We start from the raw sequence: 60,553 nt of genomic DNA, 5'->3' as shown, positions 1-60,553 counted from the left end.
CACTCCAAATTGATTCGCGACCAACTGGTAGCAGTCTGGAGTTGCCAGCCTCCGCACAACAATTGCCACATGCTTCTCTACCAAGAGGGCAGCTCTCATTCTAGTGTCCTTGTGCCGCAGGTCTGGGGTGAGCACCTCACACAGTTCCAGGAAGATGGCTGTCCGCATCCAAAAGTTCTGGAGCCACTGCTTGTCATCCCACAGCTGCATAACGATACAATCCCACCATTCAGTGCTTGTTTCCCGAGTCCAAAAGTGATGGTCTATTCTACGCAGCTGCTCCATGAATACCAATCTAAAGTTGCTTCTATTTATATCACGCAGAATGTTGGGCACCTGCAAGTCTTCCTCGGTTAGGAACTTCACAGCCATGATGTCTTCATGACAGTTAATAGAGCATAGGAGAGCAGTGCGGGATCCATCCTTTCTCACAAAGATGCTGGGGTTCACAGCAAAGAAGGGCCATTGAAAAATAGTTGCAAAAGAAAGTCAGAAGCCTACTGAGTGCTGGGATAGAAAGCAATGCATTATGGGACACTGACCCCAGTCCCGAGATGTACTGCTATCCGCTCCACCTTCCCACAACACCTAGTGAGAGAAGGACTGTGGGATAAGTACCCACACTGCATTGATCACACTGTCAATAATGGTGCCCACACTGAGCATGTAATCTGCCAACAGAGGGAGCAAGTGTGAACACAAAATTGCTATTATTATTGTTATGTCAACTTTTGGGTGTTGACACCACTTTTGTTGACACAAATTGGTAGTGTAGACATAGCCTAAAAACCAGGGACTGAATAAAGACACTGAATTTATGGTTTATTAAACAAGCTTTAATTCTCTAACAATGCTCCCCGCAGCTGCCTCCTGCTCTTTCTTTCCCAGACCTGAAGAAGAGCTCTGTGTAAGCTTGAAAACTTGTCTCTCTCCCCAATAGAAGTTGGTCCAACAAAAGATATTACCTTACCCACTTTGTCTCTGCATACTATGGAGTGATAGTATCACCTTGCTCTAGTGTGGAAAGTCATCATAGTCCATATTTTCTCATGATCACAGGATCCGTCAAACAAATAAAGAATAATTAATAATCGGTGCCATACAGTATCTATATTAATGACCTCTGAAACAGGGCTAAAAGCTACACAAGCTGTATATCACATTGGAAACATGGGAAACTCCCCTTTCTAGGGTTTGGAGCTACTATTTCTAACTTACAAAGTTGACAAACTATTAAACTTTATCCCTGTCCTGAACCAGAACTGAATATAATTTTGGGGGCAGGAGGTCAATTCCATGTTAGGTTTTGGGGGAGGGAGGACAGAGGAAATATTTGTTAAGTTCTCTTTTTTAATGTTAAATGTTTGAAGCTGCTAGAAGTTTGAAAGTAATCTTGGCAGAAGCGAATTAATGGGCAGCGTGCAGGTAAACGAGTCAAAAGTGCATAATAGATTCAATTTATGTTCTCTGTTTGTTTACACGGGTTTCTCATTTATCTCATAGATCCACAGTTTAGAATTTATCACCTCTAGAGCCAATGAAAAATGGGGAGGTGGAATAGTGAAAATGCAATCAAAGGGTTTTTGGGGTGGAGTATAGGGTATATGAGTTTTTTTAAACCTAGATTTAGAATTTTGAAGTTTCACCTCGCCGAAATCCCCAAGCTATATACGGGATATTGTGCAGGTGCTGGCTGCAGCTCCATAGTTAAATTTGAGTTCCTGCATATACTCTAAGGCAAAATCTTAGCACTCACCTCATACTTTCCCCATCCTGCACATACCTTATGACAAATAACTGCAGCAAATACATGGGAATGTTGTATAGACATTGCTAAAAGTTTGCATAAGGGTGGCAGCCAGAGGAATCTGTTGTGTGAATTGTATTATTTTTATATGTTAGCAGTGTAAGGGAGACTTTCAGTGTCAGGAATCACTATCACATATGGGACCCTGAGATATGTTAAAGAAGGTTTTCTTAACTACGCATTTTCTTGGTTTTCAGGGATTGCATGAGCTAGATTTGCAAGTAATCAAACTTAATTCAAAACCAGCAACCTTTTTTGGTGGTGGGAATATAGATGCATATGCATGTGTGCACACGCGCAAAATTCTATGCAGCCAATGTACCAATCTATCTACATGAAGATATCATGTAAATAAACAAACACTCGCCCCAGTTTAAATATTGGTAAATAGGGCTCATAAGGATTACAATTACATGCAGTAGGCAGAATACTTTAATTGTGTTGCTGTGCTTCCTTGTTTACTTATTTAGATTCAGATAAAGGAAGTGGTGAGGCTGAATAGCTGACAAGTTTTCTGAGAAGAGACCATTTTGTACTCAGAGGAAGCAGTTGCTCTCTTGGATATTCTTGCACCATAACTCAGAAGTAAAAGCAAAACTATTTAACAAAAGCTCTGGGTATTTCTTAGACAAGTGGATTATTGAATTTGCTGCAGGTAGCCACAGGCAGAAAATCTATGGCTGCCTGTTTCATTAAAACTACTGGCATGAAAATCCTGTAACTGCTTAGGAAAAAAGAGCTGAAATGGATTTACAAAACATTCCCTATCGCTCAGTGGTGGTCGCTTGGAGCCCAGATGACCTGGCAGACTACTTCAAGAAAGTAAGTTTCACTGTGTTTTGTCCTTGTATGATGGAGTAGTAAGACACTAACACTTCTGTGCTGAAAAAAAAAAGAATATTCTTTTATACTAAGAGCAGAATTTGTTGCATAAATAATATCAAATTATCTTTTAAAATAATCACAGCAGATGCCAGTTCAGAAAGGGATTATACCTACCCTGAAGCCCTTAACGAATCCTGAAAAACCTATTCTAAATCAAGAGAAAGTGATGGCTTCTCAGAAAAATCATATAATTTTTGGTACCAATGTCTTGCTGATGTAACATTCAGTTTGGATCTGTAAAAGTTGAGGATGCAAAATCTATTTTTTAAGGTAGAAAACCATTATATGCAGGTCTCGTAAGGCCTCTCCAGTGAGATCATTCCTGTGACTTTCAAAATTAAAGATCCTTACTAATCAAGATGCACACTGATCTCTGATGTAGACTGAATTGCTTTCCTAATTAGTGTTACGAAGACTTGTTATATATCAGGACTTGGTTTAGAATCCACAGTACTTTGTCTTTAGTAGAAGGGAAAAACAGATTCTCAATCTATAGATCACCTCATAAGTGCCAATCTTTTGAACAAGGATGTCCAAGCAAAAGGGTTATGGAAACTTGCTTAGGTTGATACACAAGAGTTCTTCAGCATCGGGACTGGGGTTTTCAAAAGGGAGGTACGTGCTCAGATTCAGTGAGCTTTGAGTGCTTAAATCCGAGCCTTGGACCCCCACACCAGGTCTTTTGAAGTGAAGTGATGAACTGAGCTCCTATGCTAGCCTGAAAATGAGGCCTGAATGATTTTTTGTCTGAGCTCACACAAAGAGTGTCAAAGACTTCCTTGGGACATTCCACAAGGGTGAGTGCAGCATCTGTGCCTAAGGAAAATTACTCCAGGGTATAGCAGAGGGCTAAATGGAGGGAGAGAAATGATAGACATTCTTCCCCCAAAATAAATGCAATATATATAGAATATTATCCCTCCCCCAGCTCATAGTAGCTGCTCCTATTCGTAGAATGCCCATGTTGATACCTTGACTTTGAAATTACAAGCATTTGCCAATAATAATATAAATAGTGATAATAATAATTCTTTGGAGGGGCAGATTTAAATAAAAAAAGAGATCCTGCTACCCACTGCCTCCTCCTGCCTCAGGATCCCAACTGACCTTCTTCCCCACCCTCCCCATCTCATTTCCTCATCTCTTCTCCCCTGCTTCGGAGGTCGATGTTTCATCAGGCTTCCTACACATCCCCCTTTCACCTGCTGGAGCTTTTCCCCTAATGCCCTAGCCTGGATATTGCTGGGGATTTCACACCTTTTGATACCTCTTCACTCCTGATGAGCTCTTAACTTTCATTTTGCAGAACGGAGTATTTTACACACTGGCGGGGGGGAGGGGAAAAATGAAAAGAATAGGCAAAATTCAGTGATGATTTACCCCCTGCAATCTCACGGATGCTAGGAAAACTGCAAAGGGTGTATGTCAACGTTGAGTTTGGTCCATTTTTACTGAATCTTAAATCTATTTACTTCATATATATATTTTCCATAATTTCCCCATTTTTAAATAATCAGTGATAGCTCCCTATGTTTCCACTCTGGCTATAGTGCCTGTTCACAACAAATTCCCAAACCTTCATTACAGTCTGGAAATTTAAACCCAAAAGGTTTGCTAAGGCTTTCAAACCATTCCAGCAAAACAGTTTCAAGTGGATATGGGACTAATGTCAAAGACACCTAAGTCAGTTTATTGTTTGGTATTGAAATCATGCAAAATTAATGGTTTCAACAGCTTTCACTGGGTTTCGTTTCGGGGAGTTGGGACAAGTTCAAAACCAAAATGCAAAGTGAAGTTCATGGGTAGCAAATGTGCACAGATCAAAACCAATGCAAATGTCTGCCGGATTGCCTAAGAAGTAAAACCGCCAACTTTGCAGTACTCTAGTTCCAACTGTTTTGCTCCTGTTTAGCTGTGTAGTAGAATGAGACCAAGATCTTGAGATATCTTAAATGAGACAGATCTTATCATTATTGAGAACTACATTATTTAAATCCAAGTTCAGCAGATTAATAAGGAAAACACACTTAACTGGTTCACAGGGTTTTATGTCACCATTAACTGGAAACTAGGAAGTGGGGTGAAATGGGTTCCTTGTACGAGTTACTGATCAGTTTATGCTCTGCCGGGCAAGGAATGACATGATATATATCTTTCATACTTATATGGCCACCCATGACTGTGGTTTTAAAGAACCTCACTCTTTTTAGCCTATTAATCCTCAACACCCCTGGAAGGTTGGGAGTTAAGACATTCCCTGCTTCAGATGGAGAACTGAGGCAGAGGATCTTGCGCAAAGTCACACAGAAAGTCTGAACATGGATCTGAATCCAAGTATCTCAAATCCTATGCCCTCACCACTGGATGTTCCTCTCTTTCATTAGCCCTCACAATTTGTATCATTTTGAGTGTAATTCAGGATGTCATTTGTTATACTTAGGAATGTATGAATCTTCTTTTGAATCTTACTCAGATATTTACCTCAAAATATCCTGCAGCAGTGAGTTCCAAAGATTGAGATCCACATTTTCAAAAGGAGCCACTAATTTTCTCTGCCAAAACTGAGATACCATGGGGAGGATTTTCAAAGACTCTGAGCAACCCCAAATCCAGATAAAATCACTTCCTCCAGTGTAAATGACCTCACAGAGCGTAGGTCAACAGAGATTCAGATTCCCTGACTCCATAACTCTCTACCACATTTAAAGCTTTTGATCGATAGGTCTATTGAACTAAAAGGCTTTCCCCAAAACATCCTGTGTTCAGAAGGAAGTGATAAAGGGCCACCATTCACAACTCATTTCTCAGACTTTGAGAAAAAGGAAGAAAGTTCACAATTGTAAATTTCTGAATTCACTTAAAACCAGAAAATAGGATTTTCAGCCATTGTCAAAATCAGAAAAAAAACCAACTTACGTCCCGGTCATACAAAATGCTTCCTCCCAGGTGTAGCACTTACTGCCATGAGCAGTCCCATTGTAGTCAGTGTCATGATAGTAAGTACTATGCCAGGGAAGAATAATTTGTAGAATTGAGTCCTTCATTTGAAACAAAGTCTTTAATACAACCTGAATCCCAAAATCCTTTCCAGAATTAGGGTCCATTCCTGCAAATACTGGAGTAACTGGAGCCTGCTCATTGAAGTAAAGTTTCTCATATGCATAAGTGATTTCAAGATTAGCCCTTAAAACAATACACAATTACAAGCTTAGATCATGTTCCCTGTTCTGGAGCAGTATAAAGGAGATAGAATGCTCCCTGGGGAATTACCCCAGTGCAGGAGTGTTCTCCCACCGGCATGGGGCAGAACAAGTGACTATGGAAAGCAGATAACTTCAGCAGTGTTTCTACGTTCCAGATAAGTCCCTCACCAGACCATGATTTGGAGTGCGCAAAGGCAGCAAAAAGCCACCTTTGTGCTCCCCCAACCTGAGTTTTACCAGCTCTAGACCTGATCCAGAGTCCATTGAAGTCAATGGAAAGCCTCCTATCTTCTGTAACTAAAAGTGAGCATTAACTCTTTGGACATGTAAAATCTAATGCTGTTCTCTCATGTTATCCCAGGTATGTTAAAACACAAAATTTAAGGAGCTCTCTGTAAACATCCACAAAACCACTACATTCTCCTCTTTCAAATCTTGCCTCAAACTCTCCTCTGCCATGATGCCTATAAAACACTCAACAATGGCTAGGCAACTGCAACCGCTGTTGATTATGATCTTAATCCTCTGTGACCTTGTTCCCCCTTCTGTTTGTTGGGTTAATCTGGAGTCTCCTGTCTTGTATTTAATTTACATGCTCTTTGAGACAAGGGCAGCGTTTTCATTGTATGCACGGATGCAACTGCCACAGTGGCGTCCCATTTCAGGTGGGCCCTGAGACAACCATTTATTGCCAATAATCTTAATAATGAAGAGAAGAAAGTTTACAGATCATGTACAAAGTTACAGATGTGCCATTTCAGCCTAGAGGAGACATGTTAGCTATAACAATGCTGAATGTCTAGTAGCTGGAAGCAGGACACTCCTTGGCTTTGAACATATTGCGCCATACTAGTCCAAGATACCTGCAGTTTGAAAGCACAGTCTCAAGCTCATCTGTTTTCCAAAGCTTTTGTTAGACAAGGTGATTGCGGGGAACTTGTTCAGCTTCTTTTTCAAGGAAGGGCAGGAGTGGTGTATTTTTTTTAAATGTGTGCAGAGATTGTATGATGGGGCCTTTTCATAAACTTCTCAACAAGAATAAATCAGCATATAAATAAGGGGCCAGATGTGCTGGTCATAGAAAGGGGCAGCCTAGATCTGTACCATGCAAGCTGGAGCAGCTGAGGACAGGAGCTGCAATTCTGCCTGGCCCTGATAGCTTTGTCTTGATTAGGACACAAATACAGCTAATACATTCTAGCTAAAATCTCTAGACAAGGCCGTGCAGACTTCAACATGTGCTAAGTTGCTTTGGGACTGAAGCATGGGCTTAAAGCTAAGCTTGTGCATAAGTGCTTTGCCGAATTCAAGCCTTAAACCACTCTTAGATTTAACCAAGTGTGTAACAATCTTTTTCTCTCCATTCACAGTTAAAGTATAAGGACTGTGAAAAAGTCGTCAGAAAACACAGCATAAGTGGACAAAGGTTTTTGGTAAGCACGACTATAAAGTTCTATATTCACAATATAAATGTCACTTGGCTTCCCCTTGTGTTTGCAATTAAGGACGTTCCTTTTGTTCTCTGTTCCTCTACACAGTTGCTTACATATTAAGGCCCAGATATTCAAAAAGGCATTTAGGCACTTAACTCTTATGGAAATCAATGGGAGTAAGATGCCTACATACGCTTAAGGATCTGCGCTTCAGATCCACATCCTGGTTTTACACCAAAGATCCCTGTTTTAAAACATGGACACTGAACACCAGGACTCCCATGGCTGCATTTAGCTTGAATACATTTTAAATTGTTTTTTAAATGGAAACTAAAGGTTCACAACAGCAATATTTGCTTACATTTCTTTTTGGTCATTTATAGGAAATGCTTGTTTTTCATGCATTAGCAATAACCTACAGCTTGTCAGATTTCCCCACTTACCTTTGCAGAGCAGTGCAACCCACTTGCCTGTAAAAGCTAACCCTCTGCTGGAGACTATTTATGCCAAGGGCTGCCATTTTAAGCCCCTATGGATAAAAAATGATTGTTTTCCGAAACTGTATGTAGAATCAATGGTATTTAAAATCACCACAACTAACAGGCCAGATTCACCAGGGGTATAATTCAGTGTGGCTGCACTGAAATTAATGGATATTCTTTGATTTACCCCTGCAGTTCATCTGGCCCAACAAACCCATATTTCTCATTTGTACAGCTGCCATTACCTGGTCTTAATTCCACATCAAATGACAGCATGTAAGTTGACATTTTTATTTTGATAAAAACATCATAATTATTTTTAAAATTCAGCTTGGAAATTATCCTAAGACATGATCTGCCTTTGTCTTTGACGGAAAAGAGCACAGGACTCACAAAGTTCAGTGGGACTTTGCAAGTGAACTTTGAAGCAGAGCCTAATTTTGTCCTTTGAATGTTTGCATATTCACATGCACAGATCCTGCTAGTAGTCAGGATTCAGGTCCCAGTTTTTAGCCAGGAGAAACAGCATTTTATCCATGTACTATGACTGCCCTCATGTAAAAGAGAGCGGCATTAGAGAGTTATGCCTTTTCCTCAAGCAACATAATCTATGTAGGTCTCTCCACTTTTGAAAATCTGATCCCATCATAAACATAAGAATTATCTGGATGAGATCTGAACTCTCTAGAAATGGCAGAATCCTAATGGGTCAGTCATTAAACAAGGGGGCTGTTCTCAGTCTCTTAAGTGAATACATTATTTCAAATTTCAGAGATAGACAGTCCAGATCTGGTGGTAGGATCTGTCTCTTATTAAAAACCTTGTTGCAGAAAAAAAATACACTCTATGTGGGGTATTGAACATTAGTACAAGATTGGTGTTCTAGGGAAAAGTACCTTAAATTATGTATATTAGAGGCCCCAACGTGATAATTGTCACATGAAGACTTAATGACAGCCCTGCCACAAGGAGTTTATAATCTAAGCAGACAAGACAGACAAAGGATGGGAAAGGAAACTAAAGCACAGAGAAGGGAAGTGACTTACCCAAAGTAGGTCAGTGATAGAGCCAGGAATAGAACTGCTGTCTCCTGAAACTCACTCAGTGCCTTATACATTGTACCACACAGAGATGTATTAGTCTAATAATTATGCACTGTCACTAACTGGAATTACAGAGTCCTGTAAATCAGTGTGAGGATGTATAAACATGTACACAAAGTAATAAACTGACTACAATTAGAGCTAGTTGAAAAACAAGGGAAGTAATTTCACAATTTTTCACTCTGAAAATTTTTCATTTTCCCCCCCTCAAAATTCTAATGATGGAAGCTCTGTAATTAGTCAAGAAGGGGGAAATTTCACACAAATTTCATTACAATTCTTCCCAGCTTCTTGGTTTTGTTGTTGTTGCTGTTTGTTTGTTTGTTTGAAATGTCAAGTTTTGAAAATCCAAATTTTTGAAATTCAAAACATTTCTGCTAATAATAAAAGATTACTCAACAGGGTACCATCTTCCGCTGGATAGAATGAAAACTGCTGTACTATACATTATAGGTCTTATACTGCTAACAACTAACAGATTCTTTTTCAGCTCAAGTACTAGGATTAGATTTAGGCAGGAAACATTTTTCCCATCCTGTGAAAATTTTCAAGATTTCAAAAATGTTTCGTGTGCTTCATCAAAACAAAACGGAGACCTTTCAAACTCTTTTTTTTATAATGAAAAACACTCACCCAGAATAGGCAATAGCCTGATGGTTAGGGCACTTACCTGCAATGTGGAAGTACCAGGGATTGTCTATACGATGCATTAGTGCACACCAGCTTCAGTGTAAATTCTAATTGACTGAGCCCTGGCTAGGATGATTTATTTGGGGATTGGTCCTGCTTTGAGCAGGGGGTTGGACTAGATGATCTCCTGAGGTCCCTTCCAACCCTGATATTCTATGATTCTATGATTCTAATGCATACCAGCATGTTGTGCACTAACTGTCAATGTGAAGCCTGCACATTGATGTAGTCTGGGACTATGTCAATGCATATTAGGGAACTTTTAGTGCAGAACACACTGGTGCACTCTAGAATTTACACCCCAGCTGGTGTGCACTAACACACCATCTAGACGAGCCCCTAGGCTTAAATTCCTGCTCTGACTCATTTTCCAGATGTGTGCCCTAACCACCAGACTATTGTCTGTTCTGGGGTAGATCTCTCTCAGTCTCTCCTGCTGAAGCTATTGCATTTTGTATATATAACTCTATAGTCCAGTGGTTAGAGTAATTTATATAGAATCCAAATGTCTTATAATGTCAGATAAGGATAAGCCTGTAAATTAAGAAACATGACTCTGGATCTGTCGAGTAACATGGTATGACATTTGCATCGCCGGTTTCTTTGTATGGCTACGTGAGTGAACATGAAACCTACAGACATTCACTGTTAGTAATGTCTGTTCCTCCAAACATAATTTGGCAGCTTCTAGTGACTGGTTTGATATGGAAAGACAACTGCTATAAAGAGAATCTGAAATGCCAGGCACTCACTTGGGCTTTGGGAGACACATGTTCAAGCCCCTGCTCTGAATCAGAACTTGTCATCCCATACTGACCCGGAGAAGATTTGTGATGAATGAAAAATCTTTTCCTTGTAAAACTCCCAACCAGCTCTAGTAGACACCTGTGTTTAAGAAAAGGAGGATCTGAGTTCTAGCTCTGCTGTCACTGTGAAGTCCTCAGTGATCATGGTATGCAGCATAGTGCCATTTGTGATGTACCTATGTGGCCAAGGAACTTTGACTCTTGCATTGTGTACCAAGTGCTTATGATACATAACCAGTTTAGAGTGTTTTTCTGTAGAAATGGCCTAGCAGATTCAGTGCTTCATCTCTACTAGGCAGGCCAGTAGCCGCTGCTTCCCTCATTTCTCCCAATATAATTTTTGTTTGTTTTTAACTTTTTGCCTACTTGGCCATTGTATACTAGAAAACATTCCACTTACCACAGATTCAAAGCATAAGGGTAACAATGGGGAAGATGTGACAAGGAAAACTCCAGCCTGCAGAGCAATGTGTAAGAAATCAATTGCTTCTCTTTAGAGTAATTGTCTTTCTACATCTTACAAAAGTCATTAGAAACTGCTAAATTACGTTTGGATAGCCAGATACTATTCAGAATGAATGTTTGTGGGTTTCATGTTCACCCACAAAGGCATACAAGCAACCTGACAATGAAAAAATGGCACCATCCCACTCAACAAATCCACTTCCTCGTTTGAGTAATGATTTCTACTCTGACTACCTGCATGGAAAAGTCCTACAGAATATATTAGGGATTAAATATAGAGGATTCTTTAGAAATTAAAACTCTGTAGACTTTAATGGAGAGACATGATCTTCCTACAGAATTTTTAAACCAAGCTACTGAATTTAAGAGACAACCACATTCTTATAATAGAGTTCTAAGGGTTGGTTTAAATGTATTATTAAATTGTATGATTCTATAGGACTAAAGTCAGAAGGGACCATTCTGATCATCTAGTCTGACCTCTTGTTTCCCTAAGAGAAATATATATTTTACCACATTTCACTAATGTTAGTTCTCCAGAGCCAAGGACACCTCTGGGGACAGCAGCTTGATTCTGCTCTAGGCTGAACATTCTTCAATAGAGTTGTTCACCAAGTTTAATTAGAGACGACCACTTATTGTGATATGTGAGCCAGGAAGATCCCAGACGAACTTTCAGGTTCCAAGAGGAGTTTGGAAAGCTGGCCGTAAGAAAAACCAAACACATTTTTACTTTCAAAACTGATCAGATATGGTCTGAAGCTGACACCCATATATGGAATCCCCCAATGCCATTTTAAAGTTGTTTACCATGTCCTTTTAAAAGCACATATAACATGCAGATCTTTCACTTCCCTCATATTGAGCCAGATTATGCCATTGAGACACTGGGCCCTGTTGGAGGTAATGTGGAACTGCACCTAATGGGTGGGATGGGCACTTCAGGAAGATGCAACTGCTTCTCCTGGTGCAGGAGGCCAGCTTCTTGGGGGATGGAAAGACATTGCCCCCCACTTCCTCTCTACCCCCTTTGGCACAATTTAGGGGAGGGAGCTGTTTCTATGACAGTTGCTGGTCCTTGTACAAGATGTGCAAAGGAGCACACACATTTGAGCTAGACCAGGGACAAGCTAACTCTTTAATTGTAAGTATATGAACAAAATCCACCGGCCCATTTCCCTTAAAAAAAAATTAAAAATCAGTTAGTTTTGTGCAAAACATTATGAGTTTTTACCTTAAGCCCCTGCATACATTAAAATTTCCTTGTGTAACCCACACTACGCTGTCCCTTATCATTATTACTTCATGTTCAATGGCGCCCTTAGGACTGTGCTAAGCATGTTGTCATGTCAGGTAACAAATATATCTGTGTAAAACCGTCATTGAAAAACCATAGTGCAAAACTTGCCTGGTTTCAGAGTGTGCTGCCAGCATAAGACTCCTGACCCAGTCAACAAAACCTAGCCGCCATTTCATGGTTTCATATTGACATTGTGTGAAGTTCACAGTTTCACATGATTTTGCTGTGCAGCTTGGAGAAATTGGGTGATTTCAAAGGAGTGCAGTTTGGAGCTTTTGAGTTGATTCCAACCCAGGCTCATTGCAGAACAAAAAGATATGAACGCAATGTGAATCAGAGAACTCTTGAGAGCCAAAACGACGGAGCATTGCCCACTTCTGCCTCCCACAACCATGAATAGCTCTTTTCATTTAAACACACACACTGCTTTTGAAATGGCAATTGTTTTTTTTTTTTAAAAAAAAGTTGGGAAAAATAACCCACCTTTTTCTGTAGGGCTCTCTGTGAGAAACAGAGATTTCATGTATTGCCAGCAGAAGTGTTATGGCTATGGGTGAAGACATCAGTAGATTCTATGAACTGTGTTTGGAGTTCACGTCTGTCATCAGAGTTATATCTCAAGAGGAGACGGATTCCCACTTTGTTTGAATTGGTGCATAGAGATGGGATGTATTATCTCAAAGGATATTTCACTTCTTTGGTACCATGGACACCAGAGATTTATTAACCAGTGGGCTAGATGCATCCAGCCCTAGGGCAACACTGAGTGAGGATCAAGATCTAGCAAAGCAGAGAGAGAGAGAGAGAAAGGGAGAGGGGAAGGTGGAAGAACTAATAAACAGAATTTTTTCATTAAAATGTGTGTCCATCTTTGTTCTGATTTAAGCTGGTTGTACATTTCCCTAGGGACCATGGGATGAGCTTTTGGGTCACTTGGTTATAGTTTGAAATGAATTCTTGTATATGCTTGAAATTTTGCCTGTTTGCTCAGTATAATTCCAGTAACTATGACAAGCTACAAGGAAAAGGCTGTTAAGGAAAGGTTTTTTATACATTGCACCCCTAGGTGCAGGAGGGTCAACATTTTAAATCTCAGCCCACAGTAACAAAGAAGGTCAACCAAGCAGCATAGCACCAGCAGAGACACAATTACAGCACAATACGGCATGGCACCTAAGCACAAACCTAAGTTTAAGCATATATGTAGTGCCATTGACTTCACATTAGTGCTTAAAATTAGGCACATGCTTAATATTTTGTTGAATCGAATCCTAAATGCTGAACAGTGGCTTAGGTTTGTACCTGTTCTTCATTAGCTTTCTACTTATCTTGCAGTCCTGTTAATTATAATGTTTTGACACATGAAATAATATTAAAGTTTCCTTGTCTCCCAAGCTGTTACATGCACAATTTTGTAACATATACCATGTGTGTTTCTGTTGCAGAACATGTCTGAAAACGATATTCAGAAATTTCCCAAACTGAGTGTGCCGTAAGTAAATGCAAACCAAATCTCATATTTCAAAATGGATGATACAATGAATGGGTTGGAGATATAACTCCTGGACAAGCACAGGGCAAGTGGATGGCAAGGCCTCTAAAACATTGATCTAGAGACCTGCTGTTTGTGTTGTCTCAGGAAAGGAAAGGACACATTCCTAGAGAAAAAACAAGTGAGGAAAACATGGTGTGTGTCATTATTGTGTAGAAAATAACCAGATACAGATTTAAAAACCCATTGGGGAAATATTCAGAAATCTTTGTAATTGGCCTCACCTTGCTCCCATTCTAGTTAATGACAGAACTCCTTATTGACTTAAATGGAAGCAGTCAGGCCAATGTTGAGTGCTTTTGACAGTACCACCTGCTGAGTATGATTTCATTGCTCAGTTGAATAGAGGATTTTCATCCTGAAGAAAAACATATGAAATATGTCAAATTGAACACAACATCTAATCTAGTTACTTTTTTAATGTTTTTCATCATGCCCAATCATGTTTAGATACCTATTAAAGATAAATCAGACTGAAGTATGCGACTTAAGATGGAATAACTTTCCTGTGCAGCTGTGGGTAGATGATTGGGAGGCATTTGAACCAATACTTTCCAACCATCATTGCAAGTTATTGATTACAATTCTATTTGCATTAAATTAACACTGAATAGCTATGAGATCTGCTGTTTGCAAGATTTCACCATGGAAGATAAAAGTTTCTTTGCCTACTCTGTAAGATACTGCTCATTCTTTTGGTCTTGTGAAATAAAGTTTTCAGTTATTTGATGATCTCTCCCTTTCTTGTGCTCTGCTGATCCCCTAGGCTTGCATTCTTCTTGCGGTTTTTTTTAAAGAACATATGTTTTATATTTTAGGGCTTTGGGATTATTCTGTTTCAAATCCATTATCATAATATTGGTCACTAAGAGTGACTTGAAAAAATAATGGAGATATATACAAACAGATATATTAGTGTCTTATGTGAGTTATATACAGACAACCTAAATATAGGAGTTATTGCCAGATCCCCCTAAACGTTATTGATTTTGAAAAGATAAATTATGCTCATTGTATTTTCTTTGTCCACTTTATCTGTGGTAGAATGTGAGCAAACTTGTCTAGTATGATCACTTGCTGCTTTTCACTAAGGACTTGAATCTGGCAAGAGTGGAAAAAGAGTTGTGAACACCAGTGCTCAAGCTCAGAGAAGTGAGTAAAGTAAATGATAAAAAATGCTTGAAAATAATAAATCCAAACAAAAACTGTAGAATTAACAAGATTCATATTAGAAGGAGTGAAAGCAACGGAATAAGAACAGACTTGAAAAACAGCAGACTAAAGCTCAGGGAAATGGCAGCTGAGGTCCCATTGGAAGAAAATCTCAGGTTGGAAGGAGATTGGGAAAGCTAGGAGTTTCTCAAAGAAGCAATATTAAAGACACAACAGCAAATGATCCTGATGCAAAGGAAAAAAAGGAAGAACGGTAAAAGGCCAATATGGCTGCATCAAGAGCTCTTTAGTGATCTACAAATCAAAAAGGAATCCTACAAAAAGTGGAAACTTGAAAAAATTACTAAGAATGAGTAGAAAAAAACAGCACAAAGCATGTAGGCACAAACTCAGGCTAAGGCACAAAATAAATTACATCTGGCAAGAGACATAAAAGGCAATAAGTAGAGATTCTTTCAATACATTAGGAGCAAGAGAAGGATGAAAGAAAGTGCAAGTCCACTACTTAGCATGGAAAGAGAGCTAATAATGGACCATACCAAGAAGGCTTAGGTGTTTAATACCTATTTTGCTTCAGTCTTCACTAAAAAGTTAAATTGTGATCAAAAGCATAACACAATTAATATTAATGGGATAGAAATTAATATTAGGGTAGAAAACAAATTAAAGAATATTTAGATGAGATAGATGTTTCAAGTCAGCAGGGCCTGATGTAAAGCTCCTTTGGGTACTTAAGGAACTAACTGAAGCAATTTCAGAATCATTAGTCATTATCTTTGAGAACTCCTAGAGGACAGATGTCCAGAGGATTGGAGAAGAGCAAACATAGTACCTATCTTTAAAAATGGGAACAAAGAAGACCCACAGAATTATATGCCTAACTGATACCTGGAAAGATACTGGAAAAAAATTACTAAATAATCAATTTGTAAGCACCTGGAGGATAAATAGGTGATAAGCAATAGCCAATGTGGATTTATCAAGAACAAATCATGCCAAACAAACCTAATTTCTTTCCTTGACAGGATTACTGGTCTAGAGGATAGAGGGATGCAATTGATTTGATATATCTTGATTTTAGGTGGGACTGTTTCAAAATCCTTACTAACATTCTCAAACTAGGGAAATGTGGTTTAGATGAAACAGCTATAAAGTGTGTGCACAACTAGCCAAAAAAAACATATTCACACTGTTGTTATCAATGATTCACTGTCAGATTGAGAGGTCCTATCTAGAGATTCCCACAGATTCAGTTCTGTATCCACTACTATTCAATGCTTTCATTATGAGTTGGATAATGGAGTGAAGAGTATACTTATACAATTTGCTAATGACTCCAAACTGGGAAGGATTGCAAGCATGTCGGAGGACAGGATTAGAAATCTAAAGGACCTTGATAGATTGGAGAATTGGTAAAAGCCAACGAGATGAAATTTAACATAGAAGTGCAAAGTACTACACTTAGAAAGGAAAAAAAATCAAATGCATAGATATAGAAATGGGAAATAACTGCCTAGGTAGAAATACCGCAGAAAGTATCTAAGGGAATATAGTGGAGCAAAATTGAATATGAGCTAAAAATGTGATACAGTTGCAAAAAAAGGCAAATATCATTTGGGATGTATTAACAGGAGTGCTGTATGTAGAACATGGGAGGTGGTTGTTCTGATGTACTTGGCACTGGGGAGGCCCCATTTGGGAGGTATTGTGTCCAATTTTGGGTACCCCATTTTAAGAAAGATGTGGACAAATTGGAGAGAGTTTAGAAAAGAGCAACAAAAATAATAAAAGGTTTAGAAATCTGATCTCTGCAGAAAGATTAAATAAGCTGGGCATGTTTAGTCTTGAGCAAAGAAGATAGTGGTGACCTGATAATCTTCAAATATGTTAAGGGCTATTATAAAGAAGATAGTGATCAATTGTTCTCTATATCCCTGAAAGTAGGACAAGAAGTAATCAGCTCAATCTACAGCAAAAAAGGAGATTTAGGTTAGATATTAAGAAAATTGTTCTAACTGGAAGGATAGGTAAATACCAGAATATCTAACTAAGGGAAGGCATGGAATCCCTGCTTCAGAATGGGAGGATGGACTGGATGACCTCTCAAGGTCCCTTCCAGACCTACATTTTTATTATTCAGCCATAATGCTCTCGATTGCTTTCTTTCACTTTAACTTCATTGCTTTGTTGTCTCTTTGGATTACAAATCCCTTGTGGCCTTGCCTTCTTACTGGTTTGTAAAAATACATAGTAGACTATGCAAACAATAAAAATTAAAAATAATCCCATAGTTCCTCTTTCCCTTCCCTTCCACACACTCTAAATCTCCATCTTGCAATGACACAATACACTCTAGTCATTTTCATACGAAAGCAGATCTTGTAGGTTATAATCAACTCTGATTCCAATCCCATAGGCTGGCCTGAGTAGCATCTCAAATGGTGTGAAATCTTTTCTGACTTTTAAAACAAAGGAGATCAAAAGCAATTACTTCTGGTCTATCTATGCCTCTCTACCATTGTTACTTTATGCCCCTCATTACTGGAATATCTGATTGCCTCACAATCTTTGATGTTTGTATTCTAATAGCATGCCTCTGATGTAGGGCAGTGCTATTGTCCCCATTTCACAGACAGGAAACTGAGGCACAGAGAGTCTAAGGCATTTGCCCAAGGTCACACAGGAAGTACAGAGCAGAGCAGGGAACTGAACTTGTGTCTTCCTAGTTCCAGGCCAGTGCCCTAACCAGCAGAGCAACCTTCCCCCACTCTGACCTACTATTTAAAAGCAAATGCCCCACTGATCAGTGTCAATGAAAGGACACATTAGCACCAATGGGAGATGGCTCAAAGCAGCATGTGATCCATTCAACCAAGGAAAGACAGGTAGAAATTAATTCCATTCTAAGGATATTTTGACCCTATGAAATTAGGCAGTTATTCCCGTTCTAGAGGAAGGTATGATTTAGTATTTCCTAGTTCTTCAATCCTCATCTCAAGGAACAAGAAGAGTAAGACCACAATGAAATGTAAGTATCAGACTAGGATTTCTGTATCAAATGCAGTGTTATGCAGGTGACCTATGTAATTCACCATGTATTTAGAGTCTGAGAGAGGACTTTTTTACATATTACAAATGCTGCCATTTATAACGCAGCAGTTTGACCTCAAGAGAGACAAAATAAGAGACTGCAGGGCAGCAGGGGCCAAATTCTCCTCTGGATTATTCAGATTCACCTCTCATCCTACTCATAGATCCCCTACTGTACCTGTCCTCTGCTTTCTCATCAGTTCCCCACAGGGGAAGCAGTGCTCTGTATACTGTATATCCACATGACCAGAGGAATGGAATGATGGGCTACATATGAAGCCTCATACAATCAGAGAAATTTAGGGCTAGAGAGGATCTCAAGAGGTCATCTAGTCCAACCCTCTGCACTGAGACGAGACTAGGTTCACCTAGATAGATGTTTGACCAACCTGTTCTTAAAATCCTCCAGTGACAGGCTTCCCATGGCAACACATTTCAGTACTTACCTATTGTTAAAATTATAAAGGTTTTCCTAATATTAAAACCATCTTCCTTGTTGCAGATCAAGGGTAGGACAGGAAATAATTGGCTCAAACATGGAGAACAATCATCCTTATCCTGTTCTCATGGTTATATCATAGAATCATAGAACTGGAAGGGACCTCGAGAGGTCATCTAGTCCAGTCCCCTGCACTCGTGGCATGAATAATTATCTAGACCATTCCTGACAGGTGTTAGTCTAACCTGCTCTTAAAAATCTTCAGTGCTGGAGATTCCACAACCTCCCTAGTCAATTTATTCTAGTGCTTAACCACCCTGACAATTAGGAATTTTTTCCAACCTAAACCTTGCTGCAATTTAAGCCCATTCCTTCTTGTCCTATCCTCAGAGGTTAAGAAAAACAAATTTTCTTCCTCCTCCTTGTAACAACGTTTTACATACTTGAAAACTGTTATCATGTCCCCTCTCAGTCTTCTCTTTTCCAGACTAAACAAAACCAGTTTTTTCAATCTTCTCTCATAGGTCATGTTTTCTAGACCTTTAATCATTTTTGTCATTCTTCTCTGGATTCTCTCCAATTTGTCCACATCCTTTGTGAAATGTGGTGCCCAGAACTGGACACAATACTCCAGCTGAGGCCTAATCAGTGCAGAATACAGTGGAAGAATTACTTCTCGTGTCTTGCTTACAACACTCCTACTAATACATGCCAGAATAATGTTGCTTTTTTTGCAACAGCATTACACTGTTGTTTCATATTTAGCTTGTGGTCCACTATGACTCCCAGATACCTTTCTGCAGTGCTACTTTCTAGGCAGTCATTTCCCATTTTGTCTGTGTGCAACTGATTGTTCCCTCCTAAATGAAATACTTTGCATTTGTCCTTATTGAATTTCATCCTATTTACTTCATACCATTTCTCCAGTTTGTCCAGATCATTTTGAATTTTAATCCTATCCTTCAAAGTACTTGCAATCCCTCCCAGCTTGGTATTGTCCGCAAATTGTATAAGTGTACTCTGTATGCCATTACCTAAATCATTGATGAAGATATTGAACAGAATATTGGACACAGAACTGATCCCTGCAGGACGCCTCTTGTTATGCCCTTCCACCCTGACTGTTAACTACTGATAACTACTCTCTGGGAACGATTTTCCAACCAGTTTGGCACCCACCTTATAGTAGCTCCATCTAGGTTGTCCATCTACGTTGACTAGTTTGTTTATGAGAAGGTCTTGCAAAACAGTATCAAAAGCTTTACTAAAGTCAAAATATACCATGTCTACTGCTTCCCCCCTCTCCACAAGGCTTGTTACCCTGTCAAAGAGAGCTATCAGATTGGTCTGACATGATTTGTTTTTGACAAATCCATGGTGACTGTTACTTATCACCTTATTATCTTCTAGATGTTTGCAAATTGATTGCTTAATTATTTGCTCCATTATCTTTCTGGGTACAGAAGTTAAGATGACTCAACTGTAATTTCCTGGGTTGTCCTTATTTCTCTTTTTATAGATGGGCACTATATTTGACCTTTTTGGAATCTCTCCCATCTTCCACGACTTCTCAAAGATGGCTCAGACATCTCCTCAGTCAGCTCCTTGAGCATTCTAGAATGTATTTCATCAGGCCCTTGAAAACATCTAATTTGTCCAAGTAATTTTTAACTTGTTCTTTCCCTATTTTAGCTTCTTCTGATCCTACTTCATTTTCAATGGCATTCACTATCCAATCCAATCCAATCCAGTCCAATCACCACCAACCTTCTTGGTGAAAACCAAAACAAAGAAGTCATTAAGCACCTCTGTGATTTCCACATTTTTGTTATTATTATGTTATTAATTATTATTATTAATATGTCCCCCCTCAGCCTTCTTTTCTCAAAACTAAACATGCCCGATCTTTTCACCCTTTCCTCGTAGGTCATGTTTTCTAAACCCTTTATCATTTTTATTGCTCTCCTCTGGACTCTCTCAAATTTGCTCACATCTTTCTTAAAGTGTGGTACCCAAAACTGGACACAATACTCCAACTGAGGCGTCACCATTGCTGAGTAGAGTGGAAGACTTACTTCTCATGAACTTACTTCTACATATAATACTCCTGGTAATACATCCCCACATGATAGTAGCCTTATCTGAAACTGCATCACGCTTGACTCATATTCAATTTGTGATCCACTACAACCCTCAGATCCTTTTCTGCAGTATTGCTGCTTACCCAGTTATTTCCCATTTGGTATTTGTGCATTTGATTTTGCCCTTACTAAGTATGGGTAACTTTTCACTTATTTGTATTGCATTTCATCTTGTTGATTTCAGACCAATCCAGAATAGTTGGAACCAACAATTTACTACTGGACATTGGTGTTTAATAGTAGAAGCAGAAATAATTACCATTTTAAAGACTGGGATAAAGTTGTGGGTTTTTTTAAATTATTATTATTTTTAAACCATAAGATAAGTTTTTTTTCTGTAAGCAGAAATGCACATTAATGAACTAAAAAATGTAAATCTGACCTGATGAAGCATGCATTTTTGCAAGTCTACAGCCTTGTAAGCATACTACTAAAGTTACATGCACTGGGCCAGATCCTGAGCTGGTGAAAATTGGGGTACTCCATTAACTTCAACAGAGCTACAACAAATTACACTAGCTGCAAATTTGGTCCAACACTCATAACTGTAAAAAGAAAAGGAGTACTTGTGGCACCTTAGAGACTAACAAATTTATTAGAGCATAAGCTTTCGTGAGCTACAGCTCACTTCATCAGATGCATTTCGGCTGCTACTCTGAAACCACTCATAACTGTGTTACATTTGTCACCCACAGGCCACACCCATAGAAACCCAATGGGCTGAGCATGTGGTTTTTCTAAATATACCCATTTGAGGAAACCTACATGCTCAAAGTTTGAAAATTACAAGGTCATTAGTCTGGGATATTTCTGCATGTTTAGCAGTGGCTAACTAGGTCATGGCTGCCCTTACAGAATATGACAGGCAATTTACTGAAACTGGTTACAAGGCAATCTCTTATTTTGGGGAACAACATCTATCTCCTGTGTCACCCTGGCATATCTTCATGTGTCTTCAAGTGGCTCATCGTCAAACATAAAATAAACCTTGTTAAAATAGTTTTATGAAACAAACTATTTAGTAAATATATATATTAACTCTTATGCACCCTATTGGCTAGTGTGTATGTGTACCATTATGCTCTACTGGATGGAATTGAAATTGTTCAATTGTATCTCCTAGTCCCTTATTCAGCAAACAGTGTTAACAGAGATCTTCTTTAGTTTGAGTGCTAAGAGCCTGTACTTCTGGAACAGAAGCAGGGTTCTGTCCCCCTATCATGTTACATTCCTAATGGCCATAGTATGCAGTGTACTGACAAGTTTATAGCCTTAGATGGTCAAGGATTTGTTAAAATATTCAGCCAGAAATAAGTGATAGGTACCAATAGGTCACTGTGTGAGTTCAATTCTGGCTGGAGCATTATGGGGAAGACGGTGCAGGCAGGCTTTTTCCCCTTGCACTTGCGGCACACCTCTAGCACTTACTGTGTGAACACTAAATGGGCTGGCTAGTCCACCTCCCCCAAGGGATATTCCCCAGACCATCACCCAACCCCCTTGTATGCCTGCTGGGGTCTGACAGGTATAAGGAGCACTATGCAGCATGCTTGCTGAGGGATCCTACCTTGGGTAGACAGAATGACTCGGAGTACCTGAGCAATAAAGTTTTCATTCCTCCCTTAGTCCCTGAAAGGAGCAAAGATAATGTTTTGGCCCATTATGTGTAAGATCGTGTAAAAAATTCTGGTTTTCTTCCCAAAAAGTTTCTTTTCTAGACAGACTAAAAATAACAAGGCAAAACACAAGAGCATTATTCATTTGAAAGCCCTGCAGGCTTCTTAAGTGGTATTTAATATTTGTTATTTCCTGCTGTATCTAGGCTCTTTTTAAAAACAGATCTTTGAGCTCCTGATTACCAAGCCATACTATTGGGGGATGCACTGATAGAGGAGAACTATTCAAGCAAAGTCCTTCTGCCTGTCCCTGGTGGCTCTTCAGGGAAAAATTAAATATACTCCTGGCAAGGAATAACCAAGACATCCTGGCTAAAACCGTAGTTCTTTGCAAAGCAAGTTCTAACACCCAAGGTCAGCTGTAAAGTATTGTCAAACCTATGGCTGCCCCACTGCCAGTATCTTACCCCATGCTTTGTAAAATGATATGAGACACCGTAAGTATGACAGGCACTATATAAAGCAAATTACACTCTATGAACGCAAATACTGAGTGATTCATTGGAAGAATTGCTGGGCTGATAACTTCAAACTTTACACATTTTCTGTATTTTAGACCAATATATATTGGTTTCAAAGTATTTACATTTCTAATGATGTAATATTTAGTCTGAGTCATGGCAAAATCAAGTCACTTTAGGACCCTGCAGCATCCTGAAGCCTGTTGTATTTGTTACTGTAAAACCTGACTTGGAGAGCAGATTTAGAAAAGCTAGCTTTGTTAAAAGCCCTTTGCCTCCTGGTCATAGACAGTTCAGATGCAGCTGCATTTGGGCAGGGTGCGGGGAGTTGCGCTGGGGGGAATTGATCACTTTGTCTGTCCCTATATTAGGCTGAATCAAAACCCAGATTTGAAGTCTGCAGCTTGGTCTTTTCTCAATTAATGCAAACAGAATCCAATGGAACCTTCAGAATTCCTGAGAAGGACTCCACCTATATGAATTTATATTTGTATAAATATACCCTACATGTCAAATGTGACTAGTAATTTTGGATGCCTCTAGTTTTGGATGCTCAACTTGAGAAACTTTAAAGTGGCCTAATTTTCAGAAAGTGCTGAATGTTCATCAAAGCAGGCCCCTGAATTGGGTCTCAAGTTGAGCGCCAAAAATTGAGCGACCAAAAAGACCAATCTCTTTTTAAAATGGAGATTCTGGGATGAACGTGCATGCAAGCTCACTAGAAGCAGGAGAAACAGAAGAGATTTATCTGGTAGTTTCAGTGAACTCTGAACTCAACATGATGCTATTGTGTCTGCCCTGCAGAACTGATTTTCCAGGGGCAGAGCACAGGTGGCACAAGACAGTCAGATAGTCTCTTCACTATTCCCAAGGAATGGGATTTCCAGAGTGTAGGACTTTGCCCCCAGCTCCATCATGTATCCTGCTATCTCTGGCCTCAATATTCTTGGGGTGGACTCTGCTTGTACCCACAATGTTTGAAGTTAATTAGGCAAACAAGCTGGTTTGAGAGGATTTTGTTTCAACTTCCTTCCAATTCTAAGATGAGCGGCTGGTGGAGAAGGCAGATGGAAGGGTCCAAGAGTGACATTTTTTGCAAGTGTTGCTGCATGGCCTTATCCTGTCCTATCACCCACTACTCCCATCTCAAAAAGCAGTGTGGTTTTGGTACTTCCTCCCTTACCTAGCTGCAGACCCAGCTGTTTCCGTGCCTGAATGTTCTATAAAAACATTTGTTGCTAAGGGCACACAGTTCTCAGAAAAAGCAAGCAAGAAATGGTTTGCTCATGTCATTGCTAAGCCTTGGCTGAAGGCTTGTGATAGATGAATTATTTCTATTATTATGATGCCTAGGAGTTCTAGTCATGGACCAAGAAGCCATTGTGCTAGGCACTGTACAAAATGCAGAACAAAGACTGTCCCTGCCTCAAAGAGTATACAAGCAACAGCAGATGGATACAGACAGATGGAGAACTACAAAGAAACAAGAAAAGGAGCAAAGATCATTTATGGATATTATATGTAGGGAAAAACATTTTTCATCTGAGAAGAATGATATAGCAGGAAGTGTTTGAAGCAGCAAGTAATGAATTTATTTCAGCAAGATGAGATGAGCAAACTGCTCACCAAGTCCTGCAATCTTTGCTCAGTGAAAATTCCCTGTGCAGCCAATGTGGGGGTCAGTGCTGCAAGTTCTCCATGGCCAGAAATCCCAGTATCTTTGATGTTCTGACTGGATCGAGATTATTGGAGCTAGACTGGATGCTTTGTTTTCCTACTTAAATGGAAAAGAAACGGAAAATGTAAACTACTCCCAAAGAGAGTATAAAAAAAGAGAACTGCTCATAAAAAAAAAAGTTTGCCATACCAGTGAGTTTTCAAACCCTGTTCCCTGCAAATACACAACATATCTACCCTGTCTACATACATTACTCCAGAATAGTTGCTGAGGTTGTAGGTAAAGTTGTATGTGTTATACACTAAGGGAGAGGAGAAGGCTGGGTGCAGTCAGTTTACTTATCAGTTGCGGCAGAAGGAAGTAGCTTGTGAAGATGTAGAATCTGTCGCTCCGTGGAGACAGGCTGTGTGACACAATTAAGAGGTGTTCCGTAACTTAGTATTTCCTTGTTTTTTAGAGCTTGTGTTAGGGAGGATCTTAAACATATCCAACCTGAATCCCTTTTAAACAAGGATATTGTTTGTGGGATTCTAAAAAGGGCAAATGTCAAATCTGCACAAAAATCAGAGAACTCCAAATTGGTGCTTGCAGAAAAGAAAGGTTGAAAATATTAATGCTTTCCTGCATCCTCCTCCCCATTCCCCCACTATAGCAGGGTGGTTGGCTGGGTGTCCATGACTTCAAATGACTCCATTTTCTAATTTTTCAGATAGGATAATTAATATTACTTTAAGTTACTATTTGATACTTGCTTACAAAATGATAGGTCACCATGGCATTTTGCATGGTGAGTAAGGACACAATCCTTTCCCTGAATTATTTCCAATTTCACTGAGTCCCTCAAGACACAATGTTCTGGGGCAAAGGGGGGGGCGGGGGGAAGAGGCAAGGAGGATAGAGAAAGGAATACTGAGAATAAGATTAATGTTACTTGGGTGGTACTGGATGCAATATGTTAGTTCAATTTTTTTTTTAATAGGACAGTGCTTGATAGCTTGCATTTATTTCAGTTAAGCCCTAACCAAACCACACACTTAAGCATGTCTTTGATTTCAGTGCAACTACTCCCAGTGCATAAAATGAGACCTGTGCAGAAGTCTTTACAGAATCAGGGCCATAGAGATGGACATATTTCCTGCCCCAAAGAGCTCACATGTTTCATGTTATTGCTTATTTCAGAAGGAATTTGAGGGTCCTGATTTGAGGAAAAACAGAGAAAGAGGAACATTAAAATAGTCAACTTAATTTTACACCGTAGCCATAATCAATGAATTTGGCGTATGAACAGATGCCAAAGTCTGACTGATCTGTTTAAGGCCTGTGGTGTAATTGTATAGTAAGAAAAGATGGTACCATATTAGAGAAGTCAGAAGGGTTGTTGTTTTTGTCAGGCACCAACCAAACAGGGTCTTTAATTTCTTGACTTTTTACCATCAAATATTTTATTTCCATAATTGTTATATCTGACACACCTACATGAAAAAAAAAGAACTAGAAGTAGGTTGGATGTTTTTAACTATGTCGAAATGCAAGTCTCAAAAAGTGTTTTCAGCATTTGTGGGACTTTCCTAAGGTTATTTCCTGACCAAAGGCACAAGGGGAATTAAAAATAAGACCATGACTCATCACAACTGTACAACTGTCTTTAAAACAAAATAAAATATTCAAGGGCAGGTTCACTACTGCCATTAGCTAGCACAGCTCTGTTGACTTTAGCAGAGTTGCATCCGCTTACCTTGGTGGTGAATTTGGCCCTGAGTCTCAGAGTACAGATTACTCTCTTGGCTTCCATGGATTCTAGAGCTGTAGCACACGAAAGCTTATGCTCAAATAAATTTGTTAGTCTCTAAGGTGCCACAAGTACTCCTTTTCTTTTTGCGGATACAGACTAACACGGCTGCTACCCTAAAATCTCTAGCGTTATTGTTAACTTTACATCACGAGCAATATTTGCATATCTGCTCCAAGGTAAAATATCACTCATGTGACCCATCCCTAATACTGCAAACATGCACTACTGAAAAATTACATAAGTCATAGTGTCTCAGCCCCCCAAAATTGAATATATATGAATATTTTTGGCACAGCCTGCAAATGCTGGATGTTACATAGGTCAGATTATCCTGTCTGCTTCTGCTTATGGAAGGGATCCTGATTAGGTGACTCTGGATGAAAAGGCAGAGGATAAGAGGAGTCAGGAGTGCTTATTCTACACTGTGATGACCTGCTTCCCCTCTGATGAACTGCTGCTGCATAGGTACTTGGCGACTATGCACTGTGAGCAGGGAAGGAGGCAGAGCTCAAGGAATCTCCATGTAGTCTGGGTCAGCAGTTCTCAACCAGAGATCCGGAGCCCCCTGGGGACCACAAACAGGTTTCAGGGGGTCCACCAAGCAAGGCTGGCATTAGACTCACGGGGGCCCAGGGCAGAAAGCTGAAGCCCCACCACCCAGGGCTGAAGCCTGGGACCCTTAGCCCCGCCACCCAGGGCTTAAGCCTAAACCTGAGCAGCTTAGCTTTGTTGGACCCCAAGGAATTGCCCTACTTGCTACCCCCTAAGGCTGGCCCTGGCTTTTATAGGCAGAAAAACAGTAGTTGTGGCACAGGTGGGCCATGGAGTTTTTATAGCATATAGGTTGAGAACCCCTGGTCTGTCAGGTACCTTTGCTGCCACCATCGAGTATTCACTTCTTGTCTCTCTTAGATTTCAAGTTTCAAGGTTTTAACCCTTTCTCCCCAGGAATTGGAAACCCAGAGATACTCTCTTGCATGTGGTAATTATTAGGTAGCATCCCTTCAAAAAGTGGTAGTCAGGTCGGTGTCTAAATATCTTATCTGATTTAATCAGAGTTAGTGAAAATAAAAGTAACTTATTACAATAAGAACAAATGTAATCTAGAATGGAACTGGAAGCCTTAGAGAAATACTTGTATGCACAGAAATTGCTGATCTTACCCTGACTTTGTAAGTCTGTCTTGAAGCATCTTAATTATTTACAAATATACATACATATTGTGCCGTGACCTGTGCATGTCCAGTGTCATCTCTCAGCCCCAACCCCTGCTGCTGGGTCACTGGAATGTCTTTGGGAGTGCTCACTTTCTCGAAGGAATCTCTCCCCCTCCAAAGCCCATCTCGATCTATTATGTGGGAAGCTTCTGGGGTGAACTACAAGCAGAGCACTCTTCAGACTTTTCAGGTTCCCTCCTTTGAGCTCTACTAACCCTTTCTCAGGTAGCCCCTACCCCCAGGCAAGTCCAGCCAGACCTTCTTTCTGACCCTCTGGCTCGGTGTTCCCTATGATGCCCCATCACTATTCCCAGATCTCCCTCTTTCGAGATTCACTCTCCAACTCTCACCTGGACCAAACACCCCTGCCAGAGGCTTCCCCACCTCTTGTGATGTCATCAGCCTCAACAGTTCCTTCACATTCACATTCAGCCCCTACTTCCTCTGGTCCATTGAAAGCCCCCACAGGACTTCACCACTCTTCCATCTCCCCAAACTTCTCTGTTGAAGCATTTGCTGTTCACCTCTTTGTGGATCACCCAAGTGAGATAATGCTTAACCAATCCGCATTATGTTACATGATATCACATTCTGATGTGTGCTCCCTCCCAACTTTTCAATTTTTTTGGTCATTTTTTTTTGACAATAAAAATACTATAGTGCACTGGGCATAGAGATAAAAATGGATATCAACCACCCGAGTGATGCAGCAGAGTATGATACCCTGCATTCACAGATTTTATTTACCCAAAAGGATGGGGAAGGAAAATAAAATTTAAAAAAAGAAAAGAAAAATCAAATAAGTGGAAAAACCAATTAAAGCAGCATTGAACTAAAAAAAGAGGAGATCGGTATTAAGGAAATCATTTTTGTATAACAGATTTTTTTGTTTATTTTAAACAGAATCATAAGTAAGTTAAGTCAAGAAATCAATAGGAATGAAGGAAGAATAAGTTTCTTCCCAAAACGGTAAGTAAACCTTTCAGTCCTCTTTTTCTTTTGCAAACTATTAAGACAAAAAACTTTTCAGAATAATTTTCCATTTGAGCTAACAGAAGATCTCCAGTGTTACTTAATAGCAAAATCAGTCTCAGAAAACGTGATAAAAAGGAATTTCAATTTATTCTTTCTACAGTTATTCATGTTAGTGCAGTACAACCTCACTAAAATCCCTAACCTACCAAGACTTTCAGATTGAGTAATCCAATTGAGCTCAGTCACACTACTCATGTGAGCAAATTTACTCATGTGCATGAGTGTTTTAACACTGGGCCATATTTTGGGAAGTTAAGCTAATTACAATTATTTATTACTGTTTATGGTGCTAATATTAATATACTATCAGAGGTGTGCTTTAAAAACAAATTGTAATGAATAAAACAGAATAAAAATTACAATACTTTGTAATATACGAGTATATCAGTATATTATATTTTAAAATTAAGAAAATCTTAACAGCAGATGTCTCTAGAGGATGTTGATATTAAATCTTTGGTGAGAAAAGGCATGAGACTGCTTTAGATTTATTTTGAATGAGTATCAGCAGGTTCATAAATTAGCAAAGTTATTAATATAGTGGGGTTCTGTGTTCTATTTTAATAAAATATGGGATCTCTCATTCATTATTGCTTGAGATTTTTCTAAGCTGTTCAGGTGATTTAGACATTATCTATTAAAAATAATTAGCAATTTGTCAAAATATTCTACAGAGCTCTGAAAAAATCTCAGCCACTGTGATAAATTGGCTGAATTTCTCTGAATTTTATTTTTCAAGTCACCAGTCCCTAAACATCCATGATGGGATTCTTGGGATGGAGAGTTCAGGAAAAAGTTCTTAATGGGTCATTTGGGGAGCCTTTTTTACTGCAGTCATCATAAAGAAAGGAGTATTATGAAAACACAACTGCCATGCTACAGTAGTTAAAATAGTAGCTCCAGACTTCACAGTGGACCCCTTCATCCCCAAACTAACCCCTTCAGCCCTGCATGTGGGCAGGGGTGAAAGTAAGTTAAAGGAATTACTGGAACGCCAGAGTCCTGTGCAGGGGGCGTAGCTTCAACCAGAAGAGGCAGGGCCTTAAAATCTTGATTTAAAGGGCCCGGGGCTCCAGCCACGGTAGTGGCGGCTGGGAGCCCCAGGTCCTTTAAATCACCCCCGAGCTACCAGCTGCAGAGGTGGCTGGGAGCCCAGGGACTCGGGGGTGATCTAAAGAACCTAGGGCTCCAGCTGCCGCTACCGCAGTGGAGCCCTGGGCCATTTAAATCTCCTCCGGAGTCCTGCTGCTGCTACCCCAGGGCTTGGGCAGCAGGGCTTAGGTGGGGATTTAAAGGGCTTGGGGCTCCAGAAGCTGCTACCGCCCCAGCTCTTTAAATCCCCTCCAGAGCCGCGCCGCCGCTACCCTAGGGCTTCAGCGGGGATTTAAAGGGCCGGGGTGATAGCGGCGGCTGGAGCGCTGGTGCTCTTTAAATACCCGCCGGAGCCCCGCTGCCGCTACCCCAGGGTTTTAAATTGCTGTCTGGGAAAGCCGATCCCGGTATGGCGCACCAGCTCTTGCTAGTACGCCGTACCAGGGCGTACCAGCTTACATTCACTTCTGCATGTGGGTGTCTCCCTCCTGCTCCCCAGTTGATGAGAGTAGCTCCTGACATTGAGCCCTCTTAGACAATGCAGATTTTATAAATGCAGTAGGCACCACAATATAAACATAAACCACTATTAATAACTAAATTATTTATCCTATAAACCTTGGTTGAAATTAGCAAAAAGCAGTAGTCCTTGCCCAAACCCACAGATTAACACACATTTGGAGTCCCTGGCTTCCCATTGCCCTATACTTTTTGTAGTCATTGCCACTGGTGCAAAATGACTATAGGACATTACCATCATGATCTGGGTAGCATGGTTTTACACCCACTTTGCACATGTGTAATTAACAACCCATGAAATTGACTACATGTGGAAGACTGTGGGATTTTTAGGCCAAACTGGATCAAAATTAAGTACAAACAGAATAGGCCCCACTCCTGCAAGCACTTATGTACTTAACTGTATGACAGTGAATAGTTCCCACTGACTTTAATGGAATTACTCAGTTAAAAATATGCACATGTGTTTGCAGGAGTGGGTCTACATAGAAGAGGGCTCCGAAAATGAGATGAGATGACCAAACTTCTCAAACATTTCTCTCTCTCGCTCTCACACACACACACACACACGCGCGCACACACACACGGTCTAATTTGCCTTAAACGTTTTCAAAATAATCTAGCCTGGATTAGAATCAGATTTATGAAACTTCAGGCAGTTTATTTTTAGCTTTTTGGAAAAGTTAGTAGGGAAAAGGGTCAAAATAAAGTTCACCTGTATAATGGAAGACTATCTTCAACTCTAATTATGCTATAGCTTTTACTAAACTTAAACATATTTAGTTCATAATCATTAAAATGTGAAAAAAAATTAATGTCATCACAGGACCCAGCCGCAGAAGTTTCCTGACAATACAGGTAAATATGTACTTGCTGTCTATCTAAATACACAGCGTATTTAAAAAGATTAAAATATTAATTAGCTGCTTGCACAGTTTATTTACAGTCATTGCCATCCAACTGTCTTCACTCAAAAATTCTCTTATAAATATTTATGCTCATAGATCTTCAAGCTTTTCTCATCTACCTTGAGTTTAATCTTGAGCAGACAGAAGTAATTCAGTTTGGATAATACATCTGTCCAAGAACTTCCAGGATTAATTGCAATTTAATGAGCTAAATTATTGTTGATATTAGAGATGAGGATGAAGGAAAACCTCAGATCCAAACACACCCAAATGCTGGGGGCTATCGTAGATGGTGTCTTTAATAGACCTGGGAGTAGCCCATGGCAGCAGGATGTGGGTGGGTGCATGCAGAGTGATGCAATCTCTTGTTAGAACTGCTTGAATTGTGTCTGATACCAAATAAGGAATGTTACACCAGTTGATACCTTAATTCAATAAGGTTTTTTGAGTGAGTGAAACAAGGTTCTGTAAAACAGGTACAGTTGGTACAGAAAAATCCTTGGATATGTTTTCTTGGCAGGGGGATGCTCCAAATTTCCCCTTGCCTACTGAGGATGCTGAGAGCGCTCTTCATGTTTTCCCCCCACCGCCATACCTGCAGTGCTCATTAGGGAAAGGAGGAGAGAATGACAACAAAGGGGGGAGATAAAGCAGACAGTGAGGAGAGAAGGAGAGGAAGGTGTGAAAGGCGGAGAAGAAGGAGGGAAGTAGAAGAGCAGAAGGTGAGGAGAAGGGAAGATGAGTGGGCCAAGAGCAAGAGGAGAAAGACAGGAAGTCAAGAGAGCACAAGGGATGAGAGAAGGAATGAAAGGAGAAACGTCAAGTTGGAGATCTAATAAAAGATGTTTTAATAGCGGGGATGGAGGAACAATGGGGGGAAGAAAAGTGGAGAAATAGATGCAATCTGGGAGCAGTCATGTGACTATTGAACCTCTAAGGCACAATGTCCTCTGCAATTAGACACCATTAGGGGCAAGGCAGCTTCCACATGGCTTACCTACACTGAGCTTCCATTTTAAACATTTTACTAGCTGGGCCAAGAGCACCCATACTTCCACAGGTTACTACTCCCCCATTGGTCCTATTGAAAATGGGTTAAAAAGGATACATAACTAGAGCTGAGCCAATAATGGATTGTTTGGTTCAGGGACCAAACTGAAAAAACTGGAAAAAACTCCATTCAGATTTGAACTGAAACCAAATTTTTCTTCAAAAAAGTCTTCATTTCTTTATCTTGTTGACACAAAACAATTTTCTTGATTTTTTTTTCCCTTCAGCCAAAACTATTTGCAGATTGGACCTGAATACACGAATAAGTACAGAGACTCCCAAAATGCTTTTCAGTTGAAAAAGAACTATTATTTGAAAAAAAATTGCCCAGCTCTGCACACAACTTTCCATATTAGCAACAAGATAAAGCATCAGATGAGAGTTTAACAGATCAGTCAGTTCCGAATGCTTTATTCTTCAACTAGCATTTAAATCCGGAAGGGTAGGACACATCTGAGGCCTGGTATACACTGCCAAGTTTTTTTGCCAAAAGGCAGCTTTTGGTGATGATACAGCAGAGTTGTACACTTTTTGCGAGGAAACTCCTCAGTTGCAGCGCTATAATAAAACCCCCTCGACGAGAGTGCGGAAAGGTTTTATCTCCAAAGTGCCAGTGTAAACACCTTGCTTGCTTTTATCGCTGTAATTGGCCTCCGGAGATGTCCCACAATGCCTGCAGTGACCGCTCTGTCCATTGTTTTGAACTCAGCAGCCATGTGCCCCTCCCCTTTCAAAGCTCCATTCAGACAGCTGGAGTGTTGTGATGCTCTGCTCTGGGACACAAAGCAAATCATTAACATGGAATGCTTCTGCTGTCTCCCACACTAAGAACACAGTGGCAGGCAGGCCGGGGTGAATGTGTGTGGGTATATGTGACACACACATACTATATGCTGTGCAGAGCCAGGGAGGGAGGCAGGGGCTGATGTTGGGGTTTTCCCCTCCCCCGGCCTCAGAACAAGTTACTTTCACGGCTGTCTGAACTTAGGAGACAGCATGCCGACACACTCACTCTCCCCCTACATAGAGTGTCTGTCTCCTTTCCTGTCTCCCCCATACTCACACAGTCCCTGTCATACACTCTCCCCCACACACTTCAGTTGAAAAGCAGCTTGCAATGTAGTAGGATGCCCATGGAACAATGGAATTGAGAAACCTGCATCATGTGATGCTGTACCTGCCCCATGAGGCATTGCAAACCCTTCACAAAGCACCCTGCAACCAGATGCACAGTGGGATAGCTACCACAGTGTATTGCTGTCTGTGTTGTTGCAAGAGCTGCTAGTGTGGATGCACTGCAGTGGCACAAGGAGCATAGCATGGACATGCAACAGTGGTTTAATTAAAACGCTTTAATAAAGTGGTATAACTTTTGGCAAAAAAACTTGGCAGTGTAGACATAGCCTTGGTCACAGCAGAAATCATGGGATGTTCAACTAATAACCTTCAACCAGAAGGTAACTGCAAATATGTGCACATAATTCCTGTTGGCTGCCATGGGAGTTAGACATATCCCTCTCCTTGGACAAACTGGTCTGTTATTTTGATGCTCTAGTGGTCACTATTTGTGATGCTCAGTGCCTTTTTACCTGATGAGGCTTTGGTACTCTGAAGCCAACATGTGCTAACAGGTCTATGGTTATGTTTCCTTACACAGGATGCTGTCAAGAAGAGGAAGAAGGCTGGTCTTCATTTGTAAGAATCATGTTTTAGATCACTTACTATTCAAAGCAGATTCTCTGTTCCCTTAAGCTCCATCAATTCCTGTGCTACCCACTCCCAGCAGAAGGGGAAAGAAGAGGATGTGCTGGGAGTTTCAAAAGCACTCAGTGCTGGCCTAATTCTTTACCCTTGAAGTCAATAGGAGTTATCATGGACTTCAGTGGGAGCAGAGTTAGCTCAGTTCCCAGCATTTCTGTAACTTCCACCCTTTAGGTTAGTAAGAAATTACACTGAATATTACACTATTTACAGATCAGTGAGAAGCTCCACATCAGGGACAGCATGTCCCTGTGGCCCCTTTGTCTGCAGGTGCCACTCCCCACAGCTCCATTGACTGGGAACTGAGAACCCTGGCTACTGGGAGCTGCAGGGGGTGGTGCTTATGGACGGTCAATGTCAGCAAAATGTCTTGGGGCCCACAATCAGCCTGTGGCCTGCAGGCTGCCCATCACTGTCCTATCAGATCTCACAAGTTATATCTATTTGGGCTGGGTCGGAACCACATGACTACAAAGCCCCTAACAAAGGCCTGCTTTTGCAGGAAGCAGCATTAAGGAAGAGTGCACCACTGGATGATTGCCGCAGCTTGATGCTAGGAGGCACCTTTTGACATCGGTTGCATGAGATATAAAACTGAGGTCCTGTACATCCCCTGCAACTTATTTAAATCTTAGGGGCTTGGGAGATGAGTCTGGTATGAGAGCCTAGAAAGAAAAAAAATTCAACTGAGTAACTTTCTCTCTTGTTAAAGCTTCCTCAGGATTTCCTATTGTAAAAGGATATTTATTTCCTATCCTAAACTGCTCTGCAGTGTTATGCTCTGTGTAAATGTTGATACACTCCATCACTTCATTTGATGAAGGGATGAAACAATCCCTGAATGCTGGTGATAAAATTTGGTATCCTGCAAGATGAAAGACACTAGCATATAAAAATACAAGCTCATTGCATTAAGTTGTGTAGTATCTAATCATTGTCTGTGTTTCACTTGCATATGGCAGGAAGAAGAAGATGATTATGAAAGCCCAGATGAGGAACAGGAACAAGACGCTGATTATGAATCACCAACTGATGAACCAGAACATGACAGTGATGATTATGAACCTCCTCCATCCAACAATGACGTAGCACCCCATAATGTCATATTTCCTGCCAAGTCAATTCCAAGCAACACTGAGTACATAGGTAACTAGTGCAAAATGTAATTTTGGAAGGGATGGGATATTTTAGGGAATTGGTAATAGAATATAAAGCCTGTTTGTGGATTTTCTAAATGTCTTTTCATTGAAAAATGCAAATTTGTGAAAACTCTGGGATGTTTTCTGAGACTGGCGACTAAGAGAGTGAAAGCATTAAACTTCTGGTCTTACCACACTGAGGTTTAGGCATATTGAAGGGACAGCTTAGGAGTTTACTTTGTTGGATAGAGGCCTTATTAGTTGTAGGCAAAGCAGTCTCAGTGAATATACATCTTAAGTTAAGCACATGCTAAAAAATTAGTCATAGAAAGAAAGATGCCAGAAGGTTCGTTTCTCTAAAACAAAAAACAAACAAAAAAACAAACAGGTCACTGAATTTTGCTCTGTTCTTCAGTAAGATCAAGGCTGAGACTTTAGTTTGGGATCTGCATCAAGATAAACACATACTTCCCCCCATTTAGTTTGTAACTATGTAACTAGTGCAAGATACAATACTTACACCTATTTTCACTGTAATTTTATATCGCTTCTATGTGGCGTTGACTTGATCCCAGAGCGTATTGTGCATACATTAGTAATTTTCTAATCCTGATTCTCCATTGGCCTACACCTGTGAGTCATTTACTTCAGTGCAAAACACTACCATCTGGACAGGTATATTTTATGCTTACTTTGTAGTGGTGTGAATGAATATATAAAAAGTGTACGCCAACAGAGAACTGAGCCTGGGATGTGTGCGTGCACGCAATACCAGAGTGACATTCTAGTCGTCAGGTGTAAAAAGGACACGGAAAGTAAAACAACCGTAGACAGAGTCACTATGGATTTACAGAGATGTAACACAGCAAAATTGGATTCTTCATGTAATGTAAAATTACATAACCATAAACTAAACTTAAGAATGAAGATCTAATAAGAGAGAAAGAAAATAACCTTTTTTGTGTTTAACAGTTCAGTTTGTAATTTTTTTTTTTATTTTTCTTTTTAGATAGACCCACAACTGCTAGACCATCTCCCCAGCCTCCTATTCCACCACAGCGACCTGGCCCATCCCCTGTACCAGCATCATATGCGGGTAGAGGCACTCCTGTATGTTTCTTTTCTTAAAGAATATGTCATTTGTTTCCTTTGGCATTATATCCTAGAAGTTCCAAGTAGAACTCCATGTCCAACATAATGATTGTGTGTGTGAAAGAGGGAAATTATTTTGGCTGTAAGAAAAATTATTTTTTGCTAAAATGATTACTTCTTTTTCGTGGAACAAATATATGGAAACTGTTTCATACTGCAATGTTACCATATACACTGGCAATTAGTGACCATTTGCCAATTCTCAAGAAAATGGTAGCCTTTGAACACCTTGTTTAGCACTACTCTCGCTTTCCCCAGAGGGCTTGATCTTGAAAATCCTCACTTCCATGGGCAGTCCCATTGAATTTGGCAGCACTCCATGGAGGGGGAAGGGTTTACAGGATCTGGCACTGAATGAGATGGAAAGGTAAGAGCACTGAACTGACTCGCCAAAGGCAACAAGCAAAGTTTAAGGATAAAGAAGTGTCATTGCCCTGCCCTGCTGAAGGCTGGATGGTTTTCTTAGATACACTCAAATTTGTCATCATCCACTGGGTTAACAGAACTACCCTTTCCCTAATTTGGCAGATTAAGGCTTTGATCTTGCAAGCCTTTGAGCTGGCTATGCAAATATTCTGTATTCCAGCACAAATGTGCATGAAAGCTATATATGGATACAAGTAAAGCTAATCAGTAAGCACCAAACTCCCTACTGAGTGGTATGAACTCTCTCCTCCATTACTTGGAAAGCCATAGAATGAAACTCTGGCAAGACTAGGAGTATGAGGCAATACAGGCTTAAGTGCAATCACCTTCATCATTTTCATGAGATACGCAGCAACACATTCCTCTCTTTGGTCCCAGTCCTGCCACTAGGAACTTGACAGCCCCTGACACAGCAGCTCTCTCCTTAATGCAAGACTAGGCTCCCAAGATCTCCTGGGTCTGCTCATCACTTTTGATCTTGAATTTATGTGCACAAAACTCTGCATCAGGAGTTAAGCAAGACTATTCTAGCTACTGCCCCTGACATGCTCCCAACCTGCCCTGGAATGAACTCTGCACTAAGGGTTTCCTGCAAAGGGGCAGAGAGATGACAGGGACAATGCTGCAGTTTCCAGAAAAGGCCTTTTACCTGGACAGTATTCTGCAATGGGTGTGGCGGTGGAGGTGGGGACCCTAATGGCCCTTTCGGCTCTAACAGATGCACAGGTTGACAGCTGATTTTGGTGATGTGTTCAATAGCCACAGAGGATAAGACAAAAATCCTTGAACTCTGGACAGGCAGACAAGACTTTAATCATTTGAAAAACCATTTGTTTTAGATGTCACCTTACCCTCCTCCATCAAGCAATAATGATATGAATAGAGATAAAAGTGCCAAGCCTTTAAAACGTAAGTGAAAATATTTGTCTGGGTTTTTTTAAACTATGGCACAATGCATATTTTCATGGTCTCCAGCTAGAGCTGTTTTAGTTGCTCTATTCCCCTGTGATGGGGTGCTCTACTCTCCGCTGGATGGCACCGCCTCCTGGCGGTATTGGGAATTTGTTCTGCCAGGCCGACACCCCTTCTGCGGTTGCACTTCATGTCTCTTAGCCTGCAGCCTCTCTCTGGCTCCAGGAGCTCCTGCTTCTTCTTCTGGGGTATCAGAGCCTTCCAGCACGAATTGTCCCAGGCAGATCACTCTTCACTGCCTGGTCTGTGCCATTTCCCCAGTGGTTGGGAGGGGAACCCAATCCCATCTTCCACTCCAGGTTCCGGCCCAGGGGTCATCTCATCAGCAGCCAAGGTATGCCCTATCCCACACCTTGCTGCTTTTCCCCAAGCCTCTCTTACCTTTCTGGCTCTCCCCACCAGGTTTGACAGCCCAAATTCCCTCCTTACAGGGAGTAACTGCAAATTATTTCCCTGCAAAGTCCCCCCAATCTTCTGGGCTTTATACAGGGTCCTCCTGCTCCTGCCCAGCTGAGTCTTGTCTCTAATTAATCCCTGCTTCCTGGCTCCTACTCCAGATGCAGCATAGGCAGTTAATTGGCCTACCTGGTCACCTTAACCCCTTCAGGCCTTGTGTGGGCTGGACACACCCCTTGCTGATTCCCTGAAAGCAATGAAAAAATATTTCCATTGATAATAATCCAAAAATTTACAGATAAGCAGAATTTCTCACTTTGTCTAAGAACTTAAAGTTTGATTTAAGGATATTTACTTTGTATATTTTGACAATTTGTGTTTTAATGGTTATAAAGCTTTAACTTTTTGAATGTCAGTGTCTACCATCATTAAATAATTAGTTTGACCCCTCCATTGTCTGACATCCCCCATAATTTTGTGTAACTGAAAATTTAAAATCAATTAAAAATATTTTAATGCTTTAAAACATTGATATTGTCCATCAATATTATAAAAAAGCTAATACAAAATTCAGCCAGTCTTAACTATTTATGACCCCTAATTGTATTGCTTGCAACTCTAAGAAGGGATACCAGATTGTGACAGATTCAATACAAAATAAAGATGTGCTACATTATATTAGAACAATATTTTACACAGTATTTATATTTAGCCCCAGCTCCTTCTATAGACAGACGTACAAAACCCACACTGGATCGTCCTGGGCCGACGTTTGAAAGAGACAGCCCAGCAGCAGGTCAGTATCTGTTCATGCTAAGTTCATCTTGCAACAGAAAAGGTATCAAAGCCAGGCCTGGCGAGCCTCCACTATTTCACAGAACTTATAATGAATTATTTAAGTTTTTTTGTAAGTGTTGTTTTTTATTCTTTTCAGGGAAGAGGGCAGTGTTTCCTGACAAGGTAAGAGGCCATTTGGTTGGTTCTTATTGTACCTGGATCTATTTTAAAATATATTTATATGTTCTTGTAATTTTTCCTTACTATTTTACAGCCCATGGCACCACAACTAAGGTAAGACATTAGCCTCTGGGTGACATACACTATCAGTGTTACCAAATTATATTGCAATACAGGGCATTTGACCTTTGCTGCATCATCTCTCTCTTGTATTTTAGATCTCTGGGAGAACAGTTAGCAAAGATACAAAAGCCTCCCATACCACCAGCTGATAAACCTGAAAGAGGCAATCCAGTCCCTGGAAGGAAGCCACCACCCCTAAAGTAAACATTTATTTTTAAATATTAACACAGCTATATTTAACTATTTTCAACAACAATCTGGAAAACACAATTAGTCAATGTCGATAGAGACACCACCACCTAAGCGTGTTGCCCACTTTATTATAATATGAAAAAGCCCTGCCTTTTTAAGGGCCAAACACAAATACAGCAGGGCTTGCCTCATCTGAAAGCAGGGCTTTGGAGCGGAGCCCGGAGCTGGAGTGCGGAGCAGCTCCGGAGCAGAGGAGTGGCAGGTTTTTGCTTGGAGCTGGAGTGGAGCTGGAGCACAGCTCCAAAGCCCTGTCGAAAGGCCACAGTTAAGGCCCAAAGTACGGCTCACTTCAACCAAGTTCCAGAAGAGAAGAGGATGTTATCCATGATTCTCCCATCAGCTCTAGTCTTTTTCCTAGAAAGACTTTTTTTTTCTCATTATCTTGATTACCAAACTCAACCCCCACCTCCATATCCCTTTTATGATATGGTGGAGGGAGAAAGCTTTCATTTATTCCCCACAACTAGGCCAGCTCTGTCACCCTGCAAATCTCTGAATTCTTGGCAAAAAATTTCCTTTAGCAAGAGCTGGCCTTTCTTACACAGCTTCTGGATCGAGTTGTACACCATATAAAAGAAACATACTATGAGATCTGCTAACCAACCAGCAATCAAAATACTAGGAAGGAGGCCAGCTACCTTCATACAAGCCTGCCCTTAGCTACAACAGTGTGGCTAAGGGCTCCATGGGAACAATTAATATTTTCATCATTCAGTTAAAGTTTAAGGCCAGATATTCAAACTCCATTTCTGTGTGAGGAAAATAGCACGTGCACTATTTCACTTGAAATGTAGATCAATTAAGCCCCAACCATGCAATAAATTCCACACAGATGGACCCCTGAATCTCTGCAAAGCTCATTACAGGATCAGGGCTTAGACATTCAAGTGCCTTCTTGTGGCTGCAAATCAAGAACTTATATCTAAATGAGCAAAAGAAATTGCTAATTAAAACTGATACCCATATTCATTTGTGTCTGCAAAAACTGACATCGGCTTAAGTCTCAGCTGAAAACATGGCCCACTGTATATACGGATAGAGTGTCATTCTTTCACACTTTCTACATCTAAAATTCACATTTGGTTTCTTCACCTACTTCATTTTAGGCAAGGTTGGGCACCAGAAAGAAGATATGATGTAAGTATATTTCAGAGCAAACACTATTTTATAGTTAAAAGATTTTAAAGTATGTGTTACAATAAAATTAAAAAACTTGCATAAGCTGGTAGTTCTGTTTAACATGGACTAGTTCCTTTACATACTTATGCAGTAGAACCTCCAAGTTATGAACACCAAACTGATCCATCAACCACACACATCTCATTTGGAATCAGAAGTATGCAATCAGGTAGCAGAGATAAAAAAAAAGCAAATATTGTACAGTTTATTACGTGTTAAATGTAAATTAATAAAAAATAAAGGGAAAGTTTAAAAAAGATTTGATAAGGTAAGGAAACTGTTACTATGCTGGTTTTATTTAAACAAAGTTGGTTAAAAGCAGCATTTTTCTTCTGCATAGTAAAGTTTCAAAGCTGTATTAAGTCAATGTTCTGTTGTTAACTTTTGAAACAACCATAATGTTTTTGTTCAGAGTTACAAAATGTTCAGAGTTACAAACAACCTCCATTCCCAAGCTGTTCATAACTGAGGTTCTCCTGTAGTTCCTTCTTAGCACAGAGCTTCACTTTCAGTCAGTTTTCTCCACACAAATTTGCTCCAGGACAGTTTAATCCCTGGATATGTTATTTTAGATATTAGAGGCATTATAAAGAAAAGGCAGAGAGTCAAGGCCCAGATTTTTTTTTTTTTTTTTTGGTAAAGGTACTAGTGATTTTGTATACCCTGACTTGATAGATCTTAAAGGAACCTGAGAGTGCTGAACACCTGCTCTGGAAACTATGACAATTTACCTCAGCTGAAGTTCTGCCCTCCGACCTCTTTAAACTGTTTCAAGTTAGGCACCCAAAAACTGATGCACCTAAATCACTACTCACTTTTGAAAATCTAGACCTGTGATTTCCTTTCCTCAGTAACACAATTAAAAAAATTAATTTGGTGTTTCACAAAGACAATTATATCAATGTATTAGGTAAGTGTAGGCAGCCCATCTTGAATTACCTGCTACTCCAAAAATCACTGACTTTTCTATTGTAGCTTTTGTAAAGAGATAATATTTTTAAGAGTTATGATATTATAAACCTCTTAATGTTCATTGTTGTTGTTTTTTCCCCCTCTCCCCCCAGGAAGAAGATGAGTGTAAGTGCTTAAATTATTTTACATTCTCTCTCTCTGTTAAAAAGCTTAAATGAAACACTGCACAGATCTATTTATAGTTACTACTGTAAAATAAAAAAGGTAGCACAGCATAACTTGACAGACTGTAGAAGTCTTCAAAAATCTCCCACAAATTTAACTAATGAAGACACAAAAAACAGGAAGTTGGAGCATATCAACAATTTCTTCCAGTCAGCCAGTTACAAGACACCAGTATTTTCTACGCTTATCTAAATGTATTACAATTTTATAACCATTAACTTAGTATATATCTGTACAGATATTTCCATGGAGCACCTAAAAAGCAGGAATGAAAACCTAGTGACCTCTTGATCTACTATAAGATAATTGGCCAGACCCTGCTTGCATTCTTCCAACATATAGTGCTATCAGCTTCATGTGAGGATAGTCCTAATGACTCATGTAAGCAAAGAGTAATATTTGGCCCAAATAATAATAATAGCATTTATAAGTTACCCCCCCTCACAGTTCCTGAGATGCTGTATAATGCTTTATAACAAAAATAATGTATATGGACCAAAGCTGCAAAATTCACTTTTTGCTTTCCAACATGCCAACATCTAAGGTTGACTACATCAGAGTTTTGGTTCATCCCATTAAAAATTGAAGCCATTTACACAATTCTGATCTGAATTCACATTCTGAACCTCCACCCCTATTGCCAATCCAACTTGGGCTAAGAGTAGTGCCAAAGGAGAGCAAGTTTATCATGCTATGGATCTTTGGCGTGGTAGCCCAATTGTCTGCGGACCCATACAATGAAGATGGCATCAGAACACAAATCCCTGAGGAGGAGGATGCACAATAAAGAAGTCTCAGATCGAATGGTCAGCAATGCCATGGCAGAGAAAGCTGACTAGGAGACTTTGTCTTTAATTTTAGTGTAATATTTTAGTTAAGGGGTTTCTAAAGCTGGACTGTAGCTTATCTAACGTTTCAGAAGCAAACACGATAAAAAAAAACTTGACATTTTCTACTGAATTTTCCACCTCTAAAATGAATACACAAGAATAAACCATCTACCATCAATAAATAAATATTCCAAGACCCAGTATATTGTTCTGAAGGGCATTTTAATGACAGATTGCTCCATTGCTTGTATCTGATTAGATAGACGGCCCTCTGCAATGTGATAGTATTAGTTCACTTCACCCCTTTTTATAAGCTGCTTTTACGAGTACCCATGGTAACCTCATGCTACTATTTTTAGCTAGCTCTCTTTTCCTCTTCACAGCAATCCCCCAGAGACCAGCACAACAGCTATCTTTGCCCCCCTTCAGCTCCAACACATTCCCTTCAAGGACTGTCAAGCCACCCCCTAAACACAGTCCTTCAGGATCCAACAGTATGCCTGGACCATATGCAGAAAGGTTTGTTGCACTAGTTATTGTCTCACTTATTTTGAGCTATTACTTGTTAAGGAATGAGAGTGTATATGATGCTGTACAAGACCCAAAAGAACACATGATTACTACCAATGAGTTTAATATCTACAGGCCAGATCCTTAGCTCCCCTCTGTTTGCTTTGGGCTGTTTCCACCATCTTAGGGGAATGCTGTAAAGCCATGATACCCAAGACTTTAAGTCTCTATATAATCCAAAGATACAGACAATATATATCAGATACACTAGGAGGCTCTCTTAGTTCTACATTAAGAGAGGAGTCTGTTAGGATCTCTTTGGTAAGAGCTACAATTAGACACTAATTTTGGGTCCTTCAATTTTTGAGTGCCCTGCTAACGGCATTTATCTATTTCTCCCATTCTTTGTCTGCCTTGTCTATTGAGATTGTAAACTCTATTGGGGGCAGAAACTGTCTTATTATACATCTGTATAGTGCCTATCTCAATGGAGTTCTGATCCCAGAAGGGGGATTCTAGGCATTACTGTAGCACTTGCAGTTCCCATTGACTTCAACTGGAATTGTGGGTACTCAGTCCCTGTTTAAAAAAAAAAGTCAGGCCTTAGGTGTCTACAGTTGGACATCCAAAATTAGATGCCGCTTCTTAAAAGAAGAGCCTGGGACACTATGATAATATACAATTTAGTCAAGCCTTTTTTGCACTACATCCAAAGAGAGGTTCATTTGGACACTGGAAAAGAGGAGCCCTTGGCAGTGGGTTCTTAGTTAGGTGAAACTTTTCTGGGAAAAAGAGATAAGATCTGATAAACTCATTGTTGCCTTTGGCTGCTGTTATTTTGCGACTGCCAAGAGAGCTGGTTTCAATTATAGAAATTTCTAACAAGAAGCTGAAAAGGCCTTTGTAGAGCTTATAAAGAGGGGCTGAATAGTTCAGCAAGAACTGAACAAACAAACTAAGCATAGATGAGGCTAGAAGTGTGAACTCAGTCACTGGCACAGCTCTTGTCAAGTTTTTGCACCTCCTGGAACTTGAATGTTTGAGTGATGTTTGTTCTTCAGCCAAGGGGGGAGCAGGGGGGACACAGAAGGGGGGAAGTTTGGGGGAAATTCCAGAATGAGTAACAGTTTGTAGTTTTACTTCATATACTCCCCTTATGAGGAAAGAGCTTGGGAGGGGGTCATGGGTTAGAAACCCAACAGAAATATAGGTTCTAGCAGAAAATTAGGTTCCAATTATACTGATCTTGAAATTGTCCCTATAGGAGTAGTAGTGCCATAGAGTATCCCCTGCCCCTCTGCACCTTATCTCCAAGTGCCAGGCCTCGAGGAGAGTTAATAGTGGCCATAATTACCATGTGAATTTTCATACAGGGCAGACCAGGATGTCTTTATCGGTCATGGGTGCTAAAAAGAAAGGAGGATGGAACCCTTTGGGGACATGCATTATGTATGCTTCCATCTTTGTACCGCATGTAGCACAAAGGGGCTCAGGTATGGATCTGTGCCTCTGGGAGCTGCCACAGTATAAAACATTAAATAATATAATTATAACAACATACCCTATATGTGTTAAACTTCAATTTCATTGATTTCTTTAACAGTACTAACAGCCTTTCTTCAAGCGGATCACTACCGCCACGCTTTCAGCTAGGTTTGTATTCTGTGCATCTGGATTTTCACTCCAAATGTAATGAAGTCTTACGGTTGCAGCGCATGGTATCTGTCATGGACGCTTAGCTTTTGGATTTAAAGGCAATAAAAAACTATCAAGTACAGTGCTTAAAATGGGTGGCTGGGTGGGTGGGTGTGGGAAGGCGCATTCCCACCCCACCAGGAGTAAAGAATGCATTTTATTTTCATATTAGATGTTCTGGTCCATCTCTTTACTCCTGCAGCAGCAGCACCACAAGGGTCTCTGGGGGGCACACTTTAAGCATTGTTTTACCGGAACAGATTACGATAGACCCCTAACTTTTTCAGACCACTTTAAGCAATTGCATATGACAGGTTTCAGAGTAGCAGCCGTGTTAGTCTGTATTCGCAAAAAGAAAAGGAGTACTTGTGGCACCTTAGAGACTAACAAATTTATTAGAGCATAAGCTTTCGTGAGCTACCGATGAAGTGAGCTGTAGCTCACGAAAGCTTATGCTCTAATAAATTTGTTAGTCTCTAAGGTGCCACAAGTACTCCTTTTCTTTTTAAGCAATTGATTAGTTAACTTCTTTAGTTCATTTAGTCTATGTTTAAGGTGTTTTTTTCTTGTTAAATTTTGGCAATGCTGTCTATATAGTTAAGGCACTGACAAAATTTAATATAACTGTTTGCTTCACTAGAGCTACAATTTAAATGCACTAGTGTCAGATTACTATCAATTGACTATATTCATTCTGAAGGTCCCATGTGATTATATCATTCCAATAATGATTTGTGTGATGGTAGCGAAAAGCAATGAATGTTTCAGATCTGTATAATGCTACACCAATACCTTGGCTGGCATGAAAGACATTTCCAAGGTGAAATTAAGTTTGTCTCAGCTACTATTTAATTGGCAAAAAATACTGTAATTAAAAATAAGCAACATTGAAAATCATGATCTCTTGGCATAACATTCAACAATGTTCAACACTGGTAGCTGTTACCATTTAAATTGTTCAAGGTATCCATAAAGAGAAAAAAAAAAGCAGCAAATTTTTTCTCTCTCCAATACAAGTTTATAAACTTGTAGCAGAGCGACCTTGTGGTTTGTAACTGTAGAAGTTCAAAGAAAAGGAGGACTTGTGGCACCTTAGAGACTAACAAATTTATTTGAGCATAAGTAAGCCTCTAAGGTGCCATAAGTCCTCCTTTTCTTTTTGCGGATACAGACTAACACGGCTGCTACTCTGAAACCTGTAGAAGTTTAGGTTAGTTGTAGCTAAGGTAACTGAAGATACTGTCATAATTAAATAATTGAGATACAGTTCATCGTCTGTAATTCCTATTTCAAATACAATTGCCTTTGAGGTATCCATAGCTTCTGAAGTTCCATTAAAGTCCATGGGAGTAACCCTCATGTATACCAAAGATGAATTTGTCCCATTACATAAAGAAATCTACGTCAGATTCTCAATTACTCTAAGTGTGAGTATATTTTTCACCCACTTTAAGGCCCCTTATGCTGCCTGAGTGGTGTAAAGAGGCCTTGGTATTACTGAGAATCAAAGTCCTAAACTACACTCTAATATCTGCTCCATAGATAAGTTTTATCTTTCTGTTTTTAATTTAAATTTATTCTGGATCTGTAAAGGTAACATCAATAGAGCTCCTTCAAAAGGCTCAGCAGATGGCAGACCTCCATTACCAATTCCTAACAGGCAGGTTGTGCAGCCACCAAGCATGGATGAAGATGAGGTATAATAATGTGACTTATAGATGGGGGGGGGGTATACAGGGTCAAGTGCCCCCCCCAATTTCACTTGGCCTGGAGCAGGGGGAGGAAGAGGCTCCCTTCTCCTGTTGTACCTGCCCCGCGACATGCTCAGCCTGTCCCTCAGAGCCTGTCCAGACCAGGAGCAGAAGGGGTGGGACCAGCCACTTCTCACACTGGCCACTCAGGGTCTCATTGCTCTGTGAAGCATGGCTGCCTGAGAGAAAGCCCCTCTCTCCACAGCCCATTTTTGGCTCACTCAGTCCGTCCCCCAGCACTGAGCCCGGGTGGGGGGCAGCCCACCACTGCCACCACCTCCCAGATGGGCTGTCTCTCAGGCAGCTGCCGTGCTGCACACAGCAGCTACCCATAGTGACTGGCTTCAGCCACATGAGATGCAGCTCCATCCTGCTCCTTGCCCTGGCCTGGCTGCCAGGGAGAGCAGCCAACATGCTGGGGGGAAGGCACATTGGGAGAAAGACAGAGCGCTCTCCCCACCTCCTGTTCAGGTAACTCTGGTGTAGTAGGAAGAGCAGGGCTTGGGGGCTCACTGGCCAGAGGAGATGTGTGGGGTAGTCACATGTCATCCCCTTTAGATTGTGGCCCCCAGAATGGGGAGGCATAAATCGTCTATGATGCGACAGACATTAATCCTAATCACTTTGCACAGCAAATCAACTAAATGTGAGACTATGTTTTTCCAAATTGGTTTTCTACCCAGCAGTTACTCTTTGGTAAACACTGTTGCATTCGCTGTTGGGTTTGCCTTGCGATGTCCAACCTTTGTTCCTTACTTGGTCTTCATCAAGCAAAAGAGGAGTGAAAATACAGCAAACACGTACAGTGAAACAGTCAGAAGCTATAGTGAAGTTTACTAGACCACTTCCTGTCTTGCAAAGATGCACTGAAGTACCCGCAGATGGTTTGGACTCAATTCTCCTCTCAAATAAACCAACCTAAAATGGGTGAGAGAAGAAAATTCGGTCTCTCTGAGTGCAGTTCTACTCTATATTTCTTTGAAGACCACCTCCACTTAGCACCTGATTTTTGCTAATGCATTGAATAGTCACGTAAGACAGGTTTGTGTGTGCATATGTTGGTGCTTGGGAGCCCACAGCAAGCCACAGTTCTAAACTCAACTGATGGTAAAAATAGGAGAGACCTAAGATGTCTGTGACTCATCTGGACATAACAAAAGAAATGTTACAGGAAACAGAATGTTTACCAAAACCCTAAAGTCCTCACTTCTCTGGTTTCCATGGTAGCAAGGTGGCAGCATGTGCAAACACCTTCAGAGAGTATTGGAATGATTAAATCAACTTAACAAGGTCAAAACTAAAAATGCTCATCCCTGTATCTGGAAATGCACTACTTCCCCTTCCCCTCCTCCATTTAAATTCTTCTCTATTTCTGTGCATGTACGTTTATAACATTGCATAAATTAATTCACTGACAGCCAACTTTCTCCTCTTTCCCTCCCAAAAAAAAAAACAAAACAAAAGTTTCAGGACTCACTGAATGCAGAGTGGTATGTTGCAGACATCAGCCGGCAGGAAGCAGAAGCAGCTCTTAGGAATATAAATAAGGTACAGTGTTAGCAGTTACCCTTAAATGGATATAGAAATACTTGGCACATTGTTTAAATGGTTTGTGTCTTGATATATGTCTTTGCATTCATACTGAAAAAGTGAATAAACACAACTTTTACATAAAGAGATTCTAGTTCAGATTTCCTCCAGGCCACTATCAATGTGCCCACAAAATGTCATGGCACATCCTATGTGTGTGTGTGGAGGGGGAGAGGTAGTGGTGGTATATATACATACATACATACATACACACACACACACACCCCTGCATTTACCCAAACTAAAAGGTACTTACACAGACTGATTAAGCATACAGTGTTCAGATTGGCAGAGCATTACCAGAGAGCTATTAAAAACTTGGATCAGTAAGGAAGAAACTAAGTATACATAGGCACCTTTCTTAAACTATTCTAAAAATAGTCCTTGTTTACAGACAGCCCACCAACTTGAAGCAAATACTCACCAGCAACCACACAACAAAAATACTAACCCATGAACCTATCTTTGCAACATAGCCCGATGCCAACTCTGTCCACATATCTATTCAAGTGACACCATCATAGGACCTAATCACATCAGCCATGCCATCGGGGCTCTTTCTACCAATGTGAAATATGCCATCATGGGCTAGCAATGCCCCTCTGCCATGTACATTGGCCAAACTGGACAGTCTCTATGCAAAAAGATTAAATGGACACAAATCTTACATCAGGAATCATAACATTCAAAAACCAGTAGGAGAAAGTAACAGATTTAAAGGTAGCAATTTTGCAATAGAAAGCTTAAAAACCAGACTCCAACGAGAAACTGCTGAACTGGAATTAATTTCACCATGTTAAGTATCCTCACACCTTCTTGTCAACTGTCTGAAATGGGCCATCTTGATTATCACTACAAAAGTTTTTTTTTCCCCTCCTGCTGATAATAGCTCATCTTAATTAATTAGCCTCTTAGAGTTGATATGGCAACTTCCACCTTTTCATGTTCTCTGTATGTGTATATATATATCTTCTTACTATATGTTCCATTCTATGCATCTGATGAAGTGGGCTGTAGTCCATGAAAGCTTATGCTCAAATAAATTTGTTAGTCTCTAAGGTGCCACAAGTACCCCTGTTCTTTCTAAAAACACAGTTCACACATACCATAAAGTCTGAACTCACCCCCTTCTTGGGGGTGGGGTTTATTACAAAGAATAAAACAAAAAACAACACAGGTCAGCTCAGATCCAGGCTCAGCTGATGTCTAAGGATGATTAAGCCCATACTCTAGATCAGTGGTGGACAACCTGCAGTCTGCATGCGGCCCATCAAGGTAATCCGCTAGTGGGCCGCAAGATAGTTTGTTTACATTGACTGTCCGCAAGCACAGCTGCCCGCAGCTCCCAGTGGCCGTGGTTTGCCGTTCCCGGCCAATGGGAGCTGCAGGAAGCGGCACAGGCCGCGGGGACCATAATGGTAATATAATTTTTATATGTAAAATGGAATAATGAGTGGGGAGAGCTTCACATGGTAGGGAGCTCAATAGAAACTTTTGTCTCCAAGAGGTGAGATCATCTATGGAAGAAACTTGCATCCGTCTAGCTAATCCACTTTTCCTAAAGATATTTTAAACCAGCACTCACTGGGAAGAGCATATTTCATTTCCCCAGTTCCCTCCCATTCACTCTGATCGAGTAGGCTCCAGTTCCCCTTATGCAGCAGGCTAGAACATTCCAAGATTGTCTAAACCTGTAAGTGTAGCAGACTGCATCCCTTTCAGCTTTGTACAAAAGCCCCCAAAACACCAACGGTTTTCACCTTTTGGGCTGAAATCCTGGTCTCTCTGAAGTCAACGGAAGTTTTGCCAGCAACTTCACTAAGGCCAGAATTTCACACATAACATTTTGCTAAGTGTCCCAAAATTAAAGTAATTTTTCTCTCTAAAATTACTATTACTGCATCTGAACTAGCCTTTGAAATGGGACATTTTAGACAGCAGATTGCAAGGCTGTTTGTGTTTTGCTTCTTTCTTTCTTTCTTTCTTAAATTAGTCTAACTTCCTCAAAGCTGTAGTTGCAGTTGTTCTCTTTCTGAAAAATTAGAATCCAGAATGAATGTGCATTTAGAAACAAACTCTGCATTCTACTTATGTGGTTGCTATGTTGGTCAAAAATCGATTTGATTTTCATGTGCATTCTTTTAGGATGGGACATTCTTGGTGAGAGACAGCTCGAGAAAAACTTATACACATCCATACGTACTGATGGTATTATACAAAGATAAAGTATATAATATTCAGATTCGTTATCAGGAGCAAAATCAAATTTACTTGTTAGGAACTGGCCTGAAAGGAAAAGAGGTACAGTATGTTTCTTTCTTTGCATCATCCCCTCCCCCTCAACCAGTGTCCAGCAGTTTTACTAAGAAGAATGTCACTTAGTTCACTGAAGGTATTCCAGATACAAACTGATGTAGCGAAGAGCAGAATCAGGCCCAGTGACTCAAATTCAAGAAAAACTGATTGCCTTATAATACCTCACAACTTCACTGGGTGGGTGAAATTTTGGACAAGAATGTTTCATGGAGATATCCAAGATGGGACCAGTACTAGAAGCAAATGCTGATGCAGTGGTAGATGACTTCATGGTCTATTCCAGTACAGCAATTCATCCAAAACTTAGTCACAAGAGAGCATGAAATAGTCACAGTCTAAATAAATACTACTGCTTTAACCTGAGAAGTAGTGAGAATCCTGACGACACCCCCCAACCGCCTTTGTTTTTAATCCACAGGATTTTTCTTCAGTGGCAGATATTATTGATTACTTTCAAAGAACACCCCTTCTGCTGATTGATGGAAAAGACCGAGGTTCAAGAAACCAATGCAAGTTAACATATGCTGCAGGATCTACTTAGAAGAAATCTTAATATCTGGGATCAACGGTCTACAAGAACATACAAACCTCATGATATTTCCATTTGTATTCAGCGAACTGAAATAATGGATTAAAATTCCTTTTGATTTTAATGAAAAAATATAATTCTCTCATTTTAAAGTGTGTTTTTAAAAAAACAGATTTGCAAAATACTTTCTACAATGTATTTATTACTCTCCATTGTTCATACACTGCATGAAAACTCTACATGTGGGTGATGTCATTTTCCAACTTCCATCTCGCATGTGAAGTGTTCTCCATTCCATATTACAGGATCACATGTGGTTTACATAGCAGAGAATTACATTGCTTTCTTACAAAGCAAAACTATGCAAACTATTGTTCAAGTTTATGGTACCAATTACATTAAGCTGCAAACTGAAATCAATTAATGTCTGTATAATGCTTGTACAGTACAGAGTAACTGCTAGTGACTGTTACCTGTATTGAAAGATTGTATTATTTACTTTGATGTATTTTATGTAAGTTGATATAAAATTTAAAAAACCATGTGTAAATTGAGTCAATAAAAATGCCATATGTCACAGTCCACTTTTCAGTAGAGACCTGCACTTTATGGCTACATTTATTATAATGGTAGGAACTATGTGACTTGTTAGTTTAATGGTCTATATGGTATATGTTCCTTCTTCTACATGATCTAGAGACAACTTTCATTCCCAAATCCGTCCCTGCATAGATTGGGTCCCAGCAACGCATAACCTTGCGCCCACTCCTTTCTGCAAAGAACAGGCTCTGAAAACGGCAATGTAACTGGGTCTCACCGTATCTGGTGATAGACCCTGTCTCTATCTCAGTTTCCCTACTCTCAGGGTTCTCAAAAACTATTCCTGACTTTTGTGCATATCAAATAAACACCTCTCCCAGGATCCAGTACATGAAAACAGCTCAACAAACAAAGACAGATATCCAACGCCTAGCATCGGTCTTACCCTGTTTGATCAGGGAGTGAGATCACATGACTCAGCCACCAATTGTACTCTCTTGATGCAGGTCAAGAGAAAATTAACTTCTTCTGACCATCAGCAGGAGCCAAAGGCTGGACCCCTAAACAAGTGCAAATGGCATCTCCCTTCAAATACCTACCTGTACTGGCCTGTCCCGACTACTTTCTTCTAGAATGACCCTTCCTCAGAACCTCCTAATTCCCTCTTCAGGAATTTTGCTCCCGTTCTTCAGGCCTTTACCTTTAGTTGATAAACTCCAGTCTGGCCTTTACCTTTAGCTGGTGCGGCAAACCCAGACCCAGGTCCCTCTGTGCTAGGTACCCTTCAAGAACCTCCTTCCTTCCTGGAGGTCTATCTCCTTCCATCCTGAGAAGATTCACTTTTATATAAAGCACAAATCCTGACTATCATCATGTGATGTTTACTCACCTGACCAAGCCACAGGCTTACACCCAAACTCATTACCCAGGGAGCAGACAACTAAGCAGGGTGGGGCTGATAGGCCTGAGATAGGTGCCTATTCCACATTCTTTATGAAACTGACATTTTGTGTCTTAAAATATAAACTGTAATTCAGAATCAGTTATAAATATTAGGCCCCAGTTTTTCCCACTGACTTAATAAGGAACAGGACTGGTCCCATTATTTGCCTAAGATCTTATATTTAATTCCATTTTTTGGCATGTGCATGGTTTGAATCTTGCTTCTAAGTTTGTCAGCCTTACTCCTCCCTTAATATCTTGTAGCTGGCTGCATTAGGGGGTCACTACAGGCAGAGGAATGGCTTTCAAGAAGTCACCTGCTATTTTTCTCATAGCTATAGGTTTGTAGTGCGGAAGACAGTTGGGCAAATCAAGCGTCATGCCATTTTCTTCCCTCCCTGTGCTGTTTTCTTGCCCTTGAGCTCATCTGGGCTTAGCACTACCTTTCCAAGTTGGGAAACAATGATCTAACTGGTAAATACTTTTAATTTTGTTACTAGTTGGCATCGATTCAGATCAGTTAACTTGACATGAAATACGTCATGTCCTATAAACAATTTCCTGAGCCATCTAGTTTCCCGTGTCACTGTTCTCAGCAACCTCAGCTGTTTAATAAAAAGGGGGATTTTGGAAAATGTATAGACTATGGACCAATTATTTGCCTTTTTATTATTTTAGCTTTTCTGAGTTATTCAAATATTTGTTTTTCACATATTGAAACATTCTTCGGATACTACTTTTCATACTCTGATAACATAAAATGTCATATTATAAAAGCTTGAACCAGAGCAGAAATCCATGCTGAAATTTTAATGGCTCAAAGAGAAGAATTGGTAATGGAAGCATCAGCATGGAACTTGATGGAATAAGGTAATTCCTCAAAATTTGTTTTCTTTTCTTCTACCTCCCTTGAAACTTTGGTCTTCACAGGATGACTGAAGTTCAAAGTAAGGTCACAGAGCAGCAGTTGGCTTTGCACTGTTAGAAAAAGTACAGTATACAATCATGAACATTTACTGTATAATAAGTATCATATGAGTGGCAATTTACTGTAGAGGGTTTTGTTTGTTTGTTTTTTACTGTAGAGTATTCATCATTCAACTCTTCTGTAAATTAAAAGGATAATAGCATTTCTCCAACGCATTTAAATACAATTTGTTATTAGTGTATTAATATATATTACTATATATCTTTTGTTAGGAAGCTATGGTATGCACTTGCTAAATAATTAACTGTTATCTAGCAGGACTTTTCCATGTTTGGTTAATATTAGCCTATTATTTGTACAGTAAATATGATTTTATTAATTTTTCACTACAAGGGAACAAATTCTTGTTTCATTATATAGAAGGAACAACATAGTCACAAAATCTGCATGAGTTCATTAGCAGCTGTGAAATGTACTCAGACCTAAATAAAAGATAGGACAGATTATTTAGCATAAGTAGATAGATATATTTCAAGGAACCACTCAAGGTGAAGTGGCCCATTAACAATTCCCCAGTCATGGGAGGGAAAGAAAGAGGGGGAGGCAACTGGGGGAGTGAGGGGGGCGTTGTTAGTGAGTTACAGATTATTATAAAAAGCCATAATTTCAGTGCAAAGACTGAGTAGAGACAGGTTTCAGAGTAGCAGCCGTGTTAGTCTGTATTCGCAAAAAAGAAAAGGAGTACTTGTGGCGCCTTAGAGACTAACAAATTTATTTGAGCATAAGCTTTCGTGAGCTACACTCACTCACGAAAGCTTATGCTCAAATAAATTTGTTAGTTTTTAAGGTGCCACAAGTACTCCTTTTCTGAATAGAGACACTGGATATAACAATCCATACCCCACCCCCCACCCTAGCTCCTTACTCCCCCTTCTCTTGCCCCCCCCCCGCTTCCTTTCCCTCCCCCATGACTTGAGGGGTGTTAACAGGCCACTTCATCTTGAATGGTTGCTTGAAATACGTGTTAAGTACTACTAAACAATCCTTGTATTTAGCTGACATTCTGAGTACATTTTCCAGGCCGGAAAAAGGGCTCTGTGTAAGCTCGAAAGCTACTCTCTCACCACCAGAAGTTGATCCCATAAAACATATTATCTCACCCGCCTTGTGTCTCTAATATCCTGCGACCGACACGGCTACAACAACATTGCATCAAACAATTCAGTCATTTCCCCATTAGTTTGATGATAGATACACTCAGAATTACCATTTAGCTTCTTCAACTCACTGGACATTTTATCAATATTTTTAATTGCAGTTTCCAGGCTGAACTGCTGATCAGCAAAATCACTGTTAAACATCTATAGGAAACACAAATAACATCAGAATTGATATTATATATGTGCTATCTTTGAGCATTAGTAGTTTTGAATTTTTCATTCAATTTTTTTTTAAAAAAGTGCATTTTTGAAAACAAAAGACATGCAAAATTTTTTTTAAGTGTTCCAGTTTTCATCAAAACCAGAAATGTTGGTTTTATGTTTTATGTTTTCCATCAGGCATTACCACTTTTTCCTGTTATTCCTTTTTACAACTGGATGCAATAGAATGAAAATTGCCCAGGGTTCTCTTTCCACCCCCTAAATGGGGTTAATTTAAATGTTCAGAAAAAAATACCTTTTTTTATTATTTTAATTAAAACAACTTAGCAGCAAAAACACCTAAAAATCAGCAAGATTCTTATAAGGTTTTCTCTTTCACTTGTCTGGTTTAAAAATACCCCATTGTGAGCTTATAAAAGAAGAATGAGAAAATGTAGTGCCAAAAGAACTAAATACACTGAAAGCAAAGTTTGTAATGAAAAAACAAGGAATCCTTGAGGCATATTAGAGACTAACAAATTTATTTGGGCATAAGCTTATCTACACTGGCAATTAACAGTGCTGCAACTTTCTCCCTCGGGGGGGTGAAAAAACACCCGCCTGAGCGCAGCAAGTTGCAGCACTGTAAAGCGCCAGTGTAAACAGTGTCACAGCGCTGGGAGCTATGCCCCTGGTTGAGGTGGTTTTTTTAGAGCACTGGGAGAGAGCGTTGCGCTGCGACCACACAAGGCATGTTAAAGAGTTGCCGCTTTAGCATTGCCGAAGTAGAGTAGCCGGTTACAAGTAGAAACTTGTAATGAAAGTTAATCCTGTAATGAAAGTATTAGCCACAAGATGGAGCCATTACAAAGTTAATATAGACAAGAGAAATTAAATATATTAATTAAAACTTATACCATGTTTCAGAGTAGCAGCCGTATTAGTCTGTATTCACAAAAAGAAAAGGAGTACTTGTGGCACCTTAGAGACTAACAAATTTATTGAAGTGAGCTGTAGCTCACGAAAGCTTATGCTCAAATAAATTTGTTAGTCTCTAAGGTGCCACAAGTACTCCTTTTCTTTTAACTTATACCATATGACAGATGCTTATTAATACATATAAATATCCTGACAATTTTATAGCTAAGATCCTCCTGACCAACCTTTTTTTTTTTCTTTTTTTAGTTTCTAGGGAGGAAAGCCATTTTTTGAGAAATAAGAGCATTAAACCATTTGAAAGCAAGGAGCAAATTTTAAGACTGTTCCAATTTTTAACTGCCTGTACTTTTTTTTAAACAGAGCTGCTTCCAGAAAAACATACACAAAAAGAAATTTCAGATGCATTGATTTTTTCTTGTCATTCTAAGTTTATATATAGTTTGTGAGAATCACCTTGGAAGTATAACAAAGTGTAATAATTTATTTGGAAAAGCTCTGGGAAGTTTCCTAAATGAGCAATATGTTTATGCCTCTAAGCATTCTTAGGTGATAAGTTGCAACAATAAAAACAAACTTACCTTTAACATAGATGTTTTGTCCAGTTTCTTATTCCTGCAAGCTGGGGGGCTTGTTATCATGTAAAAATCATTAATTAGAGACAAAAGAGTACTAAAGAGAAGGGGTAAAGTGTGCCTCATACTTTTTCAGTAAAGTAAAATATCCTTGCATTGCAGACACAAATTAAAATGTAGGACTGGGTAACATTGATTACATTTTTATTTTCATTAGTGTCATTTCAAATGAGTGGGTACCTTTTTTAAATAAGAAATCTTTTACTTTTCTAAATCTAAATGTTTCTATTAACTGATTTGGCCTTCCTTTAAACTGCTATGAGTTAAGGACTGACCATAAACTACTGAAAAGGTACCTTTACAGTACTTTCAGCCATGATCCTGAGATCAAAATTAGGAACATTCTGAAGGTTGGCCTTCAATTCCTCCTACAAAATCATAAAACACTAATAGTCTGTGCTTATATGACACCTTTTATCTAAGAATCTAAAAACATTTTACCCAAATGGGTAATTATCACCAATTTACAGATGGGTAAACTAAGACAGAGAGAATATGTAATTTACCCAATGTCACAGAGCAAGTCAGTGGCAGTGTTGGGAATAACCAACAGATCTCCTCATACCCAGCCTCCTGGTCTAACCACTAAACAACATTCCCTCACTTTGACATTTAAGTTTGTGTTGTGTGTCATCACTGGAAACAGAAAGTTTCATGAACTTGTAGGGGGAAAACAGGCCTGTTTTGATTTTCATGAGGTACCTATATGATTCACAAAGGCTATACATGGTGAAAGGACCCGGATTTGATCTGTGCAGGGCAGCCAAAATGCATATAGCCCTGTTTTGATGATCACAAGAAGCAGGCAACAATGAGATGAGAGCCCTGTAGAGTGTCTGCAGAAGGGCTCAGTATGAACACGAAAACCTCAATACCAGTGTTTGCCTGAAGGAGTCCCCCTGTATGGTCTTGGTTTGGGGATCTCCTAGTCAGGACTCTGGGATATATATGAAATCAGTGAGGTGTAGCTGCAGGGAACTCAGACACAGCCCCACCTCACGCACGCACAAGCTAAGGTGCAGCACAACGCCCTGACTGCTGGCTCCCCAAAAGCAGGAGCCCTCTGGCCTGAACGTCCTGCCCCCGAGGAGAGCCCAGTTTGGACCAAGTAAATGCAGGAAGTGGCCATGCTGGGCCCCTCAGCGCTCCACCCCGGGACTTGCACTCCTTTGTCCACCCTGCTGGAGCCCGGTAACTCCCCAGCAGGCCTGAGCCTCCCCCCACACCCAGTGGGAGACTCACCCTTCTCCACAAAGCAAGATAAACCTGCTGCCACCGGAAACAGGAAGTGCCTTGGCTTCCTGTGAGCCCAAAGCAAGGCATGCTGGGAACTGTAGTTCAGCTGACAGCCCTGGGGTGCTGACTCAGCAGCTTTGGTGACCTCTAGGCACCAAGCCGTTGCCCCTCCCCCAAACTACACAAGACCCTGTTTGTACCTTGAGCTGGGTCCAAATACAGTCCTATATACACAGCCTTTAGGGGACGCCTTTTCAAGCTGTTCTATAAAAGGTGTCCCTTTTTAGAGAACATCTCCCCTTTTAGAGAACATGAAGGCCAGACATTTATTTTTAAGTAAATAAAAACTGAAATTTTAACTTAAATCAGATGACTTCAAGAGATGGGGTTTTACAGGGGCTGGGGAGGAGGGGAATAATAAATTTTGCAGGAGGATTAAAGAGGGAGGAGGAAAGGTAAAAGGGATAGAGGAGGCAACTAAAGAACTGTGTTAAGATTGGATGGCTACAGAAAAAGTTTCATCTCATTGTATTGAGACATTATTTATACTGAAACAGCAAGGATTCCGGTGGCACTTTAAAGACTAACAGATTTATTTGGGCATAAGTTTTCGTGAGTAAATGATCCTTCAGTTGCATCTGAAGAAGTGGTTTTTTACCCACGAAAGCTTATGCCCAAATAAATCTGTTAGTTTTTAAGATGTCAACGGACTCCTTGTTGGGTTTGTGGATTCAGACTAACACTGCTACCTCTTGATACTTGATTATTTATACAGAAAACCAGATTGACCTCTGGAGATTTGGAAGTTGTTGCACAGTACAGCAGCTGACTCCTTAGCGATAACTAATTATTTTCCTCTCTTTACACTCACACAGATGTGTGTAGATTTCATTTATACTGATTTCAGACCTTGTCAAGGACCTGGCTTGGAGTAGGACAAGGAAGGCACTTTGCTACATTTCATTATCCACACTGGTTATAGCAAATACCTGGCTTACACTGAAAACAGCAAGAATTTCTAACACAGACACACAATGGCAGAAGGTACAGAGCAAGGAGGGTTCAATCACTATTGCACTGCAACTGGTGTTCAAACGTTAAGTATAGAGGGATTCATCCTTTCATGGCTGCTGTTCTCTGAGGAACGGGTAAACACTGGTTGTGTAGTACTTGTGGCCGGTGGCACTGCACAATCACTTTGAAGAGGAATGGTTGCTAGCAGTATTGCTCAACGTATGTCAGGCACTAGTGCTGATCACTATTCGTCTTCACTTCAGGCTTCCTGCTTGGGCATTACTGGGAAGAGGGATCATTGGTGCCTCAGAGGAGATTGAGCATGTGGAATTTCTCGTGTGTATACTAAATAGACATACGATGAGAGGAAAAGGCAGTTTGCAGTTTATTTCCCTTATATTCTCTCTCTTCCTCTTTCTGCTGTATATTTTCACAAAGTTTTAACTTGGAATGAAAGTGCTATAGCATGACAACAGTGAAAGCTAAAATACAGTACTTGTTAGATTCCCACTTCTTTGTGTTGAGGAGCAAGTTAACTGTTAACTGTTTCTGTAACAGAGAGAGACAACACACTATACTGCTCAGCCTGAGGTTTCTTTGAAGCTGAGAAATGCTAAAGAGGAAACACTTCATCAGTACACTAGTTCTGATACTACAATCTTGCAGCTTAAGGTCCCACAGAAACACCCATGCAAGTTAATTAGTCTTGTCCTTTCTGTGGATCTGCAAGAAAAAAGACAGCTCTTTATCTCAATCTTTATAGAAGTTGGTGATTTTTCTGAAAGGGTCCATAAGTGTGGCAATCCAGTGTGTGCAAAGAAAATATAGGTGCAAATGGAATGTGAGGATCTCAGTGAGCAAAACCTCAAATAAAATAAAAAGAAAAGGTGCCACAAGTACTCCTTTTCTTTTTTGCAAATACAGACTAACACGGCTGCTACTCTGAAACCTGTCAAATACAATTTGATGTGGGTTTTGAAATTTCCTTTAATGGTTTATAGCTATAATATTTTCTTTAACAAGACATATAGCACAAAGCTGAAAATGTTCATTCTAATAATAATACATTCAGAAATCATTTAAAAACTTGAAAACACTCCACATCCAGAGTAAAATGCATTACAGGTAGGTTCAATGCAGCAACAAAATTAAAATGAAGGTACATTAATGCCCATGTTGCTATTATGAATTCCTGACATGAAGTGCTGCCTTTTAGAAAACAAATTGTTTAGATCTTGCTGGATTTTCTATTTATTCATGAAGGATGGAATTCACAAAATAACTTAGGTGCCTCACTCACTTTGAGATCAATGAAATCAAGCACCTGGTGCTTATCTTCATAATTAGACTGCTAATTGGCAATTAAAAGTTCTAATTCTCAATTTCAGACTGAGAATTGCCAGCCAGATTGAACATTAACTCCTTTTTGAGGAGACCGTGAACAATAACAGAAGTATATGAAAGAAGAATATTGAGACTCCATTTTGATATCTGAATGATATGACCAAACAAACCATTAGTAAAATATGCTGTGGCCAGTGAGTGAAAAAACATGTAAATGACTGTCCAAAGCCTTTACCCACCCACTGCTAGACAAATATTGTCTGGCTAATGCAGTCTGTCTGGTTTCTAAGCCCACAGCAACATCAGGCTTTACAATCTCAGTAGCAATTTAATTTACTTCTGCATCTCCACCTAAAGAGGTTACATTAGAAACATCCTGTTTCTGCATTACAGTTGACTGTTTTCATTTATATGAAAATATTTTTTAAACAGTATCAATATCATAGGCTTATTTTGTGTAGTCTGTGGATTCCTCAACAGTTGCATATAAAGCTGTTGTGAAGTTGCTTTTATATTTTAAATAGTACTTTTCAGTTTAGGTATATTGTAATTTAGGCTCAAAAATATCTGGCACTAAATGTAAATTATTTAATGCACCTTAAGACAGAAAGATGCAATATTTAACTATAGGTGTAATCTTCAGTTGAAAATGCCTACTAATACTTTCCCTGCTTACTGCACAAAATTATGTAGGACAGAAATAATTTCACTTACTCTGCAGTAGCATTGCTAGCTGTAGCTTCATTTTTACCTTGTATTAATTCAGGCAAGCAACTATACCTCACCATGATTAGTAGGAAGTATAGCATATTCTGCACAGGGAAACCGTCTTAGTATTAAGCCACTGTAAGCTTTGTTTCCTTGGCAATAGGAGCACTTCACTCCTCTGAAATTAACTCCATAAA

General features: G+C 39.9%; 2 protein-coding genes across 3 annotated transcripts; one reads left to right on the top strand and one right to left on the bottom strand.

The window, feature by feature from the left end:
* The first annotated feature begins 2,275 nt into the window (after positions 1-2,275).
* Positions 2,276-51,294, top strand: LCP2 (lymphocyte cytosolic protein 2). Its single transcript, XM_038412958.2, has 21 exons — positions 2,276-2,629; positions 7,266-7,328; positions 13,620-13,666; positions 28,297-28,362; positions 30,866-30,897; positions 33,655-33,692; positions 34,721-34,904; positions 35,907-36,007; positions 37,315-37,384; positions 38,556-38,639; positions 38,778-38,803; positions 38,895-38,914; positions 39,019-39,123; positions 40,282-40,312; positions 41,419-41,431; positions 42,705-42,840; positions 44,435-44,484; positions 46,120-46,223; positions 47,742-47,825; positions 50,013-50,168; positions 50,602-51,294. The coding sequence occupies exons 1-21, from the start codon at positions 2,552-2,554 to the stop codon at positions 50,722-50,724; spliced, it is 1,611 nt and encodes a 536-aa protein (XP_038268886.1). The 5' UTR covers positions 2,276-2,551; the 3' UTR covers positions 50,725-51,294.
* Positions 51,295-52,842: 1,548 nt separating this feature from the next.
* Positions 52,843-57,341, bottom strand: C8H5orf58 (chromosome 8 C5orf58 homolog). 2 transcript variants are annotated; one of them, XM_038412960.2, is made up of 4 exons: positions 57,297-57,341; positions 56,001-56,049; positions 54,390-54,483; positions 52,843-53,172 (listed from the first exon to the last, which is right to left on the bottom strand). In XM_038412960.2, the coding sequence occupies exons 2-4, from the start codon at positions 56,007-56,009 to the stop codon at positions 53,012-53,014; spliced, it is 264 nt and encodes an 87-aa protein (XP_038268888.1). In that variant the 5' UTR covers positions 56,010-56,049; positions 57,297-57,341; the 3' UTR covers positions 52,843-53,011. The 2 variants fall into 2 exon arrangements, with proteins under 2 accessions (XP_038268888.1, XP_043346954.1); XM_043491019.1 differs by lacking the exon at positions 57,297-57,341 and having other exon boundaries at positions 56,001-57,290.
* Between the last annotated feature and the right edge of the window lie 3,212 nt (positions 57,342-60,553).

This window comes from Dermochelys coriacea, chromosome 8, assembly GCF_009764565.3.
Source record: "Dermochelys coriacea isolate rDerCor1 chromosome 8, rDerCor1.pri.v4, whole genome shotgun sequence".
Classification (NCBI taxonomy): domain Eukaryota; kingdom Metazoa; phylum Chordata; order Testudines; family Dermochelyidae; genus Dermochelys; species Dermochelys coriacea.
The sequence above is the reverse complement of the archived record's forward strand: the minus strand, read 5'-3'. Positions and strand labels throughout refer to the sequence as shown.

Coding starts and splice junctions, on each gene's coding strand:
- LCP2 (XM_038412958.2), top strand. CDS start 2,552: ATGGATTTACAAAACATTCCCTATCGCTCAGTGGTGGTCGCTTGGAGC. Junction 2,630..7,265: donor TGGCAGACTACTTCAAGAAA/GTAAGTTTCACT, acceptor CTCCATTCACAG/TTAAAGTATAAGGACTGTGA. Junction 44,485..46,119: donor ACCGCCACGCTTTCAGCTAG/GTTTGTATTCTG, acceptor GGATCTGTAAAG/GTAACATCAATAGAGCTCCT.
- C8H5orf58 (XM_043491019.1), bottom strand. CDS start 56,120: ATGAGGCACACTTTACCCCTTCTCTTTAGTACTCTTTTGTCTCTAATT. Junction 54,484..56,000: donor ACAAAACATCTATGTTAAAG/GTAAGTTTGTTT, acceptor TGTTTCCTATAG/ATGTTTAACAGTGATTTTGC. Junction 53,173..54,389: donor TGAGTTGAAGAAGCTAAATG/GTAATTCTGAGT, acceptor TTTTTCTAACAG/TGCAAAGCCAACTGCTGCTC.